The sequence below is a fragment of the Colossoma macropomum genome, unplaced genomic scaffold (genome assembly GCF_904425465.1).
Source record: "Colossoma macropomum unplaced genomic scaffold, Colossoma_macropomum, whole genome shotgun sequence".
Classification (NCBI taxonomy): domain Eukaryota; kingdom Metazoa; phylum Chordata; class Actinopteri; order Characiformes; family Serrasalmidae; genus Colossoma; species Colossoma macropomum.
The window spans coordinates 6,613,484-6,685,572 of record NW_023494788.1 but is presented as its reverse complement, the minus strand read 5'-3'; the positions used below and the strand labels follow the sequence as shown (position 1 = coordinate 6,685,572).

The window sequence follows — 72,089 nt, the reverse complement described above, 5'->3', positions numbered from 1 at the left end:
TGAAACAGTGCTGAGAGTCAATTAGAGAGGACAATATGGGACACAACGCATAAACTATGGGCAACAGTCGCCCCACTCATGTTTACTGATAGCCTAACAGCATCTGATGGTAAACAATCGGCTTGGTGTGTCAGAACCATTAAATGCCTGCACCCAAAGCACTCAGCGAGGGCGGAACTATTAGCACTCATGTAGATTTAAATCTTAGAAAGAGAGGAAACTGACTGCTCCAATAAAGGTAGACTTACAGCTGCAACATTAACATGTTGCTTATAGCAAGAAGTGGCCCTGAAAACATGTGAGAAAATAAATCTACATCACCGTTAGCTTGGCACTAGTGGAAATGATTATACTGGCCGTGATATTTGGATAAATAAAGTGAAGGTGTAAAGTGAAGAGATGACCACAGCCTAAAAGATCATCAGGAATGCTGAATAAAAGTGTTTTAATGTAATCGTGCTAATCTTATTATTTATAATGTAATCTTTTTTGTACCTGTAATGGACACAGTTACCTATTTTGTATTCTGATAATGTAACACCATTATATGTATTCCGTTACTCCCCCAACTCTGACTGTGCTATTCGTGTCAGTCAGGATTACAACACCGAGGGGCAGGTTCTGCAAGACAGACCTGTGGTTCTCTACACGGCAGGAAGAACCAAGACCACCCATGGCTTTCAGGGTTACAACACCTCGAGGCTAGTTGTGCGAGGAGGAAGACACGCAATGATACATTACCATTATTGTTGTTGTTGTTGTTGTTGTTGTTGTTGTTGTTGTTGTTGTTGATGATGATGATGGTGGTGTTATTAGTAGTAGTCGTAATAGTAACAGTAATAGTTGCAGTAGTAAATGCTGTAGAATGGCACCTAAAAAACTGATAAAAGTATTAATATTAACTAGAGCTACTATTAATAGCACTACTAATAATAACTTGATTTAAATATTCTAGTTAATTTTACTGGTAATATTAAAAGCTCTATTACTTAATTAATCAATTAATTGTGATGGACTGGCAACCTGTTCAGGGTGTTTCTTGCCTTCTGCCCAATGGCCGCTGGGATAGGCTCCAGCAACTACTCAGCTTAAAAGTGTGTATTTGTATTCTTCTTCTTCTTATTCTTATTATTATTATTATTTGGTGTTATTATTATTATTATTGTCATTATTATTATTGTTATTATTATTATTATTATTATTATTATTATTAGTAGTAGTAGTAGTAGCAGTAATAGCAAAAACTGGATGTTTCATAATGAGAGGTCAGATTTTGATGTTTGGACAAAACTGTTTAACCCTGAACAGTCTGTATTTAACCTGTGCTTTGTGTTCAGGTGTAGCTGTAGTGGAGCTGATGAAGGTGTGTTGGTTTTCACAGTAATTAAAACATAAACTAAGAATGTTTTCTCCTCCTCTTCCTCAGCTCGTGTCCACTCTCATCCTGTCCAGTGCTGTTTCAACTTCACTTCTGAAATTTCAGCCAGAGAAATAACACATATTGAAAATACACATTTCAGCTGCCCAGAGCCAGGTTATGTGTGAGTATCTATATTTGGAAGATGTATTTTACTTATATATACTTTACTTTAGATGTGGTTTACTGGTTTGTTATGTGATATAAACACGTGTCTCTATATTAAATCTGATTTTGCTGAATATCAGTAGATGAGACTCTCTTAACTGAAAGATAAATAAGTTCATAAATCAGCAGCTAACTGTGCTATTCATGTCTTTCAGGGTTACAACCTCTGAAGGCAACTTTTGCATGAAGGAAGACGTCGTAGCACCTTTTACACCGCAGCAGAGCACTGAGCCATCTGGGTTTTTCAATGTCACAACACCCAGGAGCAAATTGAACAAGATGGAAGACGTCTTATTGTCCACCACACAGCAGCAGAGTACAGTGGAAACTATGACTTTTAGGGTTCCAGCAGCTCTGAGCGAGTTCTGCATGCCGTAGTTCACAAGGAGCTTCTATATTGGAAACTACAGGGAGATTCACTTGAAAGAGGCCCCAAATATTCTGTTGTAACTCCCGTTAGGATGAAGCAACCTGAAACCAAAAAAATCCACTACGTACCTCGATGTATGTATAGTATTGCCTTGCATGCGATGCTGGAAGTGATCTCCGTTTTCTGCCAGACACATGAAGGGGTACGGGGGGTATGCACCTGGAAGTTGCAAACGGAGGTTAAACATAGCGACGGCTGTCTGGCGCCTACCTCATCGCTCCGACGCAGGGGCATCCCGGCCTGTTCGAAGCTCCATATACTGAGGAGCAATTGCATGTTGTTTCGTTCAGATTGCTTCATCCTAGCGAGAGTTGTTACAGGATATTTGGGGCCTCTTTCAAGTAAATCTCCCTGTAGATTTCAGTTCTGCAGCTTCTTCACAATGCAGACACAATATGAAGACCACCTTAAAATTTAAATGACCCTTAACTCATCACATGACTGTTATCAATGTATTGCTTCTGTTAAATTGCAAGTGAATTATTTATTAATTAAAAAATAATTGATTAAAAATAACTGATTAGTTCTCTCAAACTGTTATGAATTTAAATGTGTGCTTTGTGATTACTTAATATTGTTAATATTTCTGTTTTTACAATCACAAAATGTATTAAAGAATTTCAACTGTAATGCATTTGACTAAAAAGGCTCTTGATACTTGTGGCAGTTTTTAGACGTCCTGGACCAAATCAGTCTGACATAACAGGATTCCCAACATGAGTAAACTGAGCAGTGCACCATGTGAGACATCACAGCTTGATCAAATGATCAATATGTTTAATACATCATCATTGGACAGTACAGTTCCTCTACATATTAGGAAAATTATTATTAGAGTGAAGAACTTTACACCCTCAAATCTCTCGACAGTGTGAGCAGCATAGAGTCTCTAACAAATTACCGTCTGGGTGACACTGCTAGATCATATTCTCATAAACTGAGATTCAGAAACATCAACAGAGTCAGCGCTGGCTGGGGCGGTCAGTGATTTACTGATTGCCTCAGATTGCAGAAAAGCGCCTCTTGTGGTAGTGCTGGATTTCAGTGCAGCTTTCAATACAATTGACCATGATATTTTAATGAACGGGCTAGAGAACAAGGGTGGATTAGAAATACAAGTTCTTTTCTGGTTTAGCTCTTACTTCACAGACTGCGTCCAATTTGTCAGTGTAAATTGGGAGTTTTCTCAATATGGTGTCCCTCAAAGCTTTGTTTTAAGGCCCTTACTGTTTTCCCTTTAGCATTCCAGGGACCATTAGGAATGCAAGCTTGATATTTATCATATTTGCTTATGCTAGTGTATGCCTATAAGTACATTGGCTTATTTTCGACCCTGTAGTTTGTAACTGACAGGCCTGTGATCAGACATTTGGGTAGAGGCTTATGGGGAAAAAGAGAAGAGAAATTAAGCTTATTGCAGTCATTCTTATTAGGGAGACAGGGTTTGAGATGAAACCAAAACAAAGTGATAAGTGTTTTTCCAAAGGCAGTGAAGAGCACTAACATTAATATCTCTGCTGAAATTTGAACTCTAGTCACTGTGGCTTTACTCAATGCATTATTTAAGTGCTCAGAATCCAGTTAAAACTCTGTTTAGGAGCTTGACTGAGTCTCTTATAAACCCCCTTGTATAAATGTTGCCAATGTTATGCTTAGTTCTTGTTCAAAATAATCACCTTATGGAATGTGACACTTTCTTAAAGACATTATTAACATGCTATTGGTGGGATTTCCAGCACTGTGGTGATGTATTACAGGTTTGAGTTACTGAAGAGAACCACAGACAGTTTTGCTGCACCAGAGGAGGAGCCTGAGAATCTCATAGAACATAAGCCGACTCAGACGGGGTGAGGCTGAGCCTCATCTAGCTGAAATACACACACAAACCAAGAGGGCAGCTGTATAGTCTAAGGCCCAAGGGCAGGAGCTCAAGCTCCCCTGGGGTCAATCTGTGCCTGTGCCTGGTAGTTGTGCTGTTACTTTCTTTTGGACTGTAGTGTTTTCATCATTCCATAAAACTTACAGCCAACCAGCCAGTTTATTAAAACCACCCATTGTATTGACACTCACTGTCCATTTTACCAGCTCCACTGACCATAAAGGAGCATTCTGTAGTTCTACACTTACAGACTGTAGTCCATCTGTTTCTCTGCATACTTTGTTACCCTGTTCTTCAGTGGTCTGGACCCCCACAGGACCACCACAGAGCAGGTATTATTAGGGTGGTGGATTATTCTCAGCACTGCAGTGACAGTGACATGGTGGTGGTGTGTTAGTGTGTGCTGTGCTGGTGCAAGTGGATCAGACACAGCAGTGCTGCTGGAGTTTTTAAACACTGTGTCCACTCTCTATCCACTCTATTAGACACTCCTACCTTGTTGGCCCACCTTGTAGATGTAAAGTCAGAGACAGTAGCTCATCTGTTGCTGCAAGTTCATGTTGGTCATCCTCTAGTCCTTCATGAATGGTTACAGGAGTCTATTGGCTGGATATTTTTGGTTGGTGGACTATTCTCAGTCCAGCAGTGACACTGAGGTGTTTAAAAACTCAAGCAGCAGTGCTGTGTCTTATTCACTCGGACCAGCGCAACACACACAAACACACCACCACCACAACCAACACCTTCAACTGGGCTCTGAAATCAGTCAATCTTGGTCAGTGGGGGCTTTTTCCCTTTCTAAATAAAAATACAGTAGCAGATGTGTAGATTACCACACTGATAATAAATTACTTTCTCTTCAGCAGGTGAAGAGCTGAGGTTAGTGGCTTTGTATGTGTTTCTCAGCATCTTCTATTTACCCTGCTATAGTCTAGTTTTAGGTCCTATTAGTGAGCCTCATAGAAACAGATCAATCAGATTCTGGACTTGGCTGCAGCCTGCATACTCAATCACCTCCATCTTTTCTGCCCACTGTAAAGCCTCCCGCAGGCAAGTTGTGTTAATCAGCCACAATAGTTGCTGGAGCTTGCAGGAACACATCCAAAGCTACGATATCACAGGCAGCTGCTGCAAACTCCTCATAGGCAATCCCCACCATATGTTTGCAGCAAGTGGTCCCAGCTCCTCCCCACATTGGCACTCCCTCCGATGGCGTTTCTCTCTCATGTTCTTTGGCCACACTCACTTACCAAACTGCCTCCCCAGGCTGGCTCTGGTTCTACACAGTGTCTTCTCATCGTCTGATGGCCTCAACTCCTTCTGCTACACCAAATCCCTCCTGGGACTCCCTGCTCAGTGCCCCACCAGGTCATTACTCATCAAATGAGATTGTCCTCTTGACGCTGCTTCTTTTACCAATTCTGACACCACTGTAGTGTAGGGAGTACACAGATGGAGCTCAGACAACTCCAAATTCACACCCATAAAGTATCTTCATTTGGAATTGAATCTCCAACCAGAATACAAGAGATGAAAATTGCTCTTATTTCCAAAGAGGGGAAATATGTTCTTGAAGAACTCTGGCACAGCAATCTTCTGTTATAAAATCCCACCTGGGGTTATGAATAAGGACCCAACCTGAGTGATAGTAACTCATAGTCCCAGAACACAGAACCTGCCCAGCCTGCTCAAACGTTCACAGAACCTGTAAATATTAACATGGGATACTACGAAATGCAACTGAAAACCTTTATTTACTTAGAACTAGAACTATTTAGTTTTAGAACTAAATACAGCCCAGCTAAGCATGAGCAAAGCATCATGGGAATGCAGGAGAGCTCTGACACCACAGTATCTTCAGAGAAAAATAAGAAAAAGATTTTTAAAATTTGTATGGTCTTTACAATAACAACAGTATTTTGTGACTTTTTGTTAATCTTAATAGGGAAGGTGAGAAAAAGGGCGGAGCAAAGGAACCAAAATTTTAAAAAAGCACATGGCTGCAACACAGGGGAAGAAACAGACACACTCAGGGGGACAAAGAAGAAACTGTGACAGCAGCTGGTTGTTGGGAGCCCCGTTTTCTCTGTAGCTGTAAAGAGAACTTTACAGAAACACAATTTAAAACATTTAAAATAGCTGTTTGCGTATTTCTCTGCAAAACCTTTCCACCTATGCATCAGTTATTCAACAGGTTGTGTTAATTTGCTAAATTTAATTTATTGCATGAACAGATTGCGGCACAGGTTTTCAGTAACTGTTTGATGTTTAGAGCACGGAGCTTATCAGATACATCAGAGCTGCTATCATCAAGGGTCATCTTCATACTAGAGCTTCTGCTCTGAGCTCTGAGAGGAAGACGTGGTGAACGGGGAGGCAGTGTTGGGAGGGGGGCTTTAATAAACGGTTGAAATTTAAGTGAATTTAAAAAAAAACAGTGAGAGACTCAGCAGCTCAAACTGGAGTTACAGGTGTAGAGAGAAACATTCAGAGCTTCAGACGCCTGCAGAGAAGATGGAGATGAAGATGAGCTGTGTGTGTTTGGTGCTGGGGCTGGTCCTGCTGATGACCGTCTCCTCAGATGCTAAACGTGAGTTTAAGACATTTTCTAGTTTTACATGCACATTCAAGTGCACCATCAGGGGTGGGAAATACTTAGTAGTAGTTTCTTTTTTGTTTATTTTTGTAAAATTCAGTAAATTAACAGTAACTGTGTATTAAAATGTGTAGAAGTGTGTTTTCTGTAGAGGATGTGTCACGTTATTTTAACTAGGACAAGGGTGCCCAAACTTTCGCATATGTCTATAGCATAACATTAATCAAAATACATACAATTATTAATATTAACTATTACTATTTTTAATAATACTACTACTTGTAACTTAATATTAATTGCTTGAATTAGCACTTAAGTGCTAATTATAGCCTTAATATTATTGGTATTATTGTTAATAGTAAAATATGTTTTTGATGGTTGATATAAAGTCATTTAACCCTGAACAGTCTGTATTTAACATGTGCTTTGTGTTCAGGTGTAGCTGTAGTGGAGCTGATGAAGGCGAGTTGGTTTTTACAGTAATGAAGAACATAAACTAAACATATTCTCTTCTCTTCCTCAGCTCTTTTATTAGGCCATCCTGATAACTGCTGTTTCAGCTTCGTCACTTTTAAAATTCCAGACACAGAAATCCTAGAAGTTGTAAAAACACATCCCAACTGCCAAAAGCAGGGCTATGTGTGAGTATTTAACATTAGGAGATATATACATGAGTCACTGTTTTATTGTGATATAAACACATCTGTCTGTATATTAGATCTGATTCGTTATTGAATATCAGTAGTTGAGACTCTGTTGACTCTGTTGTTGACTGAAAAATATTTTAAACATGTATAGAGTACAGATTACTGACTGACTCTTAATAATCTGTAATGTAACATCATCTGTGACCTAATCTAAATGATCAGTGTATTAAAGTAACATAATCTGATTACTTTGAATTACTTTTGGATTACTAATCTCTTTAAAGCCATATAATTAAATAAAGACAACAGAAAAAAAGTCAGAACAACTTTTATTAAACAAAGACAAACAGAAAGAAAACTGCAGTGATTAATGAAACAATGTAATATTTTAGGTGACATAATATTCACGTAAATAAGTTTTATGTAGATAAGTAAATAAGTGATTTAGAACCGTAAAGAAAGTCGGACAATAGATGATACTGTCATGCCTGAGAAATGGAGCATGTGCGTCTCTATTTTATTAAACATGCATATTTTTCCCCACTTTCTGTACAAGCAACATTTTGACTTTTATTTATTTGTAATCTCATAGCTGAGACGGCATGAAATTACAAAGTTATATGTTTCGTGTAATTTAATGAATCTCCCGTGAAGCAAACCTCTCACCTGTGGCGAGATCAGTGAAAATGCCTCATGATTTGCAGCAACGTTTATTTAAGATGAACCAGGAACACCACAACGCAAAACTGCACAATAATTTAGAAACCAATTCTCGCCAGGTAGAGGAGAGAAAAACAGCCTGTTTTCTGGCTGCTATTTGCTGCTCAGTAAGCAAAAAGGCCACTTAATGGTCTTTTAGAAGTGAAATGAATACATGTTTATTAAAAACATGCTAGTAATTACATGACTTAAAGTCCATGAAATGATAAATTAGCATGTATCAGGGCACCTTCTAAACTTGTGTGTGTTTATTCATAATCATTAAAAATATTTTCTTGTTGGTAAAGCAAAATTAATAAATAGTTCAAATGCTTTTCATTAGAAAAAAACATTGGTACTCAGGCTGTTCTCTTTTCTCTATGTGCTGTTTGCACTCTTGAGTGCTGTTTGCCGACCAAATGCTGATTCAAGTCAATTAGATAAAACGGTGCTGAGAGTCGATTAGAGGCTATGTAGGACAAAACGCATCCACTACAGGCGACGGTCACTCACCGATGTTTACCGATTGCCTAAAAGCATCTGATGGCAAACAGTCGGCTTGGTGTGTCAGAACCATAAAGCGCCTAAAGCACAATGCGGGAGCTCTTAGCACTCATGTAGGTTTGAGTCTTTGAAAGAGGAAAGTGACTTTTAATAAGGTTTGACTTTTAGCTGCAGGATTCTTCTGAATATTTGGGGCTCTAAGAGAGACTCATTTGTATGCAAAGTAATTATATATTTAATGATATAGAGAGGAAAAAATCTTTAAAAACGCTAAATAGTGTGTTCAATTAAAATAACAAATAATAATAATTATATTGACCCTGATATTTGGATAAATTAAGTGAAGTTTATAGTGAAGTGATAACGTGTAAACATGTGTTAATGTAGTTGTGTTAGTAATCTTATTGTTTGTAATGTGATCTTTTTTGTACCTGTAAAGGACACAGTTACCTTTTTTGTATTCTGATTATGTAACACCATTATAAGTATCCAGTTACTTCCCAACTCTGACTGTGCTATTCGTATCTTTCAGGATTACAACAAAGAGGGGCAAGTTCTGCAAGAAAGACCTGCTGCTCGCTACAGGGCAGGAGGAACCCAGGCCACCCGTGACTTTTAGCGCTACAACACCTCGAGGCAAGTTGCGCAAGAAGGAAGGCGCACTAGTGTTCCCTGATAATACATTAATAATACAGTATTATTATTATTATTATTATTATTAGTAGTAGTAGTAGTAGTAGTAGTAGTAGTAGTAAACACTGTTGTAGTACTGTGTTTTACCCAGAATATACCCAAAATGGATATGTCATAATCTGGATGTTTCATAATGAGAGGTCAGATTTTGATGTTTGGACACAGCTGTTTAACCCTGAACAGTCTGTATTTAACCTGTGCTTTGTGTTCAGGTGTAGCTGTAGTGGAGCTGATGAAGGTGTGTTGGTTTTTACAGTTATTACGACATAAACTAAGAATGTTTTCTCCTCCTCTTCCTCAGCTCGTGTCCACTCTCATCCTGTGCAGTGCTGTTTCAACTTCACTTCTGAAATTTCAGCCATAGAAATAACACATATTGAAAAAACACATTTTAGCTGCCCAGAGCCAGGCTATGTGTGAGTATCTATATTTGGAAGATGTATTTTACTTATATATACTTTACTTTAGATGTGGTTTACTGATTTGTTATGTGATATAAACACGTGTCTGTATATTAAATCTGATTTTGCTGAATATCAGTAGATGAGACTCTCTTAACTGAAAGATAAATAAGTTCATAAATCAGCAGCTAACTGTGCTATTCATGTCTTTCAGGGTTACAACGTCTGAAGGCAACTTTTGCATGGAGCAAAACATCCTAGCATCTTTTACACCGCAGCAGAGCACTGAGCCATCTGGGTTTTTCAATGTCACAACACCCAGGAGCGAGTTGAACAAGATGGAAGACGTCCGAGCGTCCACCACACAGCAGCAGAGTACAGTGGAAACTATGACTTTCAGGGTTCCAGCAGTTCTGACTGAGTTCTGCATTCCATAGTTCACAAAGAGCTTCTATACTGGAAACTAGATTTCAGTTCTGCAGCTTCTTCACAAAGCAGACACAATATGAAGACCACCTTAAAATTTAAATGACCCTTAACTCCTCACATGATTATTATCAACCAATGTATTGCTTCTGTTAAACTGCAATTATTTATTAATTAAAAAATAATTGCTTACAAATAACTGATTAGTTCTCTTAAACTGTTATGAATTTGAATTTTATTTAAATGAATTGTGCTTACTTAATATTGTTCATATTTCTGTTTTTACAATCACAAAATGTATTAAAGAATTTCAACTGTAATGCATTTGACTAAAAAGGCTCTTGATACTTGTGACAGTTTTTAGACGTCCTGGACCAAATCAGTCTGACATAACAGGATTCCCAACATGAGTAAACTGAGCAGTGCACCATGTGAGACATCACAGCTTGATCAGATGATCAATATGTTTAATGCATCATCATTGGACAGTACAGTTCCTCTACATATTAGGAAAATTACTATTAGAGTAGTGAACAACTTTACACCCTCAAATCTCTCGACAGTGTGAGCAGCATAGAGTCTCTAACAAATTACTATCAGGTTGACACTGCTAGATCATGTTTTCATAACCTGAGATTCAGAAACATCAACAGAGTCAGCGCTGGCTGGGGCGGTCAGTGATTTACTGATTGCGTCAGATTGCAGAACAGCGCCTCTTGTGGTAGTGCTGGATTTCAGTGCAGCTTTCAATACAATTGACCATGGTATTTCAATGAACAGCCTAGAGAACAAGGGTGGATTAGAAATACGAGCTCTTTTCTGGTTTGTAATTTAGGAGTTTCTGAACAAAGAACAGCAATATGGTGTCCCTCAAAGCTTTGTTTTAAGGCCCTTACTGTTTTCCCTTTAGCATTCCAGGGACCATTAGGAATGCAAGCTTGATATGTATCATATTTGCTTATGCTAGTGTATGCCTATATGTATAGTGGCTCATTTTCGACCCTGTGGTTTGTAACTGACAGGCCTGTGATCAGACATTTGGGTAGAGGCTTATGGGGAAAAAGAGAAGAGAAATTAATCTTATTGCAGTCATTCTAATTAGGGAGACAGGGTTTGAGATGAAACCAAAACAAAGTGATGAGTTTTTCCAAAGGCAGTGAAGAGCACTAACATTAACATCTCTGCTGAAATTTGAACCCTAGTCACTGTGGCTTTACTCATTACATTATTTAAGTGCTCAGAATCCAGTTAAAACTCTGTTTAGGAGCTTGACTGAGTCTCTTATAAACCCCCTTGTATAAATGTTTTACAATAATGAAAACTTGTTGTACAGAATTATTAACACCACTTATTGCCAATGTTATGTTTAGTTTTTGTTAAAATAACCACCTTATGGAATGTGACACTTTCTTGAGGACATTATTAACGTGTCATTGGTGGGCTTTCGGGCGGCACGGTGGTGCAGTGGGTAGCGCTGTTGCCTCACTGCAAGAATGGCCTGGGTCCTTTCTGTGTGGAGTTTGCCTGTTCTCCCCGTGTCTGCGTGGGTTTCCTCCGGGTACTCCGGTTTCCTCCCACAGTCCAAAGACATGCAGTCAGGCTGATTGGACATGCTAAATTGGCCCTAGGTGTGAGTGTGTATGTCTGTCTGTCTGCCCTGCGATGGACTGGCGACCTGTCCAAGGTGTATTCTGCCTTCCGCCCAATGACAGCTGGGATAGGCTTCAGCACCCCACCGCGACCCAGAAGCATAAGCGGTTTAGATGATGTATGTATGGTGGGATTTCCAGCACTGTGGTGATGTATTACAGGTTTGAGTTACTGAAGAGAACCATGGAGAGTTTTGCTGCACCAGAGGAGGAGCCTGAGAATCTCATAGAACATAAGCCGACTCAGACGGGGTGAGGCTGAGCCTCATCTAGCTGAAATACACACACAAAACCAAGAGGGTGGCTGTTTAGTCTAAGGGCCAAGGGCAGGAGCTCAAGCTCCCCTGGGGTCAATCTGTGCCTGTGCCTGGTAGTTGTGCTGTTACTTTCATTTGGACTGTAATGTTGTCATCATTCCATAAAACGTACAGCCAACCAGCCAGTTTATTAAAACCACCCATTGTATTGACACTCACTGTCCATTTTACCAGCTCCACTGACCATAAAGGAGCATTCTGTAGTTACAGACTATAGTCCATCTGTTTCTCTGCATACTTTGTTACCCTGTTCTTCAGTGGTCTGGACCCCCACAGGACCACCACAGAGCAGGTATTATTAGGGTGGTGGATTATTCTCAGCACTGCAGTGACACTGACATGGTGGTGGTGTGTTAGTGTGTGCTGTGCTGGTGCAAGTGGATCAGACACAGCAGTGCTGCTGGAGTTTTTAAACACTGTGTCCACTCTCTATCCACTCTATTAGACACTCCTACCTTGTTGGCCCACCTTGTAGATGTAAAGTCAGAGACGATAGCTCATCTGCTGCTGCAAGTTCGTGTTGGTCATCCTCTACTCCTTCATCAATGGTTACAGGAGTCTATTGGCTGGATATTTTTGGTTGGTGGACTATTCTCAGTCCAGCAGTGACACTGAGGTGTTTAAAAACTCAAGCAGCAGTGCTGTGTCTTATTCACTCGGACCAGTGCAACACACACAAACACACCACCACCACAACCAACACCTTCAACTGGGCTCTGAAATCAGTCAATCTTGGTCAGTGGGGGCTTTTTCCCTTTTTAAATAAAAATACAGTAGCAGATGTGTAGATTACCACACTGATAATAAATTACTTTCTCTTCAGCAGGTGAAGAGCTGAGGTTAGTGGCTTTGTATGTGTTTCTCAGCATCTTCTATTTACCTTGCTATAGTCTAGTTTTAGGTCCTATTAGTGAGCCTCATAGAAACAATCAGATTCTGGACGTGGCTGCAGCCTGCATACTCAATCACCTCCATCTTTTCTGCCCACTGTAAAGCCTCCCGCAGGCAAGTTGTCTTAGTCAGCCACAATAGTTGCTGGAGCTACAGGAACACATCCAAAGCTACGATATCACAGGCAGCTGCTGCAAACTCCTCATAGGTAATCCCCACCATATGTTTGCAGCAAGTGGTCCCAGCTCCTCCCAACATTGGCGCTCCCTCCGATGGCGTTTCTCTCTCATGTGCTTTGGGCCACACTCACTTAGTAAACTGCCTTCTCAGTTTGGCTCTGGTTCTTCACAGTGTCTTCTCATCCTCTGTCGGCCTCAACGTCCTCTGCTACACCAAATCCGTCCTTGGACTCGCTGCTCAGTGCCCCACCAGATCATTGCTTATCCAATGAGATCGTCCTCTTGACGCTGCTGTTTTTACCAATTCTGACACCACTGTAGCATAGTGGGTACACAGATGAAGCTCAGACAACTCCAAATTCATGCCCATAAAGCATCTTCATTTGGAATTCATTCACCAGCCAGAGTACAAGACAGGAAAATTGCTCTTATTTCCAACTGCAAAAAATATTCTTTATGAACTCTATGAATGCTCTGCTGAGAATAAATGATGATTTATTAATAGCTTACTGTATGAATAAACTGTATCACAGGTTTCCAGTAACTGATGTTTAGAGCACTGAGCTTATCAGATACATCAGAGCTGTTATCATCATGGGTCATCTTCATACTAGAGTTTCTGCTCTGAGCTCTGAGAGGAAGATGTGGTGAACAGGGGAGGCAGTGTGGGGAGGGGGGCTTTAAGAAATGATTGAAATTTAAGTGAATTAAAAAAAAGAAAGATTGAGAGTCTCAGCAGCTCAAACTGGAGTTACAGTTGTAGAGACAAACATTCAGAGATTCACACGCCTGCAGTGAAGATGAGCTGTGTGTGTTTGGTGCTGGGACTGGTTCTGCTGATCACCGTCTCCTCAGATGCGAGTGAGTCTAATACATTTTCTAGTTTTACATGCAGATCCACGTGCACAATCAGAGGTGGGAAATTCTCTGTAGTAGTTTCATTTTATTTTGTTTTTTTGTTCATGTTAAATTCTGTAAATATACAGTAACTGTGTATTAAAATGTGTAGAAGTGTGTTTTCTGTAGAGGATGTGTCACGTTATTTTAACTAGGACAAGGGTGCCCAAACTTTCGCATATGTCTGTATCATTTTTAACAGTAATCAAAAATACATACAATTATTAATATTAAATATTACTATTTTTAATACTACTACTACTAATAACTTAATACTTCATCTAGTGCTAATTATAGCCTTAATATTATTGCCATTGTTATTATTAGTAGTAAAGTATGTTTTTGATGATTGATATAAAGTAATTTAACCCTGAACAGTCTGTATTTAACATGTGCTTTGTGTTCAGGTGTAGCTGTAGTGGAGCTGATGAAGGCGAGTTGGTTTTTACAGTAATGAAGAACATAAACTAAATATATTCTCTTCTCTTCCTCAGCTGCTGCTGCTGTTGCTCATCCTAATCTGTGCTGTTTCAGCTTCGTCACTTTTAAAATTCCAGACAAAGAAATACTAAAAGTTGAAAAAACACACCCCACCTGCCGAAAGCAGGGCTATGTGTGAGTATCTGACTTTAGAAGATATATATGTGAGTTACTGTTTTATTGTGATATAAACTCATCAGTCTGTATATTAGATCTGATTTGTTATTGAATATCAGTAGTTGTGACTCTATTGACTATACAGTACAGATTACTGACTGACTCTTAATAACCTATAATATAACATCATCCGCCGTCTGAACGCAGCCTAATTATATCTAATTAATGTCTTATTTGTAGCAGAACACACAAAAAACAGTAAAAGCAGCAGCACTGGACTTCATCATTGCACCAGCATATTATTAAACAAATGATTGTAACTAACTAATGTTTGAAAAAAATGTTTGAAAATTTTTTGATAATGTTAAAAAAGCTCAGACACACCAAGCTTATAAAGAAGAACTAGTGCCAACTAAGACTGACTGATGATCTCCTATCAGCTCTCCGTCTCCTCTCGTCTGTGAAGATGTGTCTTGAACGCACAGCACAGACTCAAGCTGACGGCCGATGTGCACTTAATGCACCTGAGTGGACCGAAACAACTCTCTATAAACAGGAGCTGCAGTCTGTAAAACTGTGAAACTGCAACATTCAAAGTAAAGATTGTATTAATTAAATGTATAAATGTCAACAGTCAGTGTTTAAGCTAAACTTAGAGTCTGAAAGACAAAGTAAACCATAGTTAACTCACTGCTCTGTGATCAAAAAGGCCACTCAATGGTCTTTTAGAAGCAAAGTGAAATACATGTTCATTAAAACATGTCAGTAATTACATGACTTAAAGTCCATGAAATGATAAATTAGCATGTATCAGGGCACCTTCTAAACTCTTGTGTGTGCTTATTCATAATAGTTAAAAATATTTTCTTGTTGGTAAAGCAAAATTAATAAATAGTTCAAATGCTTTTCATTAGAAAAAAACATTGGTACTCAGGCTGTTCTCTTTTCTCTATGTGCTGTTTGCTGACCGAATGCTGATTCACGTCAGTTAGATAAAACGGTGCTGAGAGTCAATTAGAGGCTATGTGGGACAAAACGCTTCCACTACAGGCGACGGTCGCTCACCGATGTTTACCGATTGCCTAACAGCATCTGATGGCGAACAGTCAGCTTGGTGTATCAGAACCATAAAGCGCCTAATGCACAAGGCGGGAGCTCTTAGCACTCATGTAGGTTTGAGTCTTTGAAAGAGGAAACTGACCTTTAATAAGGTTTGACTTTTTAGCTGCAGGATTCTTCTGAATATTTGGCTCCAAGAAACACCCATTTATATGCAAAATAATTATATATTTAATGATATAGAAGGGAAAAAATCTTAAAAAACGCTAAATAGTGTGTTCAATTGAAATAACAAATAATAATAATTATATTGGCCCTGATATTTGGATAAATAAAGTGAAGTTTATAGGGAAGAGATAACATGTAAACATGTGTTAATGTAGTTGTGTTAGTAATCTTATTGTTTGTAATGTGATCTTTTTTGTACCTGTAATGGACACAGTTACCTTTTTGTATTCTGATTATGTAAAACTATTATAAGTATCCAGTTACTCCCCAACTCTGACTGTGCTATTCGTGTCTTTCAGGATTACAACAAAGAGGGGCAAGTTCTGCAAGAGAGCGCTGCCACTCTCTACAGGGCAGGAGAGACCCAGGCCACCCGTGGCTTCTAGGGCTACAGCACCTCGAGGCAAGTTGTGCAAGGAGGAAGACGAACTAGTGTTCCCTGATAATACATTAATGATACATTATATTATTATTATTATTATTATTATTATTAGTAGTAGTAGTAGTAGTAGTATTAGTATTGTTGTTGTTGTCATTATTATTAGTCGTAATAGTAAAACCACTATTAATAATACTACTAAAATTAACTTAATTTTAATATATTAATTACTTTTACTTGTAATATTAATAGCTTTATTATTATTATTATTATTATTATTATTATTATTATTATATCATTATTTGTAGTAGTAGTAGTATTAGTATTATTAGTATTAGTAGTAGTAGTTGTAATAGTAAACACTGGTGTAGTACTGTGTTTTGTCCAGAATATACCCAGACTGAATATATTGTTTCTGGATGTTTAATAATGAGAGGTCAGATTTTGATGTTTGGACACAACTGTTTAACCCTGAACAGTCTGTATTTAATATGTACTTTGTGTTCAGGTGTAGCTGTAGTGGAGCTGATGAAGGAATGTTGGTGTTTACAGTAATAAATAATGTAAACTAAGAATGTTTTCTTCTCCTCTTCATCAGCTCGTGCTATTGGCCATCCTGAACCTGATCAGTGCTGTTTCAACTTTATCACTTTCACAATTCCAGAGAAAGAAATCATAAAAACTGTAAGAACACCTCCTGGCTGCCCAAAGCAGGGCTACGTGTGAGTATCTAACTTTAAAGGATATATATATATATATATATATATATATATATATATATATATATATATATATATATATGTTGTCAGAAGAAAACCTCATATCTCCATTTGAAAATGCCTGTTGACCTTTACATTGTATGTAAATTCCATGATGTATGGATTAATAAACGACCCAAAATGACTTGGAAAAACGTCTGGTTCCATTGACTTACATTGAAAGTAAAGAAGTTTTTTCCTTCTTCTGTAACGTTACCATTTTGGAGATACAAGGTTTTGTTCTGATAACAGCGATATGTGAGTTACTGTTCCATTGCAATATAAACACATCTGTCTGTATATTAGATCTGATTTGTTACTGAATAGTAGGAACTATAATAATAAACAATAATCTGTTTACTTTTCATTAATTTTAGATTGATTGTCATTTTAAAATCCATATAATGAAAAGAAGACAAATGAAAAAGACAACTTTTATTTCACAGAAGGCAAACAGAAAAACTAAGTGATATTTTAAGTGACTTTAGGTAAATTTTTTAAGTAATTTTAAGTAATATTCATGTTCAATCTTGTAACTGTTTTTAAATAAATATATGACTTAGAACTGCAAACAAGGTGGAGACAGACTTTTCTTCTTTTAATTGTGTGTGCAAATTAAATAATAAATGATAATCAAAATAACATATAAATAAATATATAAATAAATTAAATACATTTCAGTTTGTGAAAGGGTTGAAAATGTTTATTTGACACAAACGATAAAATATTTCTAAAAATCACGGGTCGTTAGTAGCTGTGTGATGGCCTTGATGTTGATTGTATTGCAACAAATGTCCCTGAGACCTATGTGATAAAATAAATATACACCATAAATGTAGCTTGGCTTTAAAACAGCATTGCAAAATCCATAGAGATACTAGCAGAAATTATCATCTTAGCCACAATATTTGGATAAATAAAATGAAGGTTGAGGGCGAAGAGATGACCACTTACAGAAGAATCATCAGGAGTGCCGTGTAAAAGTGGTTTTAATGTTATCGTGCTAGTAGTCTTATTTTTCATAATGCAATCTGGAATTTTATTACTGTTTATTTCAGTACCTGTGCTGGTAAATAGTTACTTTTTTGTATTCTGATTATGTAACATGCATTCTGTTCCTCCGTAAATCTGACTGTGCTCTCCTTGGCTAAGACTGTACTGTGTCTTTCAGGATTACAACACGTAAAAGCCAGTTCTGCATGCGCTCCCTGCCATCCTCTACAAAACCTAAGGCTACTGTGCCGCCCATGACTTTCAGGGTTACAACACCTCGGGGTAAGTTGTGCAAGGAGGAAGATGTCCTAGCCTTCCCTAATTATACGTATTATTTAATAGTGTTTTTTATTATTATTATTATTATTAGTAGTAGTAGTAGTAGTAGTAGTAGTAGTAGTAGTAGTGAGTGTAGTATTGCAGCCTTTACATCCAGAGTGCAGTTCCAGGTGTTTCATAATGAAAGGGCGGATGATTTTATAAGATGTTTGTGCACATTTATGTAAACCTGAACTGTTTGTATTTAACATGTGCTTTTTGGTCAGGTGTAGAGTATAAACTGCACTGCTGTTTTTTTTTTTTCAGACTAAAAATGTCTTCTTCTCCTAAAACATTGACTAAAAATGTTTTCTTCTCCTCTTTCTCAGCTCGTGCCATCAATCGTCCTGATCAGTGCTGTCTCAACTTTGTCACTTTTAAAATTCCAGACACAGAAATCATAAAAGTTGAAAAAACACCTTCTGACTGCCCAAAGCAGGGCTATAGGTGAGTTTTTACCTTTAGAAGATATATATGTGGGTTTCTAATTTATTATATGATATAAACACATTTGTCTGTATATTAAATCTGATTTATTGCTGAATATCAGTAGGTGAGACTCTCTTAACTGTAAGAAAAATTATATAAGTTCTAAACCTCTAACGCAGTGGTTAAAGCTGGAGTAGGTGATTTATTTTAGAAACATTTTTGTTATATTTCTTGAAATACTCATTACATCCCAATAGCAATCAATAAATCAAATCAAATGTTGTGACCATAAAAAAAACAAAACAAATATTATCTGTGGAGATGACTTGCCTGTAAAAACCCTGTCCAATCATTTCATTCAGACCCAATACCTACCTACCTCATGTCCTGCCCACATGCGTGTGCTTTGCACGCATACTCGTTTGCTCATGTGTGGAGTGTTATATGATTTTACACAAACATACACACACAGAAAGAGCGAGCTAGGTTCACAAGAATGCCAGAGAAAGTCACACAGGCACCTTCAACAGCTTGCACTGCTAAAGACAGAAAAGAAAGGCAGAAATTGAAAAAGTTTTAAACAAAATGAGGTTGGATAAAGCAAGAGGTCAAACCAGAGTGAACACCGGTGTGGTGAAACCCAAAAGGGCTGAAAGGTCTGGAATGTGATGCCAAGGTTGCTATTTTTCTGTTGGACAGGTAATTACCTGGTTTGTTTTGTTTATGGGAATTTTTTTTTTGTGTTCCTGAATTGTGTAGGCAATGTTGCTAGCTACGTATATAGCTACGTTTTGTATTAGTCCAGCGCTAATGTTTGCTAAGCTGTAGGTGTAAGCTGGCTAGTGTGTGGATATTTTTGACGATGTCTGTAATTTTAAGCAAGTGTTGTTTGATTGTATTTATCTTTTTCTCCTAGTCTATACTGGCTTTAAATGGGATGTTTTACAAATGAGTGATGTAGCTAGCTAGCTAGCTTATTTGTCTTTATTTGTAGTCATGTGAAAGATTCTTCAACATGCACAGCCCCCTTAAAGCATGGATTTATGAGACCACCACTCCCCGCAGTTTCCACTATTTTTTAGACTCTGATTGTTTGTATTCTTATGCTTTGGGGGTGTGGCTTTGGAAGGAGGGCTAAAAGTAGGGGGTGGGTTTTTTTAATTGGATTTGTTACACTTCATGGTTTCTACAAAATCACTTATTACAGCATTAACTGTGCTATTCATGTCTTTCAGGGTTACAACAGCCAGGGGCGAGTACTGCAAGGAAGAAGACGTCCTAGCGTCCACTACACAGCAGCAGAGTACTGAGCCAACTGTGACTTTCAAGTTGACAACAGCTAGGGGCAAGTTGGACAAAGAGGAAGACATTCTAGTGTCCACAACACAGCAGCAGAGTACGGTACCATCTGTGTATTTCACTGTTACAACAGCTAGGGACAAGTTAAACAATGAGGAAGGTATCCTAGCGTCCACTACACAGCAGCAAACAGCAAAGGGCAAGTTGGACAAAGAGGAAGACGTCCTAGTGTCCACTACACTGCAGCAGAGCAGTGTGTCAACTGTGAGTTCTAGTGTTAAACCAGCTGTGAGCGAGTTCTGCACTCCATAATTCATGTAGAGCTTCTTTCAGATCGCTTTTGGTACCAGCTACTTCATTTTTCACTGCAGATAAAAAATACCCCTTTAATATAGCTGGTCATCATAGCAGCGCTGCATGAGGCTGATGGCAGCAAGACAAAAATACTGCTTTTTATATACTTTTTATATTTTTATACTGCAATTAGTGTGAGTGAAGATGACTACTTCGGTACCAAAATAGAAAAAATTAATCATCAACCTACCATCAACCCTCCAAATACCACTGTAGATTCTGATGATGGACAGTCTTAATGAGATTTAAAGCTTGATGTCCTCTAGATCTGGGTTTCTCAACCTGTGGGCCACGGACAGCCAGTGGGCCCTGAAGCACCCTGTAGTGGTCCGCGGGCCTGAACTCGGGGAGAGGCAGTAGTTCCTAGTGAGCCAATAGAGACGTATAAATGAAAACATCGCAGTCACAGGCTAATCAGACATCATCAGTTTGAGACGATGCAGCCGCCGGCGCACAGTGCAGACGGTTAGCTGGAGATGGAGAGGTTTCTCAGGGTGCTTTCTCCTACTTTGTTCGGTGCAGACCTATCAAACTTTTTTTTTCTTTAGTTCGCTCCGTTCACTCCACCCATATTCAGGTCTGCATCAAACAGCTCAACTGGTCCGGCAAAACCGTGGGTCTCGGACCACTTGCAGCCGAACCCTGTTCAGTTCACTGCTGGTGGGAACAAATTTTATGATGAAATGAGGGAATTCATCAATACAGCTGGCCTTCCTCTTCTTCTACCAGCACATCAGCACTGTATATAATCTGCCTGATTTAACGTCTGACTCAGTGCTCGCATGTCATTCCTGCAGCTCGAACTGCAGCTGATAAAAATGCACACAAGCCATAAAATAATAGCAAAGATATGTGTTTGATTTTTGACCGAGCATCAGCGACCTGCGTAGTTAAACTCACCTTGATAAACTAATAACAAAGAAGCAGATATCAATAATGTTTATTATTATTGTTGATTGTGACAACGCTAATCCAAAAAGCCCACTGAGTGGAGAGATGTTTGTTTCAAATAAACCACAAAAACCCTCAAAACTAAAGAGACATCACCATCTACCTTTTTTCTTTTTCCCCTTTTTTGACATCTCTGCAAACATATGTTTTATAACGTTATGTTTTTTAACATAACTGCAAATTTTGGTTTCTGTGACTGAAGTAAAATGGACAATCTGGTCTTTTTCAGGCAATTCAAAGGTTTTCAATGCAACCAATCAAGAAACAAAAGAAACGATTTAACATAAAGTTGATTTTAGTTTTTCAGCCGGCCGCTGTGCTTTATAGTCATAAACAGGTGGGCCTTGGGGTGGAAAAGGTTGAGAACCCCTGCTCTAGATCACCCACTTGAGATTTTGATTGAACGCATTCTAGGTTACTCCCAGATTTGTTACTAGTGATTGGGGATGATTGTACCTCACCACTCAACCTGGGCTGTGCCCCTAAATTGTTTAAGTTAGCTCCTGCTAAGCCATCACAAGTCCCAGTGTAAAATATTACAAATGTTTGTACATTACTAAAATTGTTGTAATGATGTTGTTTGAGTGATAGAAATGTAATAAAACACAGCTTAAACATTGCTGACTAGACATCTGAGAACTGTCTGCATAACAAACTTGAATTGTTTGAGTCTGTCTTTTGGAAACATCATAGCACAGAGTCATTGCTGGCTAGCGTGGCCAATGATTTACTGGTTGCCAAATTTTCTGAACATAGAAGAGCAATATGGTGTTCCTCAAGGCTCTGTTTTAGGGTCTTTACTGTTTTCCTTTTAGCATTCCAGAAAACATTAGGAATTCAAGCTTGATGTTAAAACATTTTTGTATAAGTAAGGATATGCATGTAAGCATTGTAACTGATTTTTACCTGTGGTTTGTATTTGTGACGTCCATGCACAGACAGTGTGTGTGTGTGTGTGTGTGTGTGTGTGTGTGTGTGTGTGGGTGCATAAACATGAACTGAGCTAAATTTAATATTGCAATCACTTTTATTAAGAAAGACAGTGTTTGAGATATAACAAAAAGTGGTAAGAGTTTTTGCAAAGGCAGTAAAAAGCTTTTAAGAGATTTGAACCCTAGTCTAACTAGTGTGAACACACTATTTAAGTGCTGTGTAGAATTCAGTTATACCTTTATTTAAGAGCTCCACAGAGTGTCTTATAAATCAGGGACACAAAGCTCTCCTCAGTACCAGAGGGGGCGCCCAAGAGCAATGAATCTCATAGAAGCCAAGCCAGCTTACCAGGGGCAAGGCTGAGCCTCATCTCTCTAAGCTGGATCTTGAAGAATGTGAAATACACACACCAGCCAAGAGGGGACTTTTACAGGTTGAGGTCAAAGGGGCAGGAGTACAAGACACCCCCCCTCCATTTCATTTGGAGCATAGTGTTTTTATCTTTACAATGTTTTGCTTATATTCATATATAAAGAACATTGAGATTTAAAAACAGTTCTACCATTATTATTATTATTATTATTATTATTATTATTATTATTATTATTATACTTTGTCATTTCAGCTCTATACAAGTACACAGTGAAACGAAGACCAAGACAATGGTGCAACACAGGAACACAAGTGCAAAACAATACAATATACGCAGTGCAGACAATACAGTGCAATAAATAAGCTAGACTTACCATAAATACAAAACAGGACACAGACAGTACACGGTGCTAAGAATTTGTGCAAAGCAGGATGTAACGTACTATGACGTATTAGCAGATATGAACTTAGCACATATGAGCAAAGCAGTTACTGAGGTAGCAACCAGAACAACAGCGACAGACCAAAGCAACACTACACTGCAAATGAATCATTTCAGCATTTGTTGCGATATCATAAGCTATTGAAGGTTCCTATAGGCCAACTGTAAAGATGCTGGGGAAGCGCGCTCTAGAACGTGAATTTTTTCTCTTTCAGTAGGAAAGTTAGTAGTGAAAAAAAGCCCTTAAAGCCCATGCATGAAATTAGTTTCGATGGGCTTTTAAAGCTGTTAATTAGGTTAATAATATGGTTTAATTTACTGAATTTAGAGAACAATGCATTAATCAATTAGTGTTTTAAGAAAAATAGTCTGGTTCTTAGGTTTCCAGTAACTGTGATGACTCATGCACAGCATTCACACATCAGACATCTTATCACGGGTCATCTTCACACTACAGGTTCTGCTCTGCGCTCTGAGAGGAAGTGGGTGAATGGGGCAGAAAGCGGAGAGGCGGGGGGGGGTTAGGGGTTGGGCGTGGTTAGGGGTTGACGGGGGGGGGGTTTGGGGAGGTACCCTTAAACACACATAATAAGAGAGGCTGAGCATCACCAGATCAAACTTGAGATAGCACCAGAGAGAGAAGGAGAACTTGCGGAAAAGATGGAGATGAAGATGAGCTGTGTGTGTTTGGTGCTGGGGCTGGTCCTGCTGATGACCATCTCCTCAGACGCTGAACGTGAGTTTACAACATTTTAAGACATTTTCTTGGTTTGAGTTGAACAGAACATGATATGTATTAGAATAACAGTAACTATACTATTGATAATTATTAATAGTAACAAGTACAAAATAATCGATTATTATTTGGTTGTCGTGGTGATTAAGTTGTAATCATTGTAATAATTTCTATAAGTATTATTAGCAATAATAGTATTAGTAGTCAGAGTGTGCAGACAATGCAGGTCATTTGCCCCTGAATAGTTTGTATTTGACATGAATTTCAGGTGCAGCTGAGATGATGAAAGCATGTTGTTTTTTTTTTCAGTAATTAAAAAACATAAACTAAACATTTTTCTGATCTTCCTTCTCAGCTCATGGTGCTGGCCATCCTGTTCAGTGCTGTTTCAGCTTTACCAATATTAAAATTCCACCCAACCTAATCATAAAAGTTGAAAAAACACCTTCTGAATGCCCAAAGCCAGGCTACGTGTGAGTATCTACCTTCAGACGAATTTCAGCAGATAAGACTATCTTGACTTTAAGCTAAAAGAGATCAGTTCTAAGCCTCTATAATGCAGACTGACTGTGTTATCTGTGTCTTTCAGGGTTACTACGCCCAAGAACAAGTTCTGCAAGCACGAAATAAATGGATTGGCATCTTGAATGAAGACTGGATTTCAGTGCTGCAGCTTATATGTAACCCAAATGCAACATCCAAAGTGCTTGGAAAGTTGAGATGCTCCTATATTTACCTTACATTGCTCCTATATTTGCATATGTATTTCCTTACATTACATTACATTGTTTTAATGAATTCATGTATTCCTTTCTTTCAATACTATCAATGCTTTTTAATGCTGTGGATCCAAATAACGCAATAAAATGATGTAAATAAATTTGTTTCCATTGTCTCAGTATTAAGAGTAAGACAGCAGCACTGCAGACGCTGATCACAGTGAGCACACACACATCAGCAGAACCACAGAAACCGAGTATAGATCTGAGATAAGGATGATGCACAATGTTGTGTTTAGCATAACCATTTCATCTTTAATAGTAATAATGTGTAGTTAGGGAGACAGAATAGACAATAATAACATGAAGAAAAATCAATACACTGAAATCTGTGAACATATAAAAACAAGTAAAAAATAAGGGGGTTTTGGGCTCTAGAGTTATGAAGAAGGTGAAACGTTTATGAATTGTTAAAGTTCAGGGTATAGTTAGGGAGTAGCTAGAGAAAGGTTTGGGAATGTTAGGAAAACATTTGGAAATGGTCCGAGTAATGCTTGGAAATGGCTAGAGAGAGGTTTGGGAATAGTTGGGGAAAGGTCTGGGGTCTGGGAATGTTTAGATAACAGTTCTGGAAAGGTTAGACAAGTGCTTTCCAACCAGGTCCTCAGGGTCCACATTTTTACTCCAACCAAACTTGCAACACTTAGGGATGAAGGGAAAATGTGGCCTGTCTGAGGACCGAGTTGAGAAACACTGGAATAGAGAAATGTTGGGGAATGGCTACAGAAAGGTTTGGGAATGGTAGGGAAAGTTTTGAGAAGGATTATAGCAAAAGGTTGACTCTGATTCCAGCTTTACTGAGAGCTTTGAGTAGCGCCTGAGCTCTGAACAGTAACTATTGGTTCTGAGTATCAGGAGTTTCCTATGCACAGCCGGAAGATTGTAAGTGTTTGAACTTGCATAGTGGACGACTCTGTGTGTGCGTGTGTGTGTGTGTGTGTGTGTGTGTGTGTGTGTGTGTGTGTGTGTGTGTGTGTTTTCAGGTGTGACACTTTTGCTCACTCTTGGTTGATGAAGGTTGCAGACGTGTAGATAACCACACTGATAATAAATTTTTTCTAAAATTCAGGTGAAGGGCTGAGGTTAGTGGCTTTGCATGTGTTGCTCAGTATGTTCTATTTGGCCTGTTATAGTCTAGTTTAGATCCTATTAGTGAGCCTCATAGAAACAAAAGGAGCTTAATCTTTAACATGTAAAGCATGGAGAGGGTTACTAAAGTACAGCATCCCTGTATTTGGGCATTGAGCTTTCAATGAGTGGGATGGACTTAAGCTGCTCATACTGAATTAAGGGCAGCCACACAGACTGATCCAGGATCAGATCCTCTGCAAACTTATATGCGACTTTTAAAAGTAACAGTAACACTGCTGCGCTTGATACACTCGTACCACACTACCACACTACTGCCATGTAGGGTGCGTATAGCAACACATGGGCTACTGTCAGTAACTGCACTGAAAAAGTGCTGCATTGCATTTATTTCATTTAAATGTTTAAATCAAGTAAATTTAACGAGTCACTTTTTTCACTGCAGATACAAAATATGGTAGGTGTTTCTGATAAAATGGCCAGTGACTGTACAAGGTAGGTTGTAGCTCATAACCTGGCACCTTTCACATTAGAAGAACCTAGAGAAGAAGCCCGGCCCACAACCGTGAGGGTCATGGAAAATCGTTAGTAGGGGGAGATAGATTTCATCACTCCACAGACAAAGGAAAATAAAAATAATAAAAATAGAAAGAAAAAAAACACAAACAGATACAGATAAACTGCCCTTTAGGTTTGTGTTGTTCTGCAACCAAGTTAGGGCAGATTGAACCATTTATATAAGTATCAACATTACTGTCATCATAACCATCCACATCAGTCATCACTGTTATCATTGAGTACATTTTGACACTCATGCCGACGGCGCATAACACTATGCATTATAGGGACAATATTATCTGAATACAGATGATCCAGCAAGGGTTTATTATAATGACAAAATCAAATTGTAACAGTTTAATCAGATGAGCTGGAGCTGTACAGAAACATGTCACATGGAGCGGAACTTCAGATGCTATCTATGACCCCATTAAAGTGAAACACACACACACACACCCACACACACACACACACACACACACACATCCACACATGTACCCACACACACATACACACACCCCAGCACCACCACAACATTATCAAACTCTCATAGGACGTTAGGTATACCATAGAACATACCCTTTAAGCTGTAGTCCCACTCAGATCCGGTTTTGATAATTTTATTACACTGCCTCTGCCTGGCACAATCAAGGAGGAATTCCACCAATTTTTCAAAATTTAGAGCGGTTTGATACAAAGTGCACTGTTCTAGAGCATTTACAGAGTCAGAACTGTTCACAGTGATGGTCATAGGAACCAGACGTCTGGAGATTTTAATGCTTCACAGAAAGTTATAACATTTAAAAGGATGCCTGTTGCTTAAGATTAGGTTTTGAGAGAAGCTTTCAGGGTAAAATCATTCATGATGAAGAGATACATGCAGAGGGTTATAAGGCAAAATAGTAGATGTTGTACTATTGTACCATCATCAATATTCAATGTGAAAGCTCAGAAGACTTGTGTGGGTTCACTGGTCGTTTTGGATAGTAAATAAAATGGCTATATTTGTGTTGTATTCATGGTGACCCCTGGTTCCTATCACCACCACTGTAAAGAAACCCTGAGTCGGCAGGTTCCTCTACAGCAAAACCACTTGGAAACACTGTTTACACCTCAGTGATTTACATTTGCAGAATTTTTGAAAAACTTGTGGAATGCCCCATTGACTATTTCTGACATTCACAGCCACATCTGCTGCCTACTGATTCAGACGATCTCTTCCTATGAGCATCCCCACGTGGAAGAATGAGTGACTTAACAACCGTAACCAAATGAGTGTGAATGCATGAATGAAACACCAGCGATGTTTGAAAACGAGCCTGTTCTGACCTCAGCAGACAATCACAGAGCAGAGGATAGTTAGATAGATGATAATGCCCATTTCCATATCAGAGGGACATTTATTAATATCACCTTCACCATTAACATTAGACAGGAGTGCAGTAGCAGCCACTGTCCACAAGAGGGCAAACTGATCACCTGAGTGGGGTGAACAACGTGCTTGTATGAAAAATGTACTTACACAGGACTTTCTACAGAAACGACCACTTGTCTATCTCTCCATAGGAGTCACTGGTGTTACCAACCCTCATTGGTGTTACACATAATAAAGGGAACACCAGAGACATTTTAATGGAAAATGCATTTTACTAAAGGGCTGCTACAGAGCATCAAACCACACGTGGTCAGTCATGGAATGTCCACTAAAATATGGAATTTAATCCATTTGTGTTCTATTTTTTCACAATTACCTCAGAATAAAGTCGGTCACACCAGTGACTTCAGCTAAAAGCTTCATATGAAATCATGAGCTAAATGAGAAAATCTCTGATAACTGAAAGACACAGTGGACTCACCATGTGCTTTTCTTCATAGATCCTCAGAAAACAGGTAAAAGGAAGTCAAGTGATGTCATCAGTGTGATTTTTATTTCAAAATAAGAGATTTTTTGTTACGCAGTAACACCAGTGACACGACTCCTGGGGACAACAAGTTTCAGTATATATTTTATAATATTTATTTGGCATTTGTTTTCTTTATGTCATTTAAATCATATATTTCATAGTCATGTATAGATTATTGTAGTTAAAATTGCAGAAAAAAATGTTTTTTACCTCAAAATGTGGCCTCACCCTTTACACATGACCGTGAGGACGAGCTCTTCTGTGGTGCTTGGAATTCTAGATAATAAATTTAAAAGCCAATATTGCTAAATTGAAGCTCAAGAAGATGTAATTGCTAAAATAACTTATTGTTTTATTTGAAAATGTAAATAAATTGTAACCCTAACATGGTTTTTAAGTGTAATATATCTGTAAACGCTAGGGACACAAAAATTGAAGTTTCTGTAGAATGAGCCACATACAAGCGTCTAAAAACATGTACAAAGACAAACGTCTATGTGTTTTTGGAACACAGTGTTCTTCATTGGAACACTGTCAGTTCTACTGACAGTGTTCTTCATTGGAACACTGTCCGGTGACTAGGAAGGCCAATGAAGAACACTGTCATGTTCATGAAATCAGTCTGAGATGACTTTTTCTTTTGTGACATGGAGCATTATAATGCTGGAATGAGCCATTCGAAGATGGTGAACTGTGGCCATGAAGGGATGCACATGGTCAGCAACAATATTCAAATAGTCTGCAGCATTCAAGCAATAATTGATTGGTGTTAACGGGCCCAAAGTGTGCCAAGAAAACATTCCCCACACCATTACACCACCTCCACCAGCCTAGATTGTTGACACAAGGCAGGTTGGGTCCATGGATTCACGCTGTTGGAGCCAAATTCTGAGCCTACCATCTGTGCTCCTCAACAGAAATTGAGATTTATCAAACAAGGCTTTGTTTTTTCAGTCTTCAAGTGTCCAGTTTTGGTGAGCTTGTGTCCACTGCAGCCTCAGCTCTTCTGCTGTTGTAGCCCATCCGCCTCAATGGCATTCTGAGATGCTTTTCTGCATTGCACCATTCTGACTAATTCTAGAGATTGCTGTAGGTGAAAATCTCAGGAGATCAGCAGTTGAAGAAATACTCAAACCAGCCCATTTGGCACCAACAATGATGTCGTGGTCAAAATCTAAAATGGGTGATGTGAACATTACCTGAAGCTGCTGCCCGTATCTGCATAATGGTATTCACTGTGCTGCTGCCACACAATTGGCTGATTAGATACATGAATCAGTAGAAGCACAGGTGTTCCTAATGAAGTGCTTGGTGAGAGTATATATTATACATATGGCACATATAATTATTACCTATAGATACTTGCATATAGCTGTATGCAAAAGTTTGAACACCCTAGTGAAATGATATGTTTGGTTGATTTTCTAAGTAAAAATAATTAAACACATATTTTATAAGGGAACTTTCATATGGCATTTTTCAGCAAATTCTATTTATTTAGTTTATCATATTGGAAAAAATACATAATAAAACCTCAGATTCCGCTTCATCTGCTCATGCCATCGCTCCAGCTGCAGAACAGATACGATCACATACACAGTCAGCAGTTGCACACCTCCAATGTACAATCACATCACATACCAGCAAGCAGAAATGTAAGGGCTCAGCCTGTGCCACCGGTTGCAGGGGGCCAAGGCAGCGCAGTAGAAGAGCTGGTGGATCTGGGTCAAAGAACTCCAAGTCCCAGAATCCCCAGCGCTAATTAGCACTGAGCAGGCACACCTGTTAGGCTCAACTTAGAAGCCCATGCCAGCAATTATTTTTCTATTGCACCTTTGTAGATGGGTGAACGGTACCTCAGACAGAGTTTTGTATTTGAGGAAAAAAAAAACATGAAAAGAGAAAAAAAAGGGTAAAAAGAGAAACTGATGTAAAAGTAAAAGAGATCTGGAAGAAACAGAGAAGAAACTGTCAGGAGTTCAGCTTCGCTCTGTGGATAAATCACAGGACTAAGAGAACCAAAAGAAAGCTTTTCTCATGAGCGAGGAGAGATTTTGCAATCTCTTTGTGTTTGTTTTGCATCCTCTTTTGTTCCAGCACGCCTCTTTTCTGCGTCTTCTTTGTTTACGCTTTCCTGTGATTATTTTCCCACCACTTCTTGAAGCAGTTTCTCCTCCTCTTTTCATACTTCAGTGGAGGTGTAGTGGTAAATTGCCGGTCCGCCAATACACAGTTCAGCATTATCCCTTTCGTCTCACCTACACCTTCTACCCTTATTAGCACAAAACCCCAGTCTGCAAAATAAATAAACAAACAAACAAACAAACAAAAGACTCACGACTTCCACCACCCCAGGCTCCGTAACAAGACTTTTATATTTACATTTAGCAGACGCTCTTATCCAGAGAGACTTACAAAGCTGATAAATCAGGTGAAAGTAAGATTTTTTAATTACATGATGGGCATTGTTAGTACTTTTAATACTGAATAACTGCATGGATCATAAAAAAGACAGATTTAGACCAATTCTAGAGAGTCAACAACAACAACAACAACAACAGCAGCAGCAACAACAGTGTACATTAACTGCATGAACTGCAAAGTAACCAGTAGCTTATTGGACATCAGTCTACTACGCATAACCTAATTTTATTCATTAATTATTTTACCATTTCTTTAATTTTACTCATTCTTTTTCAAATAGTTTTTTTTACCAATGCTGATTTAAGGAATAAATATTTTTACTTATATTTTCTACAGCCTTTATTTGGTAAATGTAGCACTACTGTTTCCTGGTGTATTTTGTTCCAAATTTATTTGTTTACAAACTTCAGAAAAATTCATTCTTTTCAGATATGTTGTGCGTTGTGAAAACGTCTTCGTTTTATATATTTTTGCCCTTTCACCTGCCATGATAAGCAACAAACCACCTAAAACCATCACTCATACCCAGCTGTTACACACAAAACCTAACCTAAACCCTAACTTAAACCCTAATCTAGGTGCTGTTACACATCTTTCACAGACACGATCAAACAAAACCACTTCAAACACACACAGAGTGCCGACACAGTGACACACTTATTCACACAGTATTCACACTGTAGTACGTAAACCTATATTCAGGTTTATTCAAGCCTCAGCGAGAGACAGAGAGAGAAAAAAAAAAAAAACTAACAGCATGTATGTTTTTATTGCTAGGACATGAGGTTATAGATCTGCCATAGCAGTGTGTCATATGTATTTTATACACTATATGGACAAAAGTATTGGGACACACCTTTTATTCATTGAATTCTGGTGTTTCATTCAGTCCCATTGTCACAGGTGTGTAAAATCAAGCGTCTAGCCTTGCAGTCTGCCTTCACACACTTTTGTGAAAGTATGGGTCATTCTGAAGAGCTCACTGGATTCAAGCGTGGTGCTGTAATAGGAGACCACCGCTGCAACAAGTCAGTTCACAAAATTTCTTCCCTCCTAGATATTCCTCTGAGATAGAGTGGTATTATTGAAAAGTGGAAGTGTTTAGGAACCACAGCAACTCAGACATGAAGTGTCAGACCACGTAAAGTTACAGAGCAGGGTCGGCGAGTGCTGAGGAGCATAGAGCATAAAAGTCATCAACACTCTGCTGATCAATAACTGCAGAGTTCAAACCTCCTCTGGCATCAACATCAGCACAAAAACTGTGTGCTGTGAGTTTCATGGCATGGATGACATGTGGAGTGACAAACCACGCTTCTCTATCTGGCAGTCTGATGGACGAGTCTGGGTTTGGCGAATGCCAGGAGAACGTTACCTGCCTGACTGCACTGTGCCAGCTGTAAAGTTTGGTGGAGGAGGGACGATGATGTGAGGTTGTTTTTCAGGGGTTGATCTAGAACCCTTAGTTCCAGTGAAGGAAATCTTAATGCTTCAGCACCAAGACATTTTGGACAATTGTATGCTTCCAACTTTGTGGGAACAGTTTGGGGAAGAACCTTTTCTGTTCCAGCATGACTGAGCCCCAGTGCACAAAGCAAGGTCCATAAAGGCCTGACTGGGTGAGCACTGATACACACACACACACACACACACACACACACACACACATTTACACAAACAGACTATTCTGTCAGAAGTCTAGACTAAAAGCCTCTTTCTAGTGGTAAACAGAATATATGCAATATCTGAATAAAAGCATACTGTTGTACTGTAACGGTTGTAATTCTCTGAATGGTCAGAAGGTGGCATACTTGGTCAGTTGACCCTTGCTCTTGCTGGTGTTCACTCCGTTGCAGGTGACGGCGGCCAGCTTCTTGCTGCGGTAGTTCTCGTAGTGAACGTTATTGGTCACATCCTTCAGATCCTGCATGTGAGTCCTGATCAGAAACACAGCTTTTTGAATGACCTGTTTCTGTTTTACGGCTAAGTCACAAAAACCTCAACAACATACAAATAAGAATCTGTATCTGCAGAGAGAAACTTAAGAACAGAGACAATTTCAGATCTTGGTTTCTATCTGTTTGTGTAGAGCACGTCTGTGCTGCCACCTGGGGGTTTTCCATCGACCTCCATGCAATTTTTTTGGTGAAATTTGAAAATGTGCATTAAAAACCCTCATTGGAAAAGACAGAAAAAAAATGTTGCAAAAAAGTTTGGATGAGGTGGAAAAGTTGGTTTATTGATTAAGGAGAAATGTAAAAAACGTGTTTGGCCCTCTTCATCTACTTTCTGCAAGCAAAAAAAACATGAAATGATGATGAATATGCCGCCTGATATGGAAGACATTTTCAACACAGTTCTCTATTCTTGGTGGAGGGATACATGCAGTGTGTTGTAAAGCAACGTAGTCCCCAAGGAAAACTTATCTTTTCAGATTTTTCACTATTTTAAGATCATCTATATTCCGTGTAAACTCAGAAGACTCGTGTAGGTTCACTGGTGGTTTTGGATGGTAAATAAAATGTCTATATTTGTGTTGTAGTCATGGCAGCCCTTGGTTCCTATCACCACCACTGTAAAGACATCTGAGTCTCTACAATCAACCATTTCACACCAAACCACTCTTAATCACTCTGTTTACATGTTAAACACTGAATTATGCAGAAAAGTTGAAAAATCAGTGGAATTATCCATTTGTGGGGATGTGCTCCCCTCTTTTACTCCTAGTGAGACTCTGGCAGCTGCATTCTGAATCAGCTGAAGCTGTTTGATTGTCTTTTTTTGTGAGTCCAGTTAGGCGACCATTACAGTGATCAATCCTGCTAGACATAAAGGTGTTGAGTTTCTCCAGGTCTGCTTTAGTCAGAACATCTCTGATCTTGTTGATGTTTTTAAGGTGATAAAAAGCTGGTTTAGTAAGTGCTTTGACACGACTGATAAAACTGAGATCAGAGTCCACCAGTACACCAAGGTTACGTACTAGTTCTTTAGATTTAAGGGCTCTTGATAGCTGATAGCTGAATGCGCCTCTCATTGCTATTCCCAAAGAAAATAGTCTCTGTTTTATCTTCTTTCAAGTGCAGAAATTAGGGCATGTTAACCAATAAAACATGCATTAAAGGGCAAAGACAGAACTCTGATATGCTCTTTTCAATTTAAACCATACATACCCCTCACCTCACCGCACCCACTGCTGGTCACAACAAGGTACCCGTTTGGTCAACGTTTGGTAGTTTTTCAGATTCTGAAAACAAACATGAAACAGAAAATCCCTGCAGGCTTGTAGCAGCTTTACAGTGGGACTATATTACACACGTGTGTTAGCTAGTTAATGTAAAGCTTCATTAGCTAATTATCCAAGCATTTTACAACAGTTTAGCCAGCGAGAGTTATTGATCTTACAAAATCAAAGACAAAGGTTTTTTTTTAAATCTGTATTAACGTAATCTGTGTAACCAGTATTACAGCAGTTTGTGACTTTTTGTTAACCTAAAGTTTTGCATCTGATGGAAACAGTTTAATGTCCACCAGGTCTTCCAGGTGGTTGCTAATCGTTGTATTTGCTGCTTTACAGAAACATAAGCCAGATAAGAAGATTTTAAAAAGATAATCTGTTTGTGTAAAGTGTTTCCATGTATGCATCATAGTAGCTTTGATAAATATATAACAAGTTGGGTTTAATTTGCTGAATTGGCTGAAAAGGATGATATGTTAATGGCTTAATGCATGAACAGACTGTCACAGGCCTTCACTGACTGTCTGATGTCTAGTGCACTGAGCTTATCAGATACATCAGAGCTGCTATCATGGATCATCTCCATACTAAAGCTTCTGCTCTGCACTCTGAAGTGTGGTGAATGGAGGGGGCAGTGTGGGGAGAGTCTTTTATAGGTGTTTTCAAATGAAGTGAATGTTTATATTTTTATAGGGAGAGAGAGAGAGAGAGAGAGAGAGAGAGAGAGAGAGGGAGAGAGAGAGAGAGAGAGAGAGGGAGAGAGAGAGAGAGAGAGGGAGAGAGAGAGAGAGAGAGAAAGTGCCTCTGTAGTGTAAGTAGTTTTTTCGTGTATCTGTACTTTACTGAAGTGTTTCAATTATGGGCGACTTTTTACTTTCACTCCACTACATTTCAAAGTCAAATATCTCACTTTTTACTCCACTACATTATGAGAAATCTGTCCTTCCTTTTGTCTTATGTGTGTAGAAAAATGTAACACGTCAAAACAAAAGAAGCGCGAAGTAAGAACACCAATCAGGGCACAGCGCTCACTTTGTTTTGAGCTTGTTTTGACCTGTTGGACATACCGACCCAGTGCAGCACACGGTTCAACATCAGTGCAGCAGCGTAAATTTTGGGAGAGTCTATTCAACATAAATGATGAACTAACCTAACTTTGTGTAAACAGACCACAATATGGAAATATGTACACATATGCAGTTGTGACTGACGTGTCTTTTTTCTGAATTTATAAAAACACTATTTCATTTTATAGTAAATTATTTAGACCTACAGATGCAGTTTAGTAAAGGAAAACTCATCTGTGAACCTGAGTTTAAAGCAAGTTTTTATTAAACTTGTAACTAAGTTGCATTAAATTAGTTAATCTTTTAGTACTTTTACTTTCGATACTTAAGTACATTTGAGGGAAAATACCTTTTGTACTTTTACTCAAGTGGAGGTCTAAAAGGAAGGAACTTCTACTTTTGCAGGAGTAATATTTCACCTTGGGTATCTCTACTTTAACTCAGGTACATGATTTGTGTACTTCGTCCACCACTGTCGATTAGTGAGCCAACATGGGACCCAATACTAGTATTTCGCACACTGCTGCAATGCCAGGACCAAAAACTTCTGTAGTGCAGATATGATGTCAGATAGCTAACCAGCCAGCCAACTTATCCAGGAGCTTACTGGAACATGAGTCTCTGTGGTCTTATCAACTTCCGTCAGCGATTTTGCATCACAGATATTGCATCTCCTTTGAGAATCTCCCAGAAACACTTCCGGTGTGTTATGACTGGCTTTGCAGCGTTTCTGAAGTCATATGTGTTTTCTGGATTTTTTAAGAGCACTCGTGAAATGAAGTTTAGGTCTAGTCATGTTGATTAAACGTGTTCAGTGAGAGGAGCTGCAGCTCACTAATCCAGTCAAAATGCTTTGACTGTGATACATGAACTAATGCACTCAGTCATAGTTTGTCACTATGCTGTGTGGTATTACTAAATGTCTGATTAACTATTTCTTAACTGAGGGCTTTTTCACACCCACATTGTTTGGTGCAGACCTATCAAAACTTTTCTGTAGTTCAGTCCATTTTGACTTGTGAACACCTCCCCCCTGTATTCACCGAACAACTAAACCAGTCTGGCAGAAATCGTGGGTCTCAGTTGACTTCTAGTGACCCCTGCGTGGTCCGAATCAAATGAGAACATAAAAGCACACTTTTCTTAGTGCACATCAGAGCTGTACTGTCAGCATAATCTGCCTGTTTTAACATTTCACATTTTACAGACACTCATATTGTTCTTGCAGCAAAAGCTGCTGTTCACAATGGCAGATCAATAAACAATAGTAAATAAATGCTTTCGATTTCTGAACATGGATCACGGAGCATATTTTTGACCAAGAATCAGCGACCTGTTGCTTTATGATGAACATAGACATTAAGTGCCTGTTTTCATGGTAGTGAAAGCCCATCTGTGTGAGTTGGTGCACTTTAGCTGCAGTTTGAGGCTGAAATCAGTGAAGTGAAGGATCAAAACAATCACGGATTCTGTTTACTAACAGGCTGGCATGTAATTATTATACCATGAATTGGATTAGTTGCGTTTGGTTCCTCAGCCAGCTGTGTTGATTTTTTTAAAACAATAAGTTCTGATCCATTACTTTTGGAGGTGTGGGGCCACCCTTGGTTTTAGAAATGAGTAACAATTCACTCTTTCTACCAATCCTTACGATCTACTCTTTAACTTTTTTATCTTCTTTTTCACTTGCACATCCTTTCAGACCCACAGCGCTGAGTCGTCTTCTCACAGTGGAAGGATGGACAGAAACACCTGTGGATGTTTTCAGATCTGAAGCAGCTTGATTTTCTCCTCTCTCTCAGAGATGAAAGCTTTAAGTGCTGTTTATCTGATGGGGGCAGTTTTGGTGCCTATCAGCTCTTCCAGGTGGTTGTTAGGAGCCCCATTTTCTCTGTAGATTTTAATCATTTTTTTGAATTGCAGTTTTAGAAACTACTATTTTTTCACTTAAAAGATAAGCTAATGTACTTGCAACTTTACAGAAACACAATCCAAATAAGAGTTTAAAAAGCTGTTTGCATAGTTTTCAAATATACGTTCAATTTCATTTGAAAAATTTTGTTATTTAACAGTTTGAGTTTAATTTACTAAATTTAAAGGATGGTGCTTAATGATCAATTACATAACAAATAAACTGCGTCACAGGTTTTCAGCAACTATCTGATGTTTAGAGCACTGAGCTTATCAGATACATCAGAGCTGCTATCATCATGGGTCATCTTCACTCTAGAGTTTCTGCTCTGAGCTCTGAGAGGAAGATGTGGTGAACGGAGGAGGCAGAGGGGGCAGAATCTTTAAAGAATGACTGAAAATGAAGTGAATTTTTTTATAAAAGAGAGACTTGAGATGAAGAGAGAAACATTCAGAGCTTCAGACGCCTGCAGAGAAGATGGCGATGAAGATGAGCTGTGTGTGTTTGGTGCTGGGGCTGGTCCTGCTGATGACTGTCTCCTCAGATGCTTGCAGTGAGTTTCTGACATTTTAAGTTTTCTGTTTTTAAAAATTGATACTGATGTGCATTCACATGAAAAAGTGAAAATAAGTGAACACTTCCTCCATACAGAATTATTACATATATACACTATTTGTTTTTGCAGTTTAACGGAAAGTGTAAAATATAAAATGTGTCATAACATATCACTGCTGTCAGAAGAAAACCTCGTCTTGTTTTTCAGTTCTTGACATATTTTAAAAATATCTGTTGTTCTTTACATTGTGTGTGAATTTCATGAAGAATGGACCAAAAGAAACGGCCCAAAATGACTTGGAAAAAAGTCTGGTTCCACTGACTTACATTAAAATATGTTTTTCCCTTCTCCTATAAAGTTACCATTTTGGAAATATAAGGTTTTCTTCTGACTACAGCAATATTTATATTGTATGTATGTATGTATGTATGTATGTATGTATGTATATATATTCCAATATGTAATTTTTTCAAATAAATACTAATTGTTTATAAAAATGTGCAGACGTTTATTCTCTTTAGAAGAACTAGAACATGAGCTAAACATGTTCTTTGACATGGAAGTTCTAAAAAAATATTAAAAATAAATAAAAATAATAAAAGTATATAAGATTATTCATATTCACTTATTAACTAATAATAACAATATTAATTATTTCCTCTGATGCTATTAATAGCCTATTATTATTATGATTATTAGCATTATTTATTATTATTATTATTATTATTATTATTAGTAGTAGTAGTAGTAGTAGTAAGATTTGTAGTAGTTGCTGATGTTTGGACACAATTGTCTGAACAGTCTGTATTTAACATGTGCTTTGTGTTCAGGTGTAGCTGTAGTGGAGCTGATGAAGGCGTGTTGGTTTTCACAGTAATTAAAACACAAACTAAAAATGTTTTCTTCTCCCATTCCTCAGTGTTTAGCCCTTGCCGTTATCAGTGCTGTTTCGACTTCGTCCGTTTAATTCCAGAACAAAATATCATACGTGTTGTAAAAACACATCCCGCTGCCCAGCGCCTGGCTTTATGTAAGTACCTAACTTTAACTCATATACAAATTTTTTACTGTTTTATTTTGATATAAACACATCTGTCTGTATATTAGATCTGATTTGTTACTGAATATCAGTACATGAGACTCTGTTGACTGTAAGAAGAATGAGGTGAGTTCTAACTGTGTACAGCAGCAGCTCACTGTGTTCAGGGTTGAGAGGGTTACTTTAAACATGTATACCAGTACGGATTACTGACTGACTCTTACAAACCTGTAATATAGCATCATGTGTACCTAAGTGATCACTGTATTGAAGTAACATAAGCTGATTACTTTCTATTACTTTTGCATTACTTATCTTTTTAATACCATATAATCAAATAAAGACAACAGAAAAAAAGTCAAGACAACCTTTACTTATCAAAGACAAACAGGAAAACTGCTCTGATTAATATAACAAAATTATACACTAGGCGACATAATATTCATGTATTATCTTGTATTTTTTTTTTTTTTTAAATATGTGTTATAAATGTTATTGTGTCACACACAAAAAATTGCCGAGCTCACATTTAGCTAATTGGCAAATTAAAGTACAACCCCATTTCCAAAGAAGTTGGAACACTGTGCAGAATGTAAATAAAAATAGAATGCAATGATATGAAAATCAAGTAAAAGGAAAAGATTGATTATCATTTTAAAATCCATATAACGAAATAAAGACAAAAGGAAAATACTACAAAGAAACACATCAAATGTTGAAACTGAGAAATTGTATTGTTTTAGAAAAATATATACCCATGTTGAATTTGATGCCAAAAACACATTCCAAAAACGTTGGGACCTGGGCATGTTTACCACTGTGTTTCATCACCTCTTCCTTTACCAACACTCTGTAAGTGTTTAGGAATTGAGGAGACACGGCTGTAGAAAGTGAAATGTTTTCCCATTCTTGTTTGATATAGGATTTTAGCTGCTAGACAGTTCGGGCTCTCCCTTGCTGTATTTTTCATTTCATAATGAGCCAAATGTTTTCAATGGGTGACAGGTCTGGACTCCAGGCAGGTCAGTTTAGCACCCATACTCTTTTAATATGGAGCAATGCTGTTGTAATACATGCAGAATGTGGTCTGGCATCGTCTTGCTGAAATAATCAAGGCCTTCCCTGAAAAAGACGTCATCTGGATGGCAGCCTAAGTTGCCAAAACATGTGTATATCATTCAGCATTAATGGTGCCTTCACAGATGTGCACGTCACTCATGAATACTGGCTTTTGAACTGTATGCTGATAACAAGCTGAGTGGTCTTTAGTCTGGAGGACACAGTGTCCATGATTTCCAAAAAGAATATCAAATTTTGAATTGTCGGACCACAGGACACTTTTCCACTTTACCTCAGTCCATTTTAAATGAGCTCAGGCCCAGAGAAGGTGGCAGCATTCCTGTATCCTGTTTATATATGGTTTCTTCTTTGTGTTTTAGAGTTGTAACTTGTATTTGTGGATGCAGTGATGAACTGTTTTCACAGACAGTGGTTTTCAGAAGTGTTTCTGAGCCCATGCAGTGATTTCCACTAAAGAATCATGTCTGTTTTTAATGCAGTGCCACCTGAGGGCCCAAAGATCACAGCTTGCAAATACTGTTTTTTGGCCTTGTCCCTTACATATAGAGATTTCGCCAGATCGTGCAGTCTTTCACAGAATGGTGAACCTCTCCTCATCTTTACTTCTTAAAGAATCAGCCTCTCTGAGATGTTCTTTTTTGTACCTGTAATGGAATAGAGTTGCCTTTTTGTATTCTGAATATGTGACACCATGACATTTATTCCATTACTCCCTGACTCTGACTGTGCTATCCATGTCTTTCAGCTTTACCACAACTAAGGGCAGGCACTGCATGAAAGACCTATTTTCCTTTATACGGCCAAGGAAACCTTGGCCACCTGTGACTTCCAGGGCTACAACACTTCGAGGCAAGTTGTGGAAGGAGGAAGACGTCCTAGTGTTCCCTAATAATACAATATATAATGTATTAGTGCTAGCTATTCCTCTTCTTCTTGTCCTTCTTCTTCTTCTTCTGCTTATTATTATTATTATTACAACCCCAATTCCAAAAAAGGTGGGGCACTGTGTAAAATGTAAATAACTGTAAATAAAAACGGAATGCGATGATTAGCAAATCTCATTGTCACGCATTCGGTGAACTCTCTGAAAGAAACGGACTTCATCTCCCAGAATCCTCTGGGAGATCACATGACTCGGCAACTTCCCTCGGACTCCGACTCCGACACGGACTCCATTGCCCACAATTCTATGGGAGATCACGTGACTTCTGACACTGGCTTACGTTCCAATCAGCGCTCCAAATCACCTGAATATTAACTAGCAGCACCTGTGTAGTTTACTTTATAAGCCCGGGCTTTAGTCTAATTCAGTGCAAAGTATTGTTTCCTGTTGAACTACCGAGCGTTTGTATACTGACTGCCATTATCCCGTGTTTGAACCTTTGCTTTGTGTATATCGACTCTGCCTTTTTGTCTTTTCCCTTTTGTGCTTTTGCCTCTACGGACTGATCTGTGTTTTGGAACTTTTTGCTTGTATTTTTGACTTCGTGTATTGCTCTGCCCTTTTTCGGTTTGTTCGCCTAGTATTATTAAACGCCAGCATCTTTTACTTCCGCGAGCGTCTGGTTTCTGTTGACACGTCACACTCATAGACCCATATTTTATTTACAATAGAACATAGAACACATATCAGATGTTGAAAGTGAGACATTTTACTATTTCATGAAAAACATTAACTCATTTCGAACTTAATGGCAGCAACACATCTCAAAAAAGTTGGGACAGGAGCAATTTGCAACTAACTCACATGACGGTATAAAAAGAGCATTTTAGAGAGACAGAGTCTCTCAGAAGCAAAGATGGACAGAAGTTCACCAATCTGAGAAAAACTGCATCTAAAAATTGTGGAACAATTTCAGAAAAATGTTCCTCAACATAAAATTGTGAAGACATTGAATATCCCACTATCTACAGTACATAATATCATCAAAAGATTCAGAGAATCTGGTGAATTCCCTGTACGCAAGAACCAGGCCGACAGTCAATATTGGATGCTCGTGATCTTCAGGCCGTCAGACAGCACTGCATTAAAAAAAGGCATGATTCTGTACTGGAAATCACCACATGGGCTTAAACACTTCTAGAAATCACTGTCTGTGAACACAGTTTGCTGTGTGATCCACAAATGCAAGTTAAAGTTGTATCATGCAAGCAAAGAAGAAGCCATATGTCAACACGATCCAGAAACGCCGCCATCTTCTCTGGGCCAAAGCTCATTTAAAATGGACTGAGGCAAAATGGAAAACTGTTCTGTGGACAGATGAATCAAAATTTGACATTCTTTTGGAAACCACGGACGTTGCGTCCTGCAGACTCAAGAGGAGAGGGACCATCCAGCTTGTTATCAACGCACAGTTCAAAAGCCTGCATCTCTGATGGTCTGGGGTTGCATTAGTGTCTAAGGGCAGCTTAAACATCTGGAAAGGCTCCATCAATGCTGAACAGTATATAGAAGTTTTAGAACGACATATGCTGCCATCCAGACAGTGTCTTTTTCAGAGAAGGCCTTGCATATTTCAGCAAGACAAGGCTAAACCACATCCATCACAACAGGATGGCTTCGCAGAAGAAGAGTTTGAGTGCTGAACTGACCGCCTGCAGTCCAGACCTTTGACCAATAGAAAACATTTGGCGCATCATGAAACGATAATCCGGCAATGAAGACCCAGGACTGCTAGAATCCTACATCAGACAAGAATGGGACAACATTCCTCTCCCAAAACTCCAGCAACTGGTCTCCTCACGTCCCAGATGTTTACAGCCTGCTGTTAATAGAAGAGGGGATGCTACACAATGGTAGACACGGCCCTGTCCCAACTTTTTTGAGATGCATTGCTGCCATCAAGTTCTAAACGTGTTCATGTTTTTCATAAAATGGTAAATTGTCTCACTTTCAACATCTCATATGTGTCGTATATTCTATTATGAATAAAATATGGGTCTATGAGATTTGCAAATCATTGCATTCTTTTTATTCATATGTATTTACAGTTTACACATTATCTTTCCAACTTTTTTGGAATTGGAGTTTGTATTATTATTGTTGTTGTTGTTGTTGTTGGTGGTGGTGGTGGTGGTGGTGGTGGTGGTGGTGGTGTTATTAGTAATCCTAATAGAAACAACTGCTATAGTATAGCATCTAAACAAATTACAAAATTATTAAGATGAACTATTACTACTATTAGTAATACTACTAATAATAACCTAATTGTAATATTCTAATTACTTTACTGGTATTATTATTATTATTATTATTATTATTATTATAAGTAGTAGTAGTAGTAGTATTTACTCTGTTGTAGTACTGTATCCAGAATGTTCCCAGAATGTATATATTGTTTCTGGATGTTTAATAATAAGAAGTCAGATTTTGATGTTTGGACACAACTGTTTAACCCTGAACAGTCTGTATTTAACATGTACTTTGTGTTCAGGTGTAGCTGTAGTGGAGCTGATGAAGGTGTGTTGGTGTTTACGGTAATAAAACACATAAACTAAGAATGTTTTCTTCTCCTCTTCATCAGCTCATCCTATTGGCCCTCCTGATCCTCAGTGCTGTTCCAACTTCGTCACTTTCACAATTCCAGAGAGAGAAATCCTAGTAATCGAAAAAACACCTCCTGGCTGCCCAAAGCAGGGCTACATGTGAGTCACATATGTCTAATAGCTCAGACACACCAAGCTGAGAAAGAAGAACTGGTGGCAACTAAGACTGACTGATGATCTCCTTCCATCAGCTCATATCGCCTCTCACCTCCTGTGAATAACTGAGGGTGGTGGACCTAAGTGACATCCTTCCTGAGGGTCTCCACCCACCTCGATCATATTATTTTGAATGCAAAGTAATTATATGATTAACTGCATAGAAGGGAAATACAATCTTCACATCACTTGTGTGTGAAAAATAATAAATGATTCTCAAAATAATACAAACAAATTAAATACATTTCAGTTTGTGTTTAAGTGTTGAAAATTTTCATTTGACAAAAATATTTAAAAAAAAAAATCATAGGCCCTTTGTAGCTTTGTGACTGATTTTGCAAGAAATGTCCCTGAGACCATGTGCGATAAAATAAATGTACACCATAAATGTAGCTTGACAATAACACAGCATTGCAACTCCCATAGAGACACTAGCAGAAATTATTATCTTAAAGCCATATTATTTGGATAAATAAAGTGAAGTTTGAGGGCAAAGAGACGACCACTTCCAAAAGAATCATCAACAGTGCTGTGTAAAAGTGGTTTTAAGGTTATTGTGCTACTAGTCTTATTTTTCATAATGTAATCTGGAATCTGATTATTCTTTATTTCTAGAAAATAGGGTAACACTTTATTTTAAGGTAAACACATGGTGGTGGCTTATCAAGGTATTATTATTTGTTCAGTAAAGCCTGACATAATTGGAGATCTGTTAAGATCTGTTAAGTGTTAAGATCTTTTAATAAGCTGCAGATATCAAGCTGAAAAGGTTTTGCTGTTCACATTTTTGGGGGGTAATGCCAATTTGCCTGTTAATAAGCCTGTTTGGAAATTGTAGTTACTTGCAGATTGAGTTAATTTCATAATTGCTAATTTATAAATATTGCTGGTATAGGCCAATAAGAATTGTTATGGCTTAAGTAGTCTCAGATTCAAATATTGGCAGTTGAGCCAGTCTTTCAGTTTACATTTTCTTTTTCTTTTCCAGCTCTTTTGGCTACTAAAACATCATGAAATTATCTTCATTTTCGAATATGATTGAAGCCCTGTTTATCACATTTTAGCCTCTAATTAGTGATGACCATAACTCCACTTTAGAGTATAGTACACAAATAGACTTATTGAAACTCTATTTAGCACTTTTTAGCCTCTAATTATATGATGACAATAACTCCAATTTAGAATATGAAACAAATCCTGAAGTATTAGTGACAAATTAAACTCTTTCTAGCTCTAAAGAAGAAATAAACTCCAACAATGCAATAATGTATTGATGATATCTAGAACCTGTAGAAATCACATGCTGCCAATTGCACACTAAAAAGACCTGAATTTAGGTGATAATTCATGCTCAGTAATTCAGCATAACAAGGTATTAAGAAAGTGCTTATTGTGAGCTATAATGACTAATAAGGCAACTATTTGTGATTTTCATGTAACAGATCTCCAATTATGTACTAACATGGGTCATAATGAATAAAGATTAATACATAGTGAATAAACCATTTGAAAGAGTCTAATTCAGGCTTTATTGAAGAAATAATAAGCCACCAACATGTGTTCCTTAAAATAAAGTGTTACGGAAAATAGTTACTTTTTTTGTATTCTGATTATGTAACACCACCACATGTATTCCATTACTCCCAGATCTGACTGTGCTCTCCTTGGCTAAGACTGTACTGTGTCTTTCAGGATTACAACGTATAAGCACCAGTTCTGCAAGTGCTCCCTGTCACCCTATGCAAAGTGTCACGCTGCTGTGCCACGCACAACTGTCAGGGTTACAACACCTCGGGGTGAGTTGAGCAAGGAGGAAGACTTAGCATTACCTAATAATAAGTTTTATTATTTAATAGTGCTTACTATGATAATGATTATGATTAGTTTTGATGGTAGTAGATAATGATTATGATTAGTTGTGATGGTAGTAGATAATGATTATGATTAGTTGTGATGGTAGTAGATTATGATTATGATTAGATGAAATGGTAGTAGATTATGATTATGATTAGTTGTGATGGTAGTAGATAATGATTAGTTGTGATGGTAGTAGATTATGATTATGATTAGTTGTGATGGTAGTAGATTATGATTATGATTAGTTGTGATGGTAGTAGATTATGATTATGATTAGTTGTGATGGTAGTAGATAATGATTAGTTGTGATGGTAGTAGATTATGATTATGATTAGTTGTGATGGTAGTAGATTATGATTATGATTAGTTGTGATGGTAGTAGATTATGATTATGATTAGTTGTAATGGTAGTAGATTATGATTATGATTAGTTGTGATGGTAGTAGATAATGATTATGATTAGTTGTGATGGTAGTAGATAATGATTAGTTGTGATGGTAGTAGATAATGATTAGTTGTGATGGTAGTAGATAATGATTATGATTAGTTGTGATGGTAGTAGATAATGATTATGATTAGTTGTGATGGTAGTAGATAATGATTATGATTAGTTGTGATGGTAGTACCCTGCGATGGACTGGTGACCTGTCCAGGGTGTATCCTGCCTTCTGCCCAATGACAGCTGGGATAGGCTCCAGCACCCCACCGCGGCCCAGAAGGATAAGCGGTTTAGAAGATGTATGTATATGTGATGGTAGTAGATAATGATTATGATTAGTTGTGATGGTAGTAGATAATGATTATGATTAGTTGTAATGGTAGTAGATTATGATTAGTTGTAATGGTAGTAGATAATGATTATGATTAGTTGTAATGTTAGTAGATTATGATTATGATTAGTTGTAATGGTAGTAGATTATGATTATGATTAGTTGTAATGGTAGTAGATAATGATTATGATTAGTTGAGATGGTAGTAGATAATGATTATGATTAGTTATAATGGTAGTAGATAATGATTATGAGTAGTTGTAATGGTAGACATTTGCTTTTTGGTCAGGTGCTGTAATGGAGATGGGGCCATAATGCTTTTTGCACTAATTAAAACATTGACTAAAAATGTTTTCTTCTCCTCTTTCTCAGCTCGTGCCATCTCTCGTCCTGATCAGTGCTGTCTCAACTTTGTCACTTTTAAAATTCCAGACACAGAAATCATAAAAGTTGAAAAAACACCTTCTGACTGCCCAAAGCAGGGCTATATGTGAGTATTTATCTTTAGAAGATATGTACATTTATATGGACAAAAGTATTGGGACACACCTCTTAAACATTGAATTCAGGTGTTTCATTCGGTCATTGCCACAGGTATATAAAATCAAGCACCTGGCCATGTTATCTGGCCCTGTTATCTTTGTTATGTTTCTACAGTTTTAAGTGTTAATCCTTTTCCTTGAGTATTCATTTATGACAGTCCAAATTACATTTTATGACCCCACCTAAGGACAGGATTTTGGCTTTCCCGGGACAGAACACATAGAGTAATGAAAACCGGCTCTCCTGCTCTCTTCCTTGGCAAAAGAAAAGATTGACTTCAATGCAGTTTGCCTTGACAAGCATTTATTAAATGCATAGTGCATAAAAGTCACCAACGCTCTGTTGACTCGGTAACTGGACTTCCAAACTTTCTCTGACATCAACATCAGCACAAAATCCGTGCACCAGGAGCTTCATGGTATGGGTTTCCATGGCTGAGCAGCTGCATACAAGCCTTACATCACCAAGCACAATGGCAAGCATCAGATCAAGTGGTGTAAAGCGCCACCACTGGACTCTGGAGTAGTGGAAACGTATTCTGTGGAGTGATGAATCAGCTTCTCTATCTGTCAGTCTGATGGACAAGTCTGGATTTGGCACATGCCAGGAGAACATTACCTGCCTGCCTGCACTGTGCCAGCTGTAAAGTTTGGTGGAGGAGGGATGATGATATGGGGTTGTTTTTTTAGTTCCAGTGAAGGGAAATCTTAATGCTTCAGCACCAATTTTGGACAACTGTGTGCTTCTAACTTTGTGGGAACAGTTTGGGGAAGAACCTTTTCTGTTCCAGCATGACTGAGCCCCAGTGCACAAAGCAAGGTCCATAAAGGCCTGGCTGGGTGAGTTTGGTGTGGAAGAACTCGACTGGCCCTCACAGAGCCCTGACCTCAACCCCATCAAACACCTTTGGGATGAACTAGAATGGAAATTGTGAGCCAGACCCTCTCGCCCAACATCAGTTTATGACCTCACAAATGCTCTTCTGGATGAATGGGCAAAAATTCCCACAGACAGACTCTCTCCAACGACCTGTAGAAAGCTTCCCAGAAGAGTGGAAGCTGTTAGAGCTGCAAAAGGGGACCAACACCATATTAATGCGTATAGAATTAAAATGAGATGTCTTCTGTGAGGGAATGTCTTTCCCATCTCCTGCAGGTGTAATGACTAGATGTCCTAATACTTTTGTCCTTATAGTGTATGTGGGTTTCTGTTTTATTATATGATATAAACACATGTCTCTATATTAAATCTGATTTTGCTGAATATCAGTAGATGACACTCTCTTAACTGAAAGAAAAATAAGTTCATAACTGTGCTATTCATGTCTTTCAGGGTTACAACCTCTGAGGGCAAATTCTGCATGGAGGAAGGCTGTCCTAGCATCTTTCACACCGCAGCAGAGCACTGAGCCATCTGGGTTTTTCAATGTCACAACACCCAGGAGCAAGTTGAACAAGAAGGAAGACGTCTCAGTGTCCACCACACAGCAGCAGAGTACAGTGGAAACTATGACTTTTAGGGTTCCAGCAGCTCTGAGCGAGTTCTGCATGTCGTAGTTCACAAAGAGCTTCTATATTGGAAACTAGATTTCAGCTCTGCAGCCTCTTCACAATGCAGACACAATATGAAGACCACCTTAAAAATTTAAATGACCCTTAACTCCTCACATGATTGTTAACAGTCAATGTATCACATCTGTTAAATTGTGATTTATTTATTATTGCACAAATAATTACTTAATTAGTAATTAGAATAAATAATTAGTTCTCTCAAACTGTAATGAATTTAAATGTTATTTAAATGAATTGTGCTTACTTACTTACTTACTTAATTGTGCTTACTAGTTAATATTACAGTTTTTACAATCACAAAATGGTTAAGGAATTTTAACTGTAATGCATTTTACTGAAAAAGGCCCTTGATACTTTTTAAAGTTTATAGACATCCTGGACCAATCAAACGCAAAACGATTATCAGAGGAGTGAACAACTTTGCACCCTCAAATCTCTCGACAGCGTGAACAGCATAGAGTCTCTAACAAATTACCATGAGGCTCTTGATATCGCTAGATCATATTCTCATGACCCGGTAGAAAACAATAAGAACAACAGCAGATTCATATTTAAAACTGTATGTACGACTGGACTAACAAATGATCAGGGCATTAAAGATTCTGATGGTAGACGATCTTAATGAGCTTTATTGCCTGAAGTCCTCTGGATTAGCCACTTGAGTTCTTGACTCAACACCCTCTAGGTTACCCCTGGAATTATTACCAGTGATTGGGGATCCTTTACTAAATATAATGAACTCATCACTCAACCTGAGCTGTGTCTGTATGTTGTATAAGTTCGCTATTTTCAAGCTAAAGGGTCCAAATACATCACAAAACCAGGGAGCAGCCATATGTCTGGAGTATTGAGGCTTATGTCTTGTATGCAGTTACCAGACATAAAGCAAGCCCATAAAACAGACTGACAGGCCATGATAGGTGTGACAGACATGACTATGTAGGGATATATATATATATATATATATATATATAAATAAATCACAGCACTAAATATACTACACAGCAATAGATTCCTTCATTCCCCCTCAGAACATCCGATAAAATGTATGTTTTCACAACCTAATTTAATCTATATTTTCTTCTTACAGAGAAGTATGACCAGTATTTCCCTCTTTCTGCATGTCCTAAAGATGGGCCTCTTTCCCTTCAGTCCATGTACAAGCAATTGTGGAATTAAGTGTTTCCATGTTTATAAGGAACGACTACGCCAGTGTAGTTTAGCCAATAAGCACCAGAGAAATTTGAGGCAAAAATAATTACAATATTTGATGGAGCAATAGCTGTAAAATCCCAGAAAACAAATCTCCAAAATTGGTACTAACCCAGTTAAAGATCTTATCATGAGGTCCTTCCAGAGCAGAGTTTGGAATAATTCCATGAAAATCTTCAATGTATTTACCAATGTTTTCGCAGTTATCTGGAATGTAGATGTAGCAGGAAGTATTGAGAATTTGACATACAACTCCCTTTTTGTCAGCAAATCTAAGACCTTTCTATTTTCCAGCACCACGTCCTGTAGAGCACAGAGTTCATCCTTTACTAAGCGGAGAGCTTTGCTAATCTCATTAGCTAGTTTCTGTGTGGAATAAGTCAAATAATGTATTTTCTGTAGGGCATCCACAATCCACAAAACATGAAGAAGGCAGCACAGAAATGAGAAATTCCATAATACCAGGTAGATTTAGACTGATGTTCACGGGCCATAGTTAAATTTCGATGAACCATGAAGTTGTAATTAGTATTGCCAACTTTTACAGTATACCAGGCAACAACCCGGGAGCTATCAGCGTTTGTATTGTAACATGCGGCTTTATTCGACCTCAGGCATCTAACGAGTACATTAAGCTTGTGCAGAAATATTAGCCACTGGGATCACATAATAGCGATGTTGTAAGGCATGACAAACAAAACAAACCTCACCAAAACATTTGGTTTTGAACAAACTAGACACTGAGTTAAGGTTCCACCACACTTGGCTGAAGTGATGTGAAGGTATCAGAAGCCACACATTTACCCCCTTAACCCACATACCATTGCAAAGAGACATACAACGCTCAACCCAAATCCAAACTTCAAACCTGGGGCCTGTTGGTATAAAGCAAGCAGATCAGCCAAATTGTTAACAACAGGTTGTTCACTAGGTGACATGATACACTCAGTAGGCAAGAGACAAGCCCTTTTTGCTGCACTATGAGCTACACAGTTGCTTTGGTGTTCAAAAGAATTAGCAGAGGAATGGGTTTTTATTTTGTGCCTACAGGATGACCTGAGCACAGACCATTTTGTGGTCACGAACATCCTCCATCATGCCTGCAAATGCAATTACCAGGATACTTATGAAAGTCACAGGTTTCATCCTTTTTATTTCCACTTAGTTATGAAAAGTCCTTTATTATGCAGCTTGTCACAGTGGCAGCCGTCTTCTCCTCTTGTTTTGTGTTTCAACAGAGGCAATGCTTCTTCTCCAAACAGGGAGCACAGATTGATGTGTCCAAACAGCTTACTGGAGAGTGTCCGAGAAGCTAAATAAGCTTTGATTTTGGTTCTTCACCCTCTAATCAGGAACCGATCGGATGTCATGTTTATTCGTCACACTCTCAGATCTGCTTTTAGCATGTCCTAAAAACGAAACACACAGACACAACGGCAGCTTCATATTCTGAATACACAAAAAAAGTGTTGTATGCCTTTATGTAAAATTTTGGTTTACCTGTTGTCATGGACACCTTCTTTTCCTACCTAACATGGGTCCTGGCCTCTTGGGGTGTCAGGGAGCACTTGCCGCAAAGGGGAGTTAGGAAATCTTCACTCTGTGGTTAACCCCTGTGACCTAAACATCACAGAGCCTCCTCAGAACACCTCCCAAGCAGAGTCACACATTTTATTCCTTGAGCTAGCCATCACCATCAGGTGGTGGTACCACCTTGGTATGGCTCACACGTCCATTTTATTTTTTCTTGACATTTTACAGCAGAGGGCGTGGTAAGGCAGACTTGATATGGATCTTTGATTTTGAGTGTTATGCACCCTAACCATCACCCACTGGCCTGGGACAATAGGCCTCCCTTAGTAGGTTCTTTCCATGCATCCAACAAATGTTTCTGAGTGGCCACAATGGCTTCAGATAAAGTCTGGCAGTATTCCAGTAGATTATCAGAAATAACATGTACGTCTGCAACTTTCAAATCAGTGGTCCCAGGGACTGAGACTGGACAACCCGTAATAATCTCATATAGTGACAGCTGGTTATTCCTGTTGGTCAAAGCTCTGATGTTACAAAGTATAGCAGGTAAAGCTTTCAGTCTGGACTTCAAAGTTCTATTCATCCTTTCAACCTGACCAGATGCTCAAGGTCAATAGGGACAGTGGAGATGCCACTTTATCTCCAACAACCTTGCTACGTGTTGTCAAACCTTCCCAGTAAAGTGATTTCCTTGATCACTCTCGATGACCTTTGGGAGACCCCACCTTGGGATAAAATCCTTCACCAAGCATTTAACAGTAAGCTGGTCAGTACCTTTAGTAGTGGTTGATCTCTCAATCCATGTTGAGAACTGGCAAATTATTGTCAAACAGTCCTGTTTTCCCTGACATGTTGGCAAAGTAATTAATCTACCTGCATTTCCTATAAAAGCCTGCTTGGTGGTGTTACAGTTTGGTAGGGGAGCAAGACTACAGGGCCTAAATTGGCCTTAAGGCAGGTGGAACAAGCTAGACAATGACTTAGGGTTCCACCACACTTGGCTGAAGTGATGTACCATCTGGGTTATTCTGGGGTGGCCTAGACTATGAATTTAGTCTTTTTTTTGCTGCACTATCAGCTGAACAGTTGCTTTGGTGTTCAAAAGCGTTAGCAGATGAATGGGCTTTTATTTTGATAACAGCAGCCTGTTTTGGAAATGTAAGTGCTTCCATAAGGCCTGCCATCTGCTGTCCACTTGCTGTCAGAAGGTGTCTGGTAACGCAACCAAGCATCAGACAGCATTTAGAGGCAGCAGAAATCACTATACTCCAATCAAAGATTATAGTGAAGCAAGAATTATGTATTTTGAATGAAATGACTCAATGTATTGTGTTTAATGTGACCACAGACATGAACTAACAAGGTAAAAAAAGATCCATTTTGATTTCAGTTTCACTTTAAGGACACTGCCACCACCTTCTTTAGCTTGGCCCTTTGCTTTGTCTATGGCTTCCTCATACTTAGAGACCACCATTGTCTTTAAAGCCTAATACCAAGAACAATAGTGCTTAGCTGTCACAGAACCTGCTGGATAAAATAAAGCTTACACAAAATGTTCTCCAATGTTGTTAGACTTTATTAATACACACATCCACACCTGTCTGGTTGGGAGTATGTAGGCAGGATCCAGCACATGAATGAGTTCATAACCCCTTATCCTCCACAACTGACTATAGCTGGGAGTCTCTGATAACCTCTGATGAACTTCATTGACCAGCTGCTTCCTTGCTTACTGAGAAAGAAAGTAAAAAAAAGGCTTATAAAATAAAATGGAGTGTTATTATTGGACACAAGCTCCTTATGGCACAGCAAGCACAATAGATTCTTCTATAAGTAAAATTGCCTTTATTTTCAGTTTTGTCATAATAATATATCTATAAAAACCTCCTGTTAGAAGCACTACCTCCTGTTATTTCTTATTGGAATCATTTTCTTCAAGATATTCAACAGAAGAAGATTTGGCTGATATCTAACCAATACTTAATAAAGTTAAAGAAGTGTCATATAAACTCTATTAAATCTACCCAGCTAAAGAGTAGTAAAATTTAAACATGATACTGAAACAGCTTGTTCATTCTGTAGCCTTTATTGTTCATAACATTGCTGAAGTATTGTTTATTGTGGAAATGTATCATTTGGTATCATCTTTTGGAAAATCAGAGTTCAAACGTCAGTTTTTGTTGCCTTTGAAAAAGAGATGGAACATTATATTGAATTAGTCCAGCCCTCTTTAAAACAAAAAGCCATAAAAACTGTTGAAGCATCTGTGCACTTCAAGACTTTTCTGAGGTTATGTACACCATATGGTACACCTAGAGGAGCATTTATGACATCCCATTCATTAATAAGGAGTTGGTCCCCCTTTGCAGCTATAACAGCTTCCACTCTTCTGGGAAGCTTTCTACAAGATTTTTGCCTGTTCATCCAGAAGAGCATTTGTGAGGTCAGACACTGATGTTGGGCGAGAGGGCCTGGGTCACAATCTCCATTCTAGTTCATCCTAAAGGTGTTCAGCAGGGTTAAGGTCAGGTTTCTGTGAGGGCCAGTCAAGTTCTTCCACACCAAATTCACCCAGCCATGTCTTTATGGAGCTGCTTTGTGCACTGGGACTCAGTCATGCTGGAACAGGAAAGGTTCTTCCCCAAACTGTTCCCACAAAGATGGAAGCACACAATTGTCCAAAATGTCTTGGTGCTGAAGCATTGAGAGTTCCCCTCACTGGAACTAAGGGTTCTAGACCAACCCCTGAAAAACAACCCCATATCATCATCCCTCCTCCACCAACTTTACAGCTGGCACAGTGCAGTCAGAAAGGTAACGTTCTCCTATAGACTTTATTATAGAGAAGCATGATTCCTCACTCCACAGAAGACGTTCCCGACTGCTCCAGAGTCCAGTGGTGGCATGCTTTAAACCCCTCCCTACTACTACTAATTTTATCTGCCTGTTTGCAATGGGTGTGGCTGAAACACCTGAACTCAATAATTAGGAGGTTTGTCCCAGTACTTTTGTCTATATAGTGTATATCCCCCTAGCAAATGTATTTATATATGTCTGCACTGTTATATATATATTTTTATATGCAGCTGATGTGTACTATGTTTTGCTTTCAATTAAAAAAATGTACAGCAAACACTTCACCTTCAGAATATATACAGCACCCTCAACAATTATTGGCACCCCTCGTTAAGATGTGTTAAGAGACTTTTTATTATTTCAGAAGCATAATCTCACTGAAAATTGTAGAAAAATGTAACCTTTAACTCAAGCGAAAAAAAAAAAATCCCTGACTTAGACATGATTATTTTTCATAAAATCACCTGTTTCACAATTATTGGCACCCCTAACAATTCCTAAAAAAATTAATGTAATTGAAGCATTTCTGTCATTTTTACTGTAGTTTATAAAGTTGATCAGAACCTTTATTTAGTAATTCATCACTTCCTGTTTCCCTGGGGTATAAATATGACATGACACAGAGGCCTATTTCTCTTATCCACTCTTCAACATGGGAAAGACAAGAGAACACACCATTCAAGTAAGGCAGATGTGTGTCGACCTTCATAAGTCAGGTAATGGCTACAAGAAAGTAGCCACTGGCCTACACCTGCCCATATCTACAGTCAGAGGAATCATCAAGAAGTTTAAAACAGCTGCAACAGTGGCAAACAAGCCTGGACGAGGACGCAAGTTTATCTTGCCACCACGCTCAGTGAGCAGGATGGTAAACGAAGTAAAAAGTTCTCCAAAGCTCACTGTTAGAGAAATGCATCAAAGAGTAGCGTCTTGGGGTCACAAAGTCTCCATAACAACCATCAGGCACTACCTACATACCAACAAGCTGTTTGGGAGACATGCAAGGAAAAAGCCTTTTCTCACTCACGAGCATAAACGTAAACGTCTGGAGTTCGCTAAGCAGTACTGGGACTTCAACTGGGACCGTGTGCTTTGGTCAGATGAGACCAAGATAGAGCTTTTTGGCAGCAAACACTCTAAGTGGGTCTGGCGTAACACAAAAGATGAGGATGCGGAAAAGCACCTCATGCCCACTGTGAAGTATGGGGGAGGATCGGTGATGCTGTGGGCCTGTTTCTCTTCCAAAGGCCCCGGGAACCTTGTTAGGGTGCATGGCATCATGAACTCTTTGAAATACCAGGACATTTTAAATCAAAATCTGGTGGCCTCTGCTCGAAAGCTGAAGATGGGTCGTCACTGGGTCTTTCAGCAAGATAATGACCCTAAACATGTGGCCAAATCTACACAAAAATGGTTCACCAGACACAAAATCAAACTCCTCCCATGGCCATCTCAGTCCCCAGACCTCAACCCAACTGAAAACCTGTAGGGTGAGCTGAAGAGGAGAGTGCATAGGAAAGGACCCAGGACTCTGGACGATTTAGGGAGATTGTGCAAAGAGGAATGGTGGAAGATCCCTCTCTCTGTATTCTCCCATCTTATGAAATGTTGTAGGAGAAGATTACGTGCTGTCTTGTTGGCAAAAGGGGGTTGTACAAAGTATTAACATCAGGGGTGCCAATAATTGTGGCACAGATGATTTCATGTAAAAGAATTATTTCTTAATGTGGGATTTTTTTCCCACTGAACAAATGCACTTGAATTAAAGGTTGGATTTTTCTCTTTTTTTGCATTGTTGTCCTATAGTATTTAAAAAAAAAAAGAGCTTTGTTTCGATTTTGTCTCCATCCTCAAATCAGCCTCGGAACCTCGGGATCAAACGCAGCGAGTTGGCCTTGTAGACAGAAAGAGTCTCACATTGTAAATACTAAAACTAAAAAACTGAAAATACTGTCCTCCAAAAACTTCTGTGTTTTCCTCAAATAACCCTGAACATCTTACCTCCTTAACAGAGACGGACAGAGAAACATTCGGAGCTTCAGACGCCTGCAGAGAAGATGGAGATGAAGATGAGCTGTGTGGGTTTGGGGCTGGTCCTGCTGATGACCATCTCCTCAGATGCTGAGAGTGAGTTTAACATCTAAACACATTTTCTAGCTTTTAAAACAGATACTGTCTTACAGTCTTACGCAAAAGTTTGAGTGCTCTGGTCAAATGATTTGTTTTGTTGATTTGCTAAGTAAAAATAAGTTAACTCCATAACAGGAAACATAGAATATATTTAATAAATGTAAATAAACAGAGAGAGTTTGTTCTCTGTAGAGCATGAGAACTTATTTTGACTTAGAACATGCAATTTGACTGGGGGTGAACAAAGTTCTGCATGTGATTATAGCATATTATAATTTTTTTTATTATTGTTAATTTAAATTGTCACTGATTAATAATACTACTAAAAATAAATCAATATTAATTATGTCTACTAGTATTGTTAATAACTATAAAAATTGTATTATATTATTATAACATTATTGTTATTGTTGTTAATACTACTATAATTATTATTATTGCTATTATTATTATTATTATTATTATTAATAGTGGTCGTGAAAATTAGTTGTAGTAGATTTTGATGGTTGATATACAGTCATTTAACTCTGAACAGTCTGTATTTAACAAGTGCTTTGTGTTCAGGTGTAGCTGTAGTGGAGCTGATGAAGGCGTGTTGGCCTGTACAGTAATTAAAACATAAACTAAAAATGTTTTCTTCTCCTCTTCATCAGTTTATGGTTCTGGCCAGCCTAGTCAGTGCTGTCTCAACTTTGTCCATTTTAGAATTCTGGAAAAATATATCATACAAATTGAAAAAACACATCCCGACTGCCCAAAGCCCGGCTATATGTGAGTATCTAACATTAGAGGATGTATTTGTGAGCTAATTTTGTTGTGATATAAACACATCAGTTGTTATTGAATATCAGTAGAGGAGACTTTATTGACTGAAAAAGGAGGTCAGTTCCAACCCGTACAGCAGCAGCTCACTGTGTTCAGGGATGGGAGGGTTACTTTAACCCTTAAGTGGTGTTGTTGTTGTTGCTCAGTGGTGTGGTGGACCCACCACAAATATGTATATCTATATATATATATATATATAGGTTTAAAGGTTTAAAATATCAGCGCAAAATAACAGCTTGGTTCTTACTGGAAATCTCCTCAAACTGACCCAACCTGAAACCCAGAAGGTTCTGAAAATGATGATGAACCTGAACCTGAAAACCCCTGCAGGCTTGTAGCAGCTTCACACTGGGACTACATTCCTCGCTCATGTTAGCTAGTTAAATTACAACTTCAAGAGCTAGTTATCAAGGCATTTTACAGTTATTTAGCCAGCAGGAGTTACTGTATCTTACAACAAACAAAACACATTTTTGTTAATCTGTATAAACATAGTCTGTGCAATAAGTACAACATGAGCAGCATTTCAATTTGTTTTCAAATCATGTTAAAACAATGAAGATACAAGGTTTTGTTCTGATAGAGACTGTTTTATGATGTCATGTTAACAAATGTGTTTCTATAGAAAATTTGATTTGTGTCTTTCAGGGTAACAACAAAAAAGAGAATGTTCTGCATGGAGGAAGTAGTCCTGAAGAAAATACAAGATTTCTGAGCTGCAGCTTCAACAGAACCCAGACACAGCTAAAAGCTTTACACACCCCTTTAATCATCACATGATGAATCAATCAGTGCTTTGCTTTTTCAATATTATCGGTGCTTCTTTAACTTTGTGGAAATAAAACAATGCATGACAAAAACTTTTGTAGAGTAAAATAACATCTGAATTAGATTTCTTGCTTATTTTATGCTGTGAATTCAAATAAAACATTGCACTGCATACATACAAGTGAATCATTTATATTGCCATAGTATTACACGAATATTATATTAGAGTGTGATGAGGTATTGTGGATATTCTGCAAATTAAAGAAATCTCACAGATGTTCAATATTGTCTTTTGCTCAAATGAGTTTTATTTGAAGCCTCTTAATCACGAGCCTGGGAGAGACTTCTTGGGCACAATGACCTCAGTCTCAAAGCAGATCAGGGGGAGTGGGTTTTATACTCCATAACACCCCTGTACAGTCTGTATATGGCTGTCCTAACAAGAGTTAATACCTGATTGGATAACAGAAGTCTTTGAAGTAGCATTTAAGGGAAAACATAGCTTCAATTCAATCCACAGGGTCCCTAAGCAGTACTGTGACATTCCCTACACACTAGAGCACTGAATTTCGGTTCAGGCAACTGCAGTTGACAAATACCTTCATTCGGAATAAGAGACTTGAAATGAATGATGTTTAAAGTTCCCTTCCAACTGAACTTTTTCACTCCCCATGGTTTGGGGTCACCCTTGAAATGTCTGAAATCCCTGTGCAGTACACTTTGCAGGGAACTCAAGGGTGGTTGGAACGCACATTGTGTTTTGACAGTTAGAATTGCTTACATAAGTTAAAACTTTAGCATAAACTTTAAGGCCTTTCCTGTTATCCTCAAAAAGCAGAAGTGAAACAACCCATGACTTTGCAAACTATTCCACACCAAAATACTTATTCTTTGGAGAACTGATCGAGACAAGCTCTTGACCTTTTCTAAGTACCAGCATACTGTTTTTCACAATCAGGACAGAGTCAGCCTGTCAGAACATAATGGTTACATATCGCTGTTGTCAGATGAAAACCTCGTATCTCCATTTTTCAGGTTTTGACATAATTTGAAAATGCCTGTTGACCTTTACACACACACACACACACACACACACACACACACACACACACACACATAATCTAAACCGCTTATCCTTCTGGGTCACGGTGGGGTGCTGGAGCCTATCCCAGCTGTCATTGGGCGGAAGGCAGGATACACCCTGGACAGGTCGCCAGTCCATCGCAGGGCCTGTTGACTTTTACATTGTGTGTAAATTTCATGAAGAATGGACCAAAAGAAACGGCCCAGAATTACTTGGAAAAAAGTCTGGTTCCATTGACTTACATTAAAAGTAAAGTAATGATATAAGCATGACACATTAATTTGTGTTTATTCAAGACTGATAGTAATAATATGTGTTTAGATAAGAGAATAAACATTAAAGGAAAAAATGTTGAAAGCTGTCATCATATAAAAACAAGCAGTAATGCTGGGTTTTGGGCTCTAGTGTAATGAAGGACATGAAAACTTAGTCGCACAAGCCAGACTTTAACCTGTTATCAGAGAGTCTGGAGTGTTTCATCATTTAACATGACCAAGAAGCACCAAAGCTGACAGAAAGGCTGATTAGACTGGCCAACAGGTCTGATCTGTGGAAAACAAATCATTGGCCGTCATGCAAAGATTTCTTGCTTAAGAGCTTCAGATAAATCTACTGAATGACATGATGTGATGCCAAGAACTTCACCATTGTACATATATAGACTGTATATAGACCGTAAGAATTTAAAAGAAAGAGTGAGAGACTCAGCAGCTCAAACTGGAGATACAGACGGAGAGAGAAACATTCAGAGCTTCAGACGCCTGCAGAGAAGATGGAGATGAAGATGAGCTGTGTGTGTTTGGTGCTGGGGCTGGTCCTGCTGATGACCATCTCCTCAGATGCTGAGCGTGAGTTCATAACATCTTAACGCATTTTAGCTCTTCATGCAGATCCAGGCACAGATTAACACATTATAATAAGGGGTGGAAATAATTGTACTTTGTTAGCAGGAGTGTAAAGAGTACTGAAAATCCCTAATGAGGTGCATCATTTCACCCTGAATAGTATCTATTTAATGCACTTTGTGGTCAGGTTCTGCTGAGATGATGAAAGCATGTTTTTCTTTTCAGTAATTAAAAACATAAACTAAACATTTTTCTGATCTTCCTTCTCAGCTCATGGTGCTGGTCATCCTGTTCTGTGCTGTTTCAGCTTCAGCAATATTAAAATTCCACCCGACATAATCATAAAAGTTGAAAAAACACCTTCTGAATGCCCAAAGCCAGGCTACGTGTGAGTATCTACCTTCAGAAGAATTTCAGCAGATAAGACTGTCTTGACTTTAAGCTAAAAGAGATCAGTTCTAAGCCTCTATAATGCAGACTGACTGTGTTATCTGTGTTTTTCAGGGTTACTACGTCCAAGAGCAAGTTCTGCAAGCACGAAATAAATGGATTGGCATCTTGAATGAAGACTGGATTTCAGTGCTGCAGCTTCTATGTAACCCAAATGCAACATCCAAAGTGCTTGAAAAGTTGAGATGCTCCTATATTTACCACATTGTTTGAATTAATTAATGTATTTACATTATCAATTATCAATGCTTTTTAATGCTGTGGATCCAAATAACAGAATAAAATCATGCAAATGAATCACTTCCATTGTCTCAGTATTAAGAGCAGGGATGGGGGAGTAGCTAAGTAGCGCGCTACTTTTTGTAGTTAACTACAATTTTAGTAGCTAGTAGCTCTACCCGCTACATTTTTCTGAAATGTAGCTAGTAGCTGTAGCACCTACAAATGTTTGCGTAGCTATAGCAAAAATTTTTGCTACAATTTCGCTACAGTCTTCAGACAATCCACACAAAATGAACCACGGAACGCGGTCAGTAACTGGGCTGGTGGCGACTGTGTAATCCTGACTCAGCCGCAGACAGTTCGAGCAAACGGGCACGCACTGATCACCCCTTAGCTCAGGAATCGCAACCGAAATGTTAAGAAGAGCCGTTTTGTCCTTTCAACAAGAATGAAACCACCTTGGGAGGCACAATGTTTTATGTCTGTTTTACTATCTTGGCTGTAAATATGTCTCAGTATGTGCTGATGAGCTAGTATATGATAAAATTATACTATAAACAAAACACAGACTTACTTTGCTCTGTTTTAGGCATTAGGTCAGCTGTAGCCACTTTTCTCACATCTCAGTCAGGAAACTTCCGTGAAAGAACAATTTCTTCTAAATGTCTTATGAGGCTAAAGTTGCTTCTCATTCAAATTGTTCCGTTCCACCTTAAATGGTGCAGCAGTACATTCTGGCGCCTCAGGCACCTTTCAAGGTCAAACGGGACAATTTAAATTTGAATGGGTAAATTCGAACAAGAAGCTGGCAAAAGAGAAGCTGACTTCACTTGGTGTTTGACAGTTTCTCGTTCAAATTAAATGTATCAGGAAACCAGCTGAGTGCTTATAAAAGTCCATTCATCTCCAAATTATCAATGCTCGTCTTAAATCTTTTAAATCTCTTTGCCTTTTCGTTAGCTACAAGCTAGGCGAGGTTGTCTGTCTCACTGCGTGACCAGCAGTCTTTGCGCTAATCTTCAGGGTTGAAGGGTGAATTAGCAGTTATACATTAAATCCAGCGTTTAAGACCGTTTATTGTGAAAACTGTGTTAGAACTGTGTGTTGATCGATCAGCAGAGCTTTATTTTACAGCAAAGGAGGATTATTTTATTTTACGTAAAAATCTAGTTCTGCTGTGGAGCCACAACAGAGAAAGGTTTGACTGCAGAGCCGCAGATTTACAGCCGTCATTTCACTCCAGCGGTTTCAGGCCCGTGGGACACATACGCAGTAGGACAGCACGATTGTGCCATATAAACAAAGTCTTTATAGGAAAGTTGAGCATTATGAGCATCCAATTCAAATTTCAACCAGTGGCTGGTCACCTTATTCATAACATCTCTGGTGTTTGTGCTGGTTGTATGTGTCAGCATGCACATTACCATTCAGGAAGGGATACAGTTGCCAATATACGAGCGATGTCGCCCATTTCGTTCCGTAGAATACTCATGTCAGATTTTGGGGTGTCTACAAAACCCATTACCTTACCCAGGCCACATAAGCTGTAGCATGTACTATTTACCCTGTGAATGTCTACCCTGCTGAAAAGGGAAGCCATTAGGATTAAAACCTAATGGTTTTGCTTTCTTAAGGGAATTGGCTTCATGGTTTCCAATTTAGATCACTATATTTTCATGCAGAATACCTTCAGATGCCATTAGGAAACTATCAAAGGCATCTGGAATCAGCCGTTGGTAACATTTTAAACCAGGATCCATTAGGTTCCTTTACATTGTGATATTAACACATTTAAAAACAAAGCACATTACAAAACCACCAGAAACCAAAAGAAACATTTAAGGGTTTCTATGGGTTTTTTCAGCAGGGATACGTTCAAAAACCATGACTTGTTTTGGCCTAAAGCTTAAAATATAAAGTTAACGTTAACACAAATTTATTGGAAATACACCTAAAATGACTGAAATGTTCATTAGCCTAACACTCGCTAAGAAAGACCAAAACAAAACAGTTTTATTTCAGCAGTTGACAACACTTTGCACTAAATTGTTTGGTTTGTATTCAGTTATTTTTGTTGATTTTTGTTAGGAAAACTTTGGAATGACTGACTTTGCCTTTACTTAGTCTAAACTTTGTTGGATATCACGCCTTTGGTTGTGTGAGTTTGATTGCTGGTTACACTTAAACTCACTTTTTGTGATCTTTTTGTATATTTGCAGCTTTTTAATTGTATCTTTCTTTCTGGCTCATGATTAAATGCAGTGTCTTGTTCACACTGTCAGTTGGGCTTGTTTGGTGTGTCAGGTGGAGATTCATAAACATTCTGACAATCACGCTTTGAAAGTAGCTAAAAAGTAGCCACTACTTTTTCTGGAGAAGTAACTAAATTGTAGCTACCTACAAATTTTTCAGTAGCTATCCCAACCCTGATTAAGAGTAAGACAGCAGCACTGCAGACGCTGATCACGGTGAGCACACACACATCAGCAGAACCACAGAAACCGAGTCTAGATCTGAGATAAGGATGATGCACAATGTTGTGTTTAGCATAACCATTTCATCTTTAATAGTAATAATGTACAGTTAGGGAGACAGAATAGACAATAATAACAATAAAATATCAATAATTAAAATCAATATATCGAAAGCTGTGTACATATAAAAACAAGTAAAAAAAATAGGGGTGATGGGTTTTGGGCTGTAGTGTTATGAAGAAGGTGAAATAGTTAAGGTTTGGAAATGTTAGAAACAAGTTTGGGAATAGTAAGAGTAATGCTTGTAAATGGTTAGAGAGAGGTTTGGGAATGGTTAGGGAAAAGTTTGGGAATAGTTGAGGACAAATTTGGGAATGGTTAGAGAAAGGCTCATGAATATTAGGAAAAAGTTTGGAAATGGCCAGGGTAATGTTTTAGAATAACTAAAACAGTTTAATAATAAGAAGTCAGATTTTGATGTTTGGACACAACTGTTTAACCCTGAACAGTCTGTATTTAATATGTACTTTGTGTTCAGGTGTAGCTGTAGTGGAGCTGATGAAGGTGTGTTGGTGTTTACGGTAATAAAACACATAAACTAAGAATGTTTTCTTCTCCTCTTCATCAGCTCATCCTACTGGCCCTCCTGATCCTCAGTGCTGTTCCAACTTCGTCACTTTCACAATTCCAGAGAGAGAAATCCTAGTAATCGAAAAAACACCTCCTGGCTGCCCAAAGCAGGGCTACATGTGAGTCACATATGTCTAATAGCTCAGACACACCAAGCTGATAAAGAAGAACTGGTGGCAACTAAGACTGACTGATGATCTCCTTCCATCAGCTCATATCGCCTCTCACCTCCTGTGAATAACTGAGGGTGGTGGACCTAAGTGACATCCTTCCTGAGGGTCTCCACCCACCTCGATCATATTATTTTGAATGCAAAGTAATTATATGATTAACTGCATAGAAGGGAAATACAATCTTCACATCACTTGTGTGTGAAAAATAATAAATGATTCTCAAAATAATACAAACAAATTAAATACATTTCAGTTTGTGTTTAAGTGTTGAAAATTTTCATTTGACAAAAATATTAAAAAAAAAAATCATAGGCCCTTTGTAGCTTTGTGACTGATTTTGCAAGAAATGTCCCTGAGACCATGTGCGATAAAATAAATGTACACCATAAATGTAGCTTGACAATAACACAGCATTGCAACTCCCATAGAGACACTAGCAGAAATTATTATCTTAGCCATATTATTTGGATAAATAAAGTGAAGTTTGAGGGCAAAGAGACGACCACTTCCAAAAGAATCATCAACAGTGCTGTGTAAAAGTGGTTTTAAGGTTATTGTGCTACTAGTCTTATTTTTCATAATGTAATCTGGAATCTGATTATTCTTTATTTCTAGAAAATAGGGTAACACTTTATTTTAAGGAACACATGGTGGTGGCTTATCAAGGTATTATTATTTGTTCAGTAAAGCCTGACATAATTGGAGATCTGTTAAGATCTGTTAAGTGTTAAGATCTTTTAATAAGCTGCAGATATCAAGCCGAAAAGGTTTTGCTGTTCACATTTTTTGGGGGGTAATGCCAATTTGCCTGTTAATAAGCCTGTTTGGAAATTGTAGTTACTTGCAGATTGAGTTAATTTCATAATTGCTAATTTATAAATATTGCTGGTATAGGCCAATAAGAATTGTTATGGCTTAAGTAGTCTCAGATTCAAATATTGGCAGTTGAGCCAGTCTTTCAGTTTACATTTTCTTTTTCTTTTCCAGCTCTTTTGGCTACTAAAACATCATGAAATTATCTTCATTTTCGAATATGATTGAAGCCCTGTTTATCACATTTTAGCCTCTAATTAGTGATGACCATAACTCCACTTTAGAGTATAGTACACAAATAGACTTATTGAAACTCTATTTAGCACTTTTTAGCCTCTAATTATATGATGACAATAACTCCAATTTAGAATATGAAACAAATCCTGAAGTATTAGTGACAAATTAAACTCTTTCTAGCTCTAAAGAAGAAATAAACTCCAACAATGCAATAATGTATTGATGATATCTAGAACCTGTAGAAATCACATGCTGCCAATTGCACACTAAAAAGACCTGAATTTAGGTGATAATTCATGCTCAGTAATTCAGCATAACAAGGTATTAAGAAAGTGCTTATTGTGAGCTATAATGACTAATAAGGCAACTATTTGTGATTTTCATGTAACAGATCTCCAATTATGTACTAACATGGGTCATAATGAATAAAGATTAATACATAGTGAATAAACCATTTGAAAGAGTCTAATTCAGGCTTTATTGAAGAAATAATAAGCCACCAACATGTGTTCCTTAAAATAAAGTGTTACGGAAAATAGTTACTTTTTTTGTATTCTGATTATGTAACACCACCACATGTATTCCATTACTCCCAGATCTGACTGTGCTCTCCTTGGCTAAGACTGTACTGTGTCTTTCAGGATTACAACGTATAAGCACCAGTTCTGCAAGTGCTCCCTGTCACCCTATGCAAAGTGTCAGGCTGCTGTGCCACGCACAACTGTCAGGGTTACAACACCTCGGGGTGAGTTGAGCAAGGAGGAAGACTTAGCATTACCTAATAATAAGTTTTATTATTTAATAGTGATTACTATGATAATGATTATGATTAGTTTTGATGGTAGTAGATAATGATTATGATTAGTTGTGATGGTAGTAGATAATGATTATGATTAGTTGTGATGGTAGTAGATTATGATTATGATTAGTTGTGATGGTAGTAGATAATGATTATGATTAGTTGTAATGGTAGTAGATAATGATTATGATTAGTTGTGATGGTAGTAGATAATGATTATGATTAGTTGTAATGGTAGTAGATAATGATTATGATTAGTTGTGATGGTAGTAGATAATGATTATGATTAGTTGTGATGGTAGTAGATTATGATTATGATTAGATGAAATGGTAGTAGATAATGATTATGATTAGTTGTGATGGTAGTAGATTATGATTATGATTAGATGAAATGGTAGTAGATAATGATTATGATTAGTTGTGATGGTAGTAGATTATGATTATGATTAGTTGTGATGGTAGTAGATAATGATTAGTTGTGATGGTAGTAGATTATGATTATGATTAGTTGTGATGGTAGTAGATTATGATTATGATTAGTTGTGATGGTAGTAGATTATGATTATGATTAGTTGTGATGGTAGTAGTTATGATTATGATAGTTGTGATGGTAGTAGATAATGATTATGATTAGTTGTGATGGTAGTAGATAATGATTATGATTAGTTGTGATGGTAGTACCCTGCGATGGACTGGTGACCTGTCCAGGGTGTATCCTGCCTTCTGCCCAATGACAGCTGGGATAGGCTCCAGCACCCCACCGCGGCCCAGAAGGATAAGCGGTTTAGAAGATGTATGTATATGTGATGGTAGTAGATAATGATTATGATTAGTTGTGATGGTAGTAGATAATGATTATGATTAGTTGTAATGGTAGTAGATTATGATTATGATTAGTTGTAATGGTAGTAGATATGATTATGATTAGTTGTAATGGTAGTAGATTATGATTATGATTAGTTGTGATGGTAGTAGATAATGATTATGATTAGTTGTGATGGTAGTAGATTATGATTATGATTAGTTATAATGGTAGTAGATAATGATTATGAGTAGTTGTAATGGTAGACATTTGCTTTTTGGTCAGGTGCTGTAATGGAGATGGGGCCATAATGCTTTTTGCACTAATTAAAACATTGACTAAAAATGTTTTCTTCTCCTCTTTCTCAGCTCGTGCCATCTCTCGTCCTGATCAGTGCTGTCTCAACTTTGTCACTTTTAAAATTCCAGACACAGAAATCATAAAAGTTGAAAAAACACCTTCTGACTGCCCAAAGCAGGGCTATATGTGAGTATTTATCTTTAGAAGATATGTACATTATATGGACAAAAGTATTGGGACACACCTCTTAAACATTGAATTCAGGTGTTTCATTCGGTCATTGCCACAGGTATATAAAATCAAGCACCTGGCCATGTTATCTGGCCCTGTTATCTTTGTTATGTTTCTACAGTTTTAAGTGTTAATCCTTTTCCTTGAGTATTCATTTATGACAGTCCAAATTACATTTTATGACCCCACCTAAGGACAGGATTTTGGCTTTCCCGGGACAGAACACATAGAGTAATGAAAACCGGCTCTCCTGCTCTCTTCCTTGGCAAAAGAAAAGATTGACTTCAATGCAGTTTGCCTTGACAAGCATTTATTAAATGCATAGTGCATAAAAGTCACCAACGCTCTGTTGACTCGGTAACTGGACTTCCAAACTTTCTCTGACATCAACATCAGCACAAAATCCGTGCACCAGGAGCTTCATGGTATGGGTTTCCATGGCTGAGCAGCTGCATACAAGCCTTACATCACCAAGCACAATGGCAAGCATCAGATCAAGTGGTGTAAAGCGCCACCACTGGACTCTGGAGTAGTGGAAACGTATTCTGTGGAGTGATGAATCAGCTTCTCTATCTGTCAGTCTGATGGACAAGTCTGGAATTTGGCACATGCCAGGAGAACATTACCTGCCTGCCTGCACTGTGCCAGCTGTAAAGTTTGGTGGAGGAGGGATGATGATATGGGGTTGTTTTTTTAGTTCCAGTGAAGGGAAATCTTAATGCTTCAGCACCAAGTTTTGGACAACTGTGTGCTTCTAACTTTGTGGGAACAGTTTGGGGAAGAACCTTTTCTGTTCCAGCATGACTGAGCCCCAGTGCACAAAGCAGCTCCATAAAGGCCTGGCTGGGTGAGTTTGGTGTGGAAGAACTCGACTGGCCCTCACAGAGCCCTGACCTCAACCCCATCAAACACCTTTGGGATGAACTAGAATGGAAATTGTGAGCCAGACCCTCTCGCCCAACATCAGTTTATGACCTCACAAATGCTCTTCTGGATGAATGGGCAAAAATTCCCACAGACAGACTCTCTCCAACGACCTGTAGAAAGCTTCCCAGAAGAGTGGAAGCTGTTAGAGCTGCAAAAGGGGACCAACACCATATTAATGCGTATAGAATTAAAATGAGATGTCTTCTGTGAGGGAATGTCTTTCCCATCTCCTGCAGGTGTAATGACTAGATGTCCTAATACTTTTGTCCTTATAGTGTATGTGGGTTTCTGTTTTATTATATGATATAAACACATGTCTCTATATTAAATCTGATTTTGCTGAATATCAGTAGATGACACTCTCTTAACTGAAAGAAAAATAAGTTCATAACTGTGCTATTCATGTCTTTCAGGGTTACAACCTCTGAGGGCAAATTTCTGCATGGAGGAAGGTGTCCTAGCATCTTTCACACCGCAGCAGAGCACTGAGCCATCTGGGTTTTTCAATGTCACAACACCCAGGAGCAAGTTGAACAAGAAGGAAGACGTCTCAGTGTCCACCACACAGCAGCAGAGTACAGTGGAAACTATGACTTTTAGGGTTCCAGCAGCTCTGAGCGAGTTCTGCATGTCGTAGTTCACAAAGAGCTTCTATATTGGAAACTAGATTTCAGCTCTGCAGCCTCTTCACAATGCAGACACAATATGAAGACCACCTTAAAAATTTAAATGACCCTTAACTCCTCACATGATTGTTAACAGTCAATGTATCACATCTGTTAAATTGTGATTTATTTATTATTGCACAAATAATTACTTAATTAGTAATTATAATAAATAATTAGTTCTCTCAAACTGTAATGAATTTAAATGTTATTTAAATGAATTGTGCTTACTTACTTACTTACTTAATTGTGCTTACTAGTTAATATTACAGTTTTTACAATCACAAAATGGTTAAGGAATTTTAACTGTAATGCATTTTACTGAAAAAGGCCCTTGATACTTTTTAAAGTTTATAGACATCCTGGACCAATCAAACGCAAAACGATTATCAGAGGAGTGAACAACTTTGCACCCTCAAATCTCTCGACAGCGTGAACAGCATAGAGTCTCTAACAAATTACCATGAGGCTCTTGATATCGCTAGATCATATTCTCATAACCCGGTAGAAAACAATAAGAACAACAGCAGATTCATATTTAAAACTGTATGTACGACTGGACTAACAAATGATCAGGGCATTAAAGATTCTGATGGTAGACGATCTTAATGAGCTTTATTGCCTGAAGTCCTCTGGATTAGCCACTTGAGTTCTTGACTCAACACCCTCTAGGTTACCCCTGGAATTATTACCAGTGATTGGGGATCCTTTACTAAATATAATGAACTCATCACTCAACCTGAGCTGTGTCTGTATGTTGTATAAGTTCGCTATTTTCAAGCTAAAGGGTCCAAATACATCACAAAACCAGGGAGCAGCCATATGTCTGGAGTATTGAGGCTTATGTCTTGTATGCAGTTACCAGACATAAAGCAAGCCCATAAAACAGACTGACAGGCCATGGTAGGTGTGACAGACATGACTATGTAGGGATATATATGTATATTTATATATAAAAAACACAGCACTAAATATACTACACAGCAATAGATTCCTTCATTCTGCATGTCCTAAAGATGGGCCTCTTTCCCTTCAGTCCATGTACAAGCAATTGAGGAATTAAGTGTTTCCATGTTTATAAGGAACGACTACGCCAGTGTAGTTTAGCCAATAAGCACCAGATAAATTTGAGGCAAAAATAATTACAATATTTGATGGAGCAATATCTGTAAGATCCCAGAAAACAAATCTCCAAAATTGGTACTAACCCAGTTAAAGATCTTATCATGAGGTCCTTCCAGAGCAGAGTTTGGAATAATTCCATGAAAATCTTCAATGTATTTATCAATGTTTTTGCAGTTATCTGGAATGTAGATGTAGCAGGAAGTATTGAGAATTTGACATACAACTCCCTTTTTGTCAGCAAATCTAAGACCTTTCTATTTTCCAGCACCACGTCCTGTAGAGCACAGAGTTCATCCTTTACTAAGCGGAGAGCTTTGCTAATCTCATTAGCTAGTTTCTGTGTGGAATAAGTCAAATAATGTATTTTCTGTAGGGCATCCACAATGACTCCAAATGGAAATATTCCCCATCCTACAGGCTCCGCTATACTGCACCAAGGGTCCTTTATAATGCGACAATTCCATGTTTGTTTATCTGATCTGGTAATACCAAGATCTCTTTTCATACAATGCAAAAGTTTCATGACATTGTAATGTGATCTGTGGATCAGTATGGACTGTAATAGGGGGCATGACTACAGCCATGTAACAAGAACCGCACCATAAATCTACTAAGAGTGATGGATAAGTCTTTTTCCCATAAACGTAATAGAAATCCAAAGGAAGTGGTTCACTCATCCAAATACCACATGGGTTATTATTTGTGGTGGTAGAATGCTTACACCAAATTGTGCCATGAATAGAGAAGGCAAAGGTTCAGACGGAACATGTACTGTTACCAGTACATCCTCTGCATAACAAGGTTTCTGAATACAAACTAAACATGAAGAAGGCAGTACAGAAATGAGAAATTCCATAATACCAGGTAGATTTATCCTGATGTTCACGGGCCATAGTTAAATTTCGATGAACCATGAAGTTGTAATTAGTATTGCCAACTTTTACAGTATACCAGGCAACAACCCGGGAGCTATCAGCGTTTGTATTGTAACATGCGACTTTATTCGACCTCAGGCATCTAACAATCGGCAATGGGCAGCTGTCTTCACTGATGCCATCTACCATCATTTGCACTATTATTCTCATGGCTTCAGAAGCGGAATGATCTGTACATAAAGCTTGTGCAGAAATATTAGCCACTGGGATCACATAATAGCGATGTTGTAAGGCATGACAAACAAAACAAACCTCACCAAAACATTTGGTTTTGAACAAACTAGACAATGACTTAGGGTTCCACCACACTTGGCTGAAGTGATGTGAAGGTATCAGAAGCCACACATTTACCCCCCTTAACCCACATACCATTGCAAAGAGACATACAATGCTCAACCCAAATCCAAACTTCAAACCTGGGGCCTGTTGGTATAAAGCAAGCAGATCAGCCAAATTGTTGAAAACAGGTTGTTCACTAGGTGACAGGATACACTCAGTAGGCACGAGTCAAGCCCTTTTTGCTGCACTATGAGCTAAACAGTTGCTTTGGTGTTCAAAAGAATTAGCAGAGGAATGGGCTTTTATTTTGTGCCTACAGGATGACCTGAGCACAGACCATTTTGTGGTCACAAACATCCTCCATCATGCCTGCAAATTGCCAGGATACTTATGAAAGTCACAGGTTTCATCCTTTTTATTTCCACTTAGTTATGAAAAGTCCTTTATTATGCAGCTTGTCACAGTGGCAGCCGTCTTCTCCTCTTGTTTTGTGTTTCAGTAGAGGCAATGCTTCTTCTCCAAACAGGGAGCATGGATTGAGGTGTCCAAACAGCTTACTGGAGAGTGTCTGGGAAGCTAGATAGGCTTTGATTTTGGTTCTTCACATCAGGAACCGATCAGATGTCATGTTCATTCGTCACACTCTCAGATCTGCTCTTAGCATGTCCTAAAAACAAAACACACAGACACAACGGCAGCTTCATATTTTGAATACACAAAAAAGTGTTGTATGCCTTTATGTTAAATTTTGGTTTACCTGTTGTCATGGACACCTTCTTTTCCTACCTAACATGGGTCCTGGCCTCATGGGGTGTCAGGGAGCACTTGCCGCAAAGGGGAGTTAGGAAATCTTCACTCTGTGGTTAACCCCTGTGACCTAAACATCACAGAACCTCCTTAGAACACCTCCCAAGCAGAGTCACACATTTTATTCCTTGAGCTAGCCATCACCATCAGGTGGTGGTACCACCTTGGTATGGCTCACGTGTCCATTTTATTTTTTCTTGACATTTTAGAGCAGAGGGCGTGGTAAGGCAGACTTGATATGGATCTTTGATTTTGAGTGTTATGCACCCTAACCATCACCCACTGGCCTGGGACAATAGGCCTCCCTTAGTAGGTTCTTTCCATGCATCCAACAACTGTTTCTCAGTGGCCACAATGGCTTCAGATAAAGTCTGGCAGTATTCCAGTAGATTATCAGAAATAACATGTACGTCTGCAACTTTCAAATCAGTGGTCCCAGGGACTGACACTGGACAACCCGTAATAATCTCATATAGTGACAGCTGGTTATTCCTGTTGGTCAAAGCTCTGATGTTACAAAGTATAGCAGGTAAAGCGTTCAGTCTTGACTTCAAAGTTCTTCTCATATTTTCAACCTGACCAGATGCTCAAGGTCAATAGGGACTTAGTGCTTAGCTGTCACAGAACCTGCTGGATAAAATAAAGCTTACACAAAATGTTCTCCAATGTTGTTAGACTTTATTAATACACACATCCACACCTGTCTGGTTGGGAGTATGTAGGCAGGATCCAGCACATGAATGAGTTCATAACCCCTCATTCTCCACAACTGACTATAGCTGGGAGTCTCTGATGACCTCTGATGAACTTCATTGACCAGCTGCTTCCTTGCTTTCTGAGAAAGAAAGTAAAAAAAAGGCTTATAAAATAAAATAAAATGGAGTGTTATTATTGGACACAAGCTCCTTATGGCACAGCAAGCACAATAGATTCTTCTATGAGTAAAACTGCCTTTATTTTCAGTTTTGTAATAATAATAATATATCTATAAAAACCTCATGTTAAAAACACTGATCTCCTGTTATTTCATATTGGAATAATTTTCTTGAAGACATTCAACAGAAGAAGATCTGGCTGTTACAGGACGGTAGGGAGGCGGACCCAAGTGCAGATATGGAAACAGATAGAAAGAGGGATAAATTAATTTATTGGGGCAGTGGATAGTGAGTTTGAAAACGTTGTGACTGAGGTGACCCGGAGCCGGGCTCGAGCCGCCGCTGTACTGATCGGTGGTGTTGCC

The 72,089-nt window shown here is 38.4% G+C and overlaps 2 protein-coding genes and 1 long non-coding RNA gene across 3 annotated transcripts; all 3 read left to right on the top strand.

The window, feature by feature from the left end:
• Positions 1-23,529: 23,529 nt before the first annotated feature.
• LOC118806379 (C-C motif chemokine 3-like) lies at positions 23,530-24,513 on the top strand. Its single transcript, XM_036567795.1, has 3 exons — positions 23,530-23,641; positions 23,997-24,114; positions 24,231-24,513. The coding sequence occupies exons 1-3, from the start codon at positions 23,566-23,568 to the stop codon at positions 24,286-24,288; spliced, it is 252 nt and encodes an 83-aa protein (XP_036423688.1). The 5' UTR covers positions 23,530-23,565; the 3' UTR covers positions 24,289-24,513.
• A 12,426-nt stretch (positions 24,514-36,939) lies between these two features.
• Positions 36,940-40,136, top strand: LOC118806666. The gene is made up of 3 exons (XR_005007138.1): positions 36,940-37,162; positions 38,085-38,195; positions 40,030-40,136. It is a non-coding gene; the product is annotated as an uncharacterized LOC118806666 (long non-coding RNA).
• An 18,682-nt stretch (positions 40,137-58,818) lies between these two features.
• Positions 58,819-59,730, top strand: LOC118806660 (C-C motif chemokine 3-like). Its single transcript, XM_036568163.1, has 3 exons — positions 58,819-58,983; positions 59,251-59,368; positions 59,485-59,730. Exons 1-3 carry the CDS (start codon positions 58,908-58,910, stop codon positions 59,540-59,542), a joined length of 252 nt encoding a protein of 83 aa, XP_036424056.1. The 5' UTR covers positions 58,819-58,907; the 3' UTR covers positions 59,543-59,730.
• Positions 59,731-72,089: the final 12,359 nt, after the last annotated feature.

What these genes read in the sequence shown, in the direction of transcription:
- LOC118806379 (XM_036567795.1), top strand. Translation starts at nt 23,566, where the DNA reads ATGGAGATGAAGATGAGCTGTGTGTGTTTGGTGCTGGGGCTGGTCCTG. An exon ending in CATCTCCTCAGACGCTGAAC is followed by an intron (nt 23,642 to 23,996) that starts GTGAGTTTACAA and finishes CTTCCTTCTCAG; the next exon opens with CTCATGGTGCTGGCCATCCT. An exon ending in TGCCCAAAGCCAGGCTACGT is followed by an intron (nt 24,115 to 24,230) that starts GTGAGTATCTAC and finishes TGTGTCTTTCAG; the next exon opens with GGTTACTACGCCCAAGAACA.
- LOC118806660 (XM_036568163.1), top strand. Translation starts at nt 58,908, where the DNA reads ATGGAGATGAAGATGAGCTGTGTGTGTTTGGTGCTGGGGCTGGTCCTG. An exon ending in CATCTCCTCAGATGCTGAGC is followed by an intron (nt 58,984 to 59,250) that starts GTGAGTTCATAA and finishes CTTCCTTCTCAG; the next exon opens with CTCATGGTGCTGGTCATCCT. An exon ending in TGCCCAAAGCCAGGCTACGT is followed by an intron (nt 59,369 to 59,484) that starts GTGAGTATCTAC and finishes TGTGTTTTTCAG; the next exon opens with GGTTACTACGTCCAAGAGCA.